This window comes from Castanea sativa, chromosome 9, assembly GCF_040712315.1.
Source record: "Castanea sativa cultivar Marrone di Chiusa Pesio chromosome 9, ASM4071231v1".
Taxonomy (NCBI): Eukaryota; Viridiplantae; Streptophyta; class Magnoliopsida; order Fagales; family Fagaceae; genus Castanea; species Castanea sativa.
The window spans coordinates 42,076,970-42,135,692 of record NC_134021.1 but is presented as its reverse complement, the minus strand read 5'-3'; the positions used below and the strand labels follow the sequence as shown (position 1 = coordinate 42,135,692).

Sequence of the window (58,723 nt, the reverse complement as noted above, 5' to 3'; positions counted from 1 at the left end):
TTAAGAAAATCAAGTTTCAAAGTATTCAACAATATTGTGGGCAAACATAAATATTATACAACAAAGTAACTATTATACATAGGTCTTAATATACATAAAAATGATTTCAAATTAAATTGTAAAGTATTTTACACATCGCATGAGACATCATCTAGTTTATTTATAACTAACACCACAAATAGTAAAATACCCTAGGCAAGTGAGTTAACGTCACCAAAAATTTAAGGTATAACAAACAAATTGAACCCATAACGCCCGTTCATCTTGGGCTTTGGGCTAGGACCTTGGACCAATGAACACAACCAAGGTCTGAAGAAGAGCACAAAAAATTCTATGAACACAAACTTTGCAACAACTTGTGCATGTGTTAAGTAATGATTAGATTACTTTTCACCAAGTACTAATGATGGTCCCATGTGTAAGAGATGTAATCGAATCACAAATTGACAAATGTGCAAGTTGTGGCAAAGTGTGTGATCATAAAGAAAACCCAATAGGTGTAGGATCACAATGATGGCAACAACTTAAAATTCCACAAAACAAAAATAATTGCAATTAGGCCTTATTTTGCAATTTATTACAATCTTATAGCAATAAATAACAATTTTGTGTAAAATAGGCTCTTGATTTTTAATCGATCGACAGGTGTGTTGAGAGGTGTTAAGCTGTGTCAAAAATTCAACAACTTCTCTTTACTTAAGCTAAACTTAGGTCTTCATCTTGAACTGAAAAATGCACATTACAACTTATAAAGACTTACAATTTGTCAATTTACAAACACTTAATCTATAAAACCTAACAATCTCGCCCTTTGACAATCCATAAACCATAGTATATTAGATGCAATGACAACATAATCTTGCAATTGATATCACTCGAGAACAAGTGAATACCAAGTACCAACCACTATAATCAGGCAAGAACTATTATCAACATTGATGCTATTTTGATATACTCTTATCAAATAAAAATAATTTTTCGTTCTACCCTTTACTTACAAGTAATAATGACAAAAACTGCATAAAAGGATATCATTAGACTTAGTCTAGCATGTTCCATTGTCTAGATTTCATGTGATACATTAAGTTAGGTCGCAAAAATGTGATTGTCATAAATACCAAAATAGCTAAAATGTTGGGATAGCTAGCCTTTTTTATTTTTTTATTTATTTTTTTTTAGGATAGTTTGATAGATACAACAAAGGGGAATTTGCACTTTAGATGTTTCTGTTGAAATACTATGAGGTGTTAGATTGCCAATTGATGTACATGACTCTTGGTGGAATAGCTAAGTTGTTAGAAATACACATTTACAACCTTTTAAAATTATATTTAGATCCACTTTAAAAAGAAAAAAAGAAAAACTTTTTAGACCAATTGTTCAATATACGATTGCGATTTTCATAATTGAGCATAATATTCCAATTAAATCTTTAATCCTAAATAATAAAACTAACAAAGTAAAAATATAATTTTTAAATAATTGATAGTGTGGATTAGGTTGGTTTACTTGAGTTGATAATTTCGCCAAGTCAAACTTAACCTGACCTAAGCTTAGAATAAAAATATTAATAAAATCCAACCCAACTCAACCCAAGACGTGGTTTGGGCAGATTTGTTAGATTTTTTTTTTTTTTTTTTTTTTCTGAAATGACAGATTTGTTAGATTAGATTAGTGGGTTGAAATATACTTGTGCACTTGTGCTGATTATAAATTTATAAATAAGAAAGAAAAAAAAAAAAAAAGGCGTAACAAATAGATCAAGCCATATGGCCCGTTCATCTTGGGCTTGGGCCAATGAACACTAGCAAGGACCAAAAAGTGCATGAAGAAAACCCATGAACATCACAACAATGACGCTGGCAAACAGAAATACAAAACACAGTGAAATCTTTACACGGCGAAATTATCAGAAAACTGAAATGGGTTTCTCGCTTTCTCTACCTTAAACCCCAAAGCCGAAATCTTTACAGGAATTCCTTACAAAAATGGGTTTCTTTGTCTCAATGCCTTCAGCAGAAGACCTCGCCTTTCCACTCTACTCTGCTCTCTCCAATTTTATTTCATGGTTTGTTGTGGTAAACTTTCTGGGACATTGTGATTTTCTTGGTTTCTGTAGCTGCAGAAGTTTTGGGTGTTATTTTAATTCAAATTTCAATGTCTTGGTGTTATATCTTAATTTTTCTGAACTGGGTTCCCAGATTTTGCAAAGTTTCCTGCCTTTTTGTTATTGGGTATTTTGCACCGACTCCAATGCATGCTTGTATGAATATGAAATTGAAAAGATTTAAATAATTTATAGAGCTTTTGCTTTTTCTTTGCTTAATGTATATGTGAAAGAAGAAACAAAGGCCCATGTATAAGTAGTGTAATTGTAGGGAAAAGAAGAAGAGAAGAGAAACTATAAATTGCAAAGGGAAGCTAGAGTTTTGCTGTTATTGATTGAAACTAAAGAGGGAATAAGGGATTTTATTGCTGGAATGCTGGAGCTTGTGATGGTATAATGGAAAGAAGAAAGATAGGAAGAATTTGTGAAATTGATAAGTGGAAAGAGGCTAGGACTTGGAAGTGCATAAACATGGGGAGTTGAGTGCATTAGGTCAGAGAGAAAATGAACAATGATCTCAACAATGTGTCTCATATTTGTGTATGAAGAAGTCCTTGTTGATGAGGGTGACACAAACTTGCTCAGCAGCAAGCAATTTGAACCCAATAAAAGGAGAGAGCTGCATCATGGAGTTGGAATTCTTGTTTTGTGGCTTTCACTGGTTATAAATTATTGCTTGAGGTAGAGGTGTTTGGTTCTTTAATTTGTTTTCAAAGCCTCTTTGACTTTAGGTCTTGAATCATTTGGTGAAGTTTGGGAAGGAGAAAGACTATTGGGCTAGAGGAGCATGGCATGTATGTTAGTTTGATAGGAGGTACACTGCTCAAGAATCTCTCCTTCTCTTTTATTTATTTATTTTTAAATTTTTATGCACTGAAGGAACATCCTTAAAAGTTGTCAGATAGCATTTCTATGCCTTTTAGGCTGCTCGTAGATCTTTATTATGACGAAGATGATTGTTGAAGTGCTCCTTTTCTGTCTTTAACTTCCTTCAAGATTTTCAGGATCTTATAGTGTTGTTGTTTTTGTAGTTATGGTATATACAACTATAGGCAATACCTGTACTACCGTCAATGTGTGTGTGCCTTCTCATGGTCTTTCTTGTTCTCAAATCAATTGATTAATTCTTTATTTCTTCATTCCCTCAAATCAATTGTTTGATTCCTTCTGTTCTCAATTTTATATATTTTATTTAAATTCTAGATGAGTATTGCAGTATTGCCTTCCTGTTGTCCTATAACCAATTTTCTTTTTCCTTTCAGAGTGGAAGAAGAGACAAGATAACCTCTATTGCCATGTACATTTGCCGTCTTTCCACTGTAGGTAGAGAGCAGCTCATGATGCAAATTTATGTATATTTTTGTCATTTGTCTGACAAAACTTTCCCACTACTGATGCCATTTTTAAAATTATTTTCTTATTAAAATTTGTAAATGTATATGATTGGTTTGCTCTAATTTGTAAATTCTAATTATATTCATTTTTTCAGCTGAAGTTTCAGAATTTGAATGTGACGAACTCCTTGATGATATCAAAGCAACAAAAAAAGGCACTGCATGACGTCTAGCTCTCTCAAGACTTGCTAGTGATTTTGGTAGAGAATCTATGTTGTCATTACAACGCTTTTTTAGCTCACGATGTGCACCTGTGATATCTATTGGCTCATTGAAGCTTGATATAGCTCTTGGGGTTGGAGTATTACCAAAGGTGATTATTCGAAAAGAAATTTTTTTCTCTTGCCACATATTCTGTATGAGCATATGCATAGGTGTACACCCCACATTTATGCTAGAGACACAGGTGGATTCCTGGTGCATTATACCAAAAGTGATGTGTGGGACATGTGTATGACCTTGTATGGTCAGCTATCCTAATATTGTTTTTGATACAGTTATCTAGGTTAGTTGACCATGGCAATTATTGCTTTGTAATTTCTTCTAACTTGATCTTCACTTTGTTCATTTTCAATATGAATTAAACAATATTGGTGCAAAGCATTTATGTTATAATCACCTTTTATTACATATCTGACTGTACATACTTTAATGTTGTTGGGTATTAGGCTCAATGAATTAAGAATAGTGGTTTTGTTTAATTTTTCTTTGAAATGGAATTTTAAACCCTTAAATATTAATTCCATTGTTGTTAAGAACCAAAAAGATGGATTTTAGTTATTTGTGCAAAGTGAACACTAGAGAGAGATTTTATATGGTCTTTGGTGTGAAGCCTTTTTTTTTTTTTTTAGTGGGATCTCACTTCATGGTTAGACCCGGATTGTGCTTGGATATTGGTAAGGCTGAATCCACTAAACAATCACCCCCCCCCCCCCCCCCCACAACACACACACACACACACACCAAAAAAAAGTGTGTTTTCTGTTGTTGATGCCCAAACTTGGGTTTTCATCTTATGCTTAAACATATCATCTCGGGCACAAGTCGGAAACTATGATGGAATACATCATACTCCCTTTAATTTTACTTATCTAAAAAAGAAACAGTATTCTCTGTCAGTCGTTAACATTATGTTCAAGAGATGAACTCTTTTGGCTTCTAGATTTTGGTACTTGTCACTGTTGTGATCGAGGTTTTGGGTACATACTATAGTTCCGTTGTGTATGGTACTCCATATAGGTTCTTAACATTGTGCTAAAATTTTAGGAATTCATTAGTAGCTTTTTCAGGTTGGATGTGGAGGATAAAATAGTGTTGCATGCATGGTCAACCATTTTATTTTGAGTCTTTTTACTATTAATTCATTATAGCCAAGAAACTTGTAGCTCAATTGGTTGGCACCTCCTGGTGTCTCCAAGAAATCCAAGGTTCAAATCCCTCCTCTCCTGTTGTAATAATTAAAGTATCAAAAATAAAAAAACTATTAATTCATTATATAAAGAGGGGTTACTTATAAAAAAAAAAATTATATAAAGAGGGTTCTTTGCATGTCATGATTATGATTCTCAACTAATGAGTGTTGTTTCATGAACATTGGGAACTGCAGTTTGTGAACATATAAAAACTTAAAGAGCTTGAAAATGTACTACTTATGTTATGAATCAGTTACTTCTTGATGAATGTGTGTTAATGATTTTGATCTCACAGTTTATGTTTAGCTACAAAGAAATGGAGTAGTGTCATTGATGGTGTGCTTAGAGATTTACTCTACACTTTGCAAGGAAGAATTGTTGAAATTTATGGGCAAGAGGCATCTGGAAAAACAACACTTGCCCTTCATATCATCAAGGAAGCTCAGAGGCTTGGAGGTGTGTACTTATTTTGTCATCTTGCACTTTGTGATTGATGTTTTAGGTATGACTTGAATTAGTTTGGTTTGCCAAGGAAAGCAAGAGACTTCTTTTTAACCCATCATTGTGAATGAAATCCAATCAGTCAGTGTACATAGATCCCAGAACCCTTGATTGTTCTTATTTACAATAATTACATTAATCAAAGCTAATTATAGATCCTTCTACAAACTTAGTACATGTTATGTACTATGATATGTAAAGACTTGACCAACAATTTCCCATAAAAGGAAGTATCAGAAGATGTTCAAAATATTTACCTGAACAATTAGTTTAGCCTTGCATAGAGATATCCCATTGGTTTTGGAAACTGTTAGTCGTTTGGCCTTTTATAAGTAAGATTATCTCATTAGCTATGTTCAGTATGGCTTTTGTTTAGGCTAATATTTTGTCAAGACCACTCTTTTGGTGAACTTTTTATTGTAAATGTCTAACTTTTCTATCTCTTCATAAGAAATATATCTATAATGGTATTGTTGTGAATCTATTATTTGTTTTGGGTTTAGCTTACTTTCAGTACATTTTCAACTGAAATTTTCTTTTGTTTTAATGAGAAACTACCACATCACCTACTAACTAAATAAAATGTAGAGATTAAAACCCACTTCTATTTGCCATTATATATTTAAAATAAAAGGAGATTCCAGTTAAAAAAAGTGCCGGAGGTAATCCAAACCCGTTTGTTTTCTCAATACCTTAATTTTAACTGATAATCTCTTAGATGATGCCCATCTTGCAATTAATCTTGACACACTAGATATGGCTGTCCAGATCTTCTGCTTAAAAATGCAGGACCAAGCCATATCACCTCGTTTGATGCTTCTATTATCTTTTTGTTCTTGCTCTATGGTTTTTCTAGGTGCTCACTTTTTTTTCTAATGTTTTCAATTCGTTTTACAACTATTAAGCTACAATTATGATTGCTTCGTACATAACATGTAATTGTGAAAATTTGGACATCCAATGAATATAAATAACAGCATGGATCTTTGCTGGTTTTGTCTGTCCATGATGGAAAATTTTGCTACCATTTCACTCCAGGTATTGACAGTGAACTTGAAAAATCAGTACTATTGAACCTTGCGTGTATACTATAGGCACAAATGATTGCCATGTTGGGATTTTTCTTTTCTTTTATTTTGGGAGTACATTAGATTTGATATGGCAGTTGTTACTCTGGATTGCTTTTGGTTCTGAGTCGAGAATAACTGCACTTTAAATGTGTGCTTCTGTTCTTTCTATAAAAATGCATAGTACTTGTTCTAGTTGCTTCATTTTTTCCTATAAGTTTCCTTTGAATGCAAAAGAAAAATTCTCTACTGTTTTCTTTTTGCAAGAAATTTTTTAAGCATGAAAAATTCTTAAACCCCTACAGTGATCTGAGATTGCATATTTCTGCTTATTGACGTTAGTGTGGCATGAGTAAGGTAATTGAGCTCTTGCTCAACTGGCACCTTCTTCCTTTGTAAGTGCTACATGGAGCGTGAAATTGTGGGTTTAAGACTCAATGGGTGTGTGTAACTTATGAATAAATGGCACCGGCATGAGTAAGAAAAAAAATTAGCGCCTTTTTTAATCCTTGTTGGTGGCAGTGTACAAATATGTAAGAAAGGCAGACATCTCAATTGCATTGAATTAATGTGCAGCATGGAATATTTTTTGGTTTGATATTCTCTACAAATAATCACTTCTAAATAATCCAATGGGAGATTTAGGCTATTCTTGCATTTTTGGCCCTTGTTGCAAAGCTTCCCCAACAAAAATTGAAGGAGAATCAAGGAAAATCACAAAACATGGACAAAAACAAAAACCACAGTTGAATTTAATCCTTATTTGAAGTTCATTTGGGCTTCATTTTTCAAGCAAACAAGTAAAGGGTCTACCATTGTGAAACGTCTAACCACCCCCCTCCCCCCCTTTTTTTTTCTGAATAATAAATTCATTTATAGCATTATTATTGGGGCTTCTAAAACTCTTAAAATTATTTTAACACTTCAAACATCGAAATACCACCTACACCCAGGTTTTTGTAGTTTAAAAAATTTAGAACTTTGTTACAGTAAATTCTTACTTTTCGAATTTACTAAAAAAATAATTACGTTCAGAAATTACTGTAACTAAGTGCTAAACTTAAAACTGATTATTTAATTTACCCTCTCTCTTACTTTTTTGTAAATCTTTTTGTTTATATAATTTTAATAAATATTCTGTGAAAATAAGAGATGAGATAAAGCGTTAAATTAGCTATTTATTAAGAAATTGGGATGCTTTATTAATGCGCCTCACTTTTAACTTTTTTAATAGTGGAAACACATATTTAGGTAACCGGGTAGTAATAAGTGGTTGATTGAAAATTTGATAATACACGCTGTTAGAGCATTCGCACATCTGCAGTCTTTGTATTATTTTATTTTACTATTTCAAAAGTTATTTTATCAATTATACTTTATCATTTTACAACACAACTAACCTCTCAATTTTTATTTTTCTATTCAACTTATTAAAATAATATATGCTACCCAATAAAATAATATAATCCAATCTCTCTCAATAAAATAATATATACTACCCAATAAAAAAAATGAAATTTAAGTTTACAATGGGTGAACAGTATTTTGTATAGGTAGAAGTCCATTGTAGCACTATTGTAAAACTTTTTTCAAGTACAACACCGGGTAATGGGGTTGTTTTGTGCTTTGATGCTAAAATTTTCCTACATATACTATTTAGGGTGAGTTTGGTTGAGCTTTTTGAAAAAGTGCATAATGAAAAAATTGAGTTTTTAAAAAGTGCATAATGAAAAAGTGATTTTTCAAAAAGCTGAGTGTTTGGTAAAAGCTGTTAAAAAGTACTTTTTAAAAAAGCTAAGTGTTTGGCTAACATTTATAAAAGTTGCAGTTTAAGAGATAAATTACCAAAAAAGACAATGTATATATAAGATAGTTTATTTCATACTTAAATCAACTACTTCATATACTTAAATCAATTTTTCTCTTTCTAAAAAATTTTTTTTTTCTCATCAATATTAGCTAATAATAACCTAACACTTAAGATTTCTTGCAAAAGTATTGTAAAAATATTGTGATAAAAATTGATACTGATTTTAATTTGAACGTACTATTAAAATTATTATTTTTTCTTTCTATAAAAATTATTTTTTTCTCACCAATATTAGCTAATAATAACTTACCACTTAAGATTTATTGTGAAAATATTGTGATAAAAATTAATACTGATTAAAATTTGAACGTACTATTAAAATTATTTTTTTCTCTTTCTATAAAAATTATTTTTTTCTCACCAATATTATCTAATAATAACTTACCACTTAAAATTTATTGTGAAAATATTGTGATAAAAATTAATACTAATTAAAATTTGAACGTACTATTAAAATTATTTTTTTCTCTTTCTATAAAAATTATTTTTTTCTCACCAATATTTACTAATAATCATTTACCACTTAAAATTTATTGTGAAAATATTATAAAAATATTGTAAAAATATTGTGATAGCATTCCCTTCTTTTTCTTTCTTTTTTTTCTTTCCATCTTTTTTTTTCTCCTCCACACGTTACTGCATTTCCTTCTTTTTCCCTTTTTTTTTTTTTTTTCCCACTCTTTTTTTCTCCTCCACCCACGTATAACTCCTTTCCTTTATTTCCTTCTTTCCTCACTTTTCCCAGACACTTCTCCCATTCTCTAGAGCATTCCACACAGCTCTCCTTCTTCCTCCTCTTGTTTTTTTTTTTTTTTGTGCAAGAACTCAGAGGTACTACGTCTCTTTTTTCATCTTTTTTCTTTATTTCCTTATTTCGTCTTTCCTTCTTTATTCTTTTTTTTTTCACACTCCATAGAAGATGATGATGAAGAAGATGAAGATGATTGAAACATAAGGATTTTGGGATTTTGGGTTTGATTTTGAGTTGATTTTTTTTTTCCTGTGGATTTTGGGTGTGATTTTGAGTTGATTTTTTTTGAGTTGATTTTGGGTTTGATTTTGAGTTGATTTTTTTTTTTTCCTGTGGATTTTGGGTTTGATTTTGAGTTGATTTTGTTTTGGGTTGATTTTGAGTTGGGTTTGGGATGGGTTTTCCAATGGGATTTGAGTTGATTTTAAGTTGTTTTGTGTTGATCAGATTAGAGAAATGAATTTTTTTTTAAAAATACAGAGGAAGAGATAGAGGCGTGTGTGAGCTTGATGAGAGGCGTTGAAGAAGACGAAGAAAGGAGAATGGACAGATTTATTGAAGGGAAATTTGGTAATTGCCCAAGATTGTTCCACGGATAAATTAGAACGCACACTGGCTTTTGGCAAAATGGACCTCCAGAGCTCCATAAGGGATTGCGCGTTTTATGCCTTGCTCAAAACACAACTTTTTTCAAAAAATTGCATTTTGCGCTGAACCAAACACACATAAAGGACTGACTTTTTGAAAAAGTGGGTTTTTGGACTCAAAACGTTAAACCAAACGGGCACTTAAAATGGCCAATGTGAATGCTTTGACACTTTCTCTGTTTAAAAAAAAAAAAGAAAAGGAAAAACGGACAAAGTATAATTACATATTATTTGCTTTTTGACAAGTTAGAAAAAAAGTTGATTTTATATATTGCTTTTTATTACTCTTTGTGAACAGCTTTGGTTCACCTTCTTCTATGTAGATGCGGGCTTTGCTACGCGTAATTTGGCTTATGCTTTTTATGTTAGAAATTTCCAAGTCTCCAGTGTAAAGAAAAGTTAAGTCATAAAGTAAAGCATAAACACGATGCACAATCCCATCAAGATAAACTTTTTCCAAATTATTGATACTTTTCACAATATTAAGCTATGTGTCCTTTGATGTACCAAATCTACAAAACAGTGTTTCATAGCTTGTTTGACAGGTTATTAGTGTTTTTTGTATTATTTTTAGTTCCAGAGTTGAGTAATTTGCGTAAAATAAGATGAATAGAGATAGTTTACTTTTTATTTTCAAAATAATGATACAGATGTAAATTGAAAATGCTAGTGATACTCTTTTTTTTTTTAAGCATGAGGTATCAGAACAAGTCCAAGCCTAAAGAGTAAAAAATTAAAATTAGTATTGCATAAAAACTCAGTCAAAGGAGGTCTAGTATACGCACTACTAAACACTATGGGTCCGTTTGAATACAACTGAAAATACTGTAATAAAATAATTTTTAAATATGTGAATAGTACCATGGCAGGAACGGAGCTACTCTTTGACTAGGGGGGCCATGGCCCCCCCCTGGATTTTGGAGAAAAAAATTTCTATAGGTATAGGTATATTTAATGTTAATGTTCAATTAGCCCAAAAAAATTAATCCCAGAGCCATGTTATGACCAGGGCCCTCACAACACCCCCATATATATGTTGTTTGCTATCTCATATAAGAAGATAAACTCAAAGATGAAGATGAGAGAAAATAATTTCTCATTGAATGAATAAGGAAAGTGCAGCTCTGCTTATATATACAAGAAACATAGCACTTGAATGAAACAAAATAAAAGCAATTAAAACAAGCTTTTTAATTTTAACACAAATCAAGTTCTGGTATTGCACCTTTTGGGTTCTCAATATCAAAATTAGCCTAAATTCTCTCCCTTAATGACTAAAATGTTGCAATTATATATATATATATATATATATATATATATATATATATTTATATATATTTATATATTAAAGTCCAAACTTCGCCCCCCCAAACCTTCGGCTCTGGCTCCGTCCCTGACCATGAGACCCATTTTTAATAAAAAAAATTGCTGAAAAGTGCATGAACAATGCAAAACAGGGCGTGAACAGTAACTCTTGTCCCTTAGTTGAAATGCGTGCAAAGGAAAAAAAAGAAGAAGAAAGAAGGCTAAAACGCGTCCGAGGGAAACGTAAACGCAATAATTTGTATCCAAACAATCACTATGTCAACTTGTCAAGGAGCATGAATAAGACTCCATTTTGAAAGCATGACTTTTATCATAGGAAGTGTAAAAAAACATGAGAGCAAATATATATCATATGGAGCGAGGTTTAAATTCTATTATATTAAAAAAAAAAAAAAAAGCAAACGCGTATTTTCATTTACTTATCTTCTAATTATTGGCCTCTGTTCTTGGTGTTCACCTTAGTTTATCTAAGTGGAAAAAAGAAAAGAGGAGTTCACACTTCTCAAGAAAAATAATATCACTGTTAATTTCATTAGACTGAGGCATAAATTTTGAATTAAATGAATGAAAAAAAAATTACATTAGGGAATAAAACAAATTCATCAAATTATATCATTTTTTTTATAGGAACCAAATTATATCCTACGTTTGACATCAGTGTATACAACTCTTTGCTGAAAGTGTAGTAAACAGCTATAGTATATTTGTATTTTTTTTAAAGTAAAAAATTAAAATTAAAATTTCAAAAAACAGTACATAAAAATAAATAGTTAAAAAATTTGTCAAATAAGTTGTAGGCAAACAAATTAAATCTAAAATTAAAAATAGAAGGAAAATCACAAGTCATTGAAAAAACAAAAACCACAGTTGAATTTAATCCTTATTTTGAAGTTCAATTGGGCTTCATTTTTCCCAGTAAAAAAGCAAAGGTTCTTAATGTTAGTTGAGTGCCGGGTTCCCCAATAGATTGACCCGCGATAATACCTACAGCTTCTCCCAATTCGACCAGGCCCCCATGAGTAGGACTTCGGCCATAACATAATTGGCAGATCCAAGATGTACTACTACAAGTAAAAGGGGTTCGAATAGATATTGGTTGTGTTTGAAAGGTTATAAATCGATTGACAAGTCCAATCCCAATATCTTGATTTCTAACGGCAATGCATCGCGGGCCCATATATATATCATCTGCTAATACACGACCAATTAATGTTTGTATAAAAATCCTTTCCGGTATCGTCCCATTTTTAGGACTCACAGAAATACCTCGGATAGTACCACAATCTGTTCTACGTACAACAATGTGTTGAACAATTTCCACAAGTCTGCGTGTAAGATATCCAGCATCTGATGTTCGTACAGCAGTATCTACAACTCCTTTTCGGGCTCCGTAGCAAGAAATTATATATTCTGTTAAAGACAGTCCTTCACGTAAATTGCTTTGAATGGGTAAATCGATCATTTGTCCTTGTGGATCCGACATTAACCCTCTCATACCTACTAATTGGTGTACTTGAGATGCATTTCCTCTAGCTCCCGAAAAAGACATCATATGTACTGGATTAAAAGGATCAGTCATCCTAAAATTAGGATTCATTTCTTGTCGCAAATATTCACTTGTAGCATACCATATCTCAATGGATTGTCGTAATTTTTCTACTGCGTGTACATTTCCATAATAATGGTGTTTTTCCAAAACCAAACTTTGTTGTTCCGCATCTTGGACTAACCATCCCTTAGAAGGTATTGTTAAAAGATCATCAATTCCTAATGAAATGGATGTAGCAGTGGCTTGCTGGAACCCGAGGGTCTTTACTTGATCCAGAATGTGTGATGTATATGCCATTCCGAAGTGATCTATTAATCTGCTAATAAGTCGTTTAATGGCAGTTCCATCTATCACTTTATTGTGAAAGACCGTATTGGCCCGTTCTGCCATAAGTACCTCCATATTCCGCTGAGTGGGGTTCGACAATGGGTTTGAGTCAATGATTGGAAAACGTCCTTTTCTCGATTTAAATTCGCGTAAAAATTCAGGAACTATGGTCCTAATTGAACCAGAGAGACGCTAATTTACATCAGTGTCATAGAATTACTTAGCATAAATACCATACTATTAGGTTAGGTACCATATGAGCAGGTCCGGCACAACCCTTGGATAGCTTCTTCGATTTCTCGATAAAGAGAAATAGGACCAACAGTGGTTCGAATGTATGTACAAAGAATTTCTTTTTTTATACTTCTTACTATCTACACATTTTGAAACGTCAAACTCAAAATAAGATAAAGCGTTAAAGTAGTAATTTTTTAAGAAATTTGGATACTTTAACTTTTTTTTCCCCCCCAGTGGGAACACCTTTGTTGGTAATAGAGTTTTGGCTTTCTGTGTAAAGAAATTTCCAAGAAACCTCCACTCTAGCGTAAAGAAGAAAAAGTGAGTCATAAAATATTGTGCATCAATGCATGTGCTCACTAGTGCAAGCAAAAGTGAATCATAATATTGTGCATTGGTGAAATTATTGTAATTTCCTTTTTTATACAAGTAATTTTATGTAAGCACTATATAGTAAAAGCCTCATAAAATATCGTAACAAATCTTTTTTTTTTTTTTTGTTAGTAGAAATAACAAAATCTTTTAAGTTTTGAGAATGTATTCCATGTTCATGAGAGAGAAAAAAAAAATCAAATTATACCCTGACCATAAAAAAAAGAGAAAGTAGTAAAACTTTCCAAACGTAAAAATTGGAGTCTTTTAGCTGAATATTGTTAAAATATGAGTGTATTTGTGATATATGTATTGTTTAAAATTATTTAAGGAAATAAGGGGAGAGGTGAATTTCAGTAATAATGTTGTCGAAATTATGAGAAAAAAAGTGAGAGAGAAAATAAAATTGCAATTGTGGCAATACAATTTCCGAAATAGGAGAGAAAAGTGAAAATAGAATTACAGCAACATTTTTTTTTTTTTTTTTGAGAATCGAAATGGGGGCCTTTATGGTTGTATTTTGCCACCCGGGTTTTGAAAGCCACATGAGGGACAGGACCACAGATCCCACCGCGAAACCCATTAGGTCCGGTGGGACCCCATGGTCCCCTCAAGTCCCTCACGCAACAGCCCACCAACAAGAGCCCGCTGGTAGCGGGAATCGAACCTAGGCTGGTTAGGCGAAGCGAACGAACCATGCCAGCTGAGCCAAGCCCTCATTGGCAGAATTACAGCAACATGATTGCCAAAATTTAGAGAATTCTGGCCCACTAAAGTAGGAGAGAGAATTAGTGTAAGGGAGAAGAGAAAATTCATAAAAAATGAAAATTCTGGTAGGGTGAAGCACCCAAGCTAAGCATCAAGCACTTGGCCATGCCAAGCTTTATTGTCAATAATGAAATCTAACATTGTTTATTCGAAATGTTGATAGTAGCTACAATTTCTTTCCTATGATTTGTAGCTTTTAAAAAAATTGAATGTAGCTACACAATACACCACACTTTATTACCTTTATTGGAAGCTAAAATTATTTATTCTTAGATTAATTAAATATTTCAACAAAAAATTTTAAATTTTTTAAGGATAATTATGAAAAAAATAGATATGTTCAAAGTTTAGATTAATTATAGATTACAAAATATTGTGTTTTAACGCTACTAAAATGAATGGTGTATATTAATTTAAAAAATGGTGTATTTTTATTATTATTTGTCAAAAAAATTTTGATAGTATATAACACTAATAATATTTTTAGTAAACGTAATAACTAATAAGTAATAATAATAAATTAGAAATGCATAAAGACTAAATAGTTACAACCAAAAAAAAAAACCAAAAATATTCTTTTGGTATTGCATTACCCTATAATTAAAAACAATTCCAAAAATGAATAATGAGTCATTAAACTAATAATATAAGTACTTTAGTTTCTATGGATCACAATAATAATAATACTCATTTAAAAATTTAAAAAAAAAAACATTCAGAAAAAAATCCTGCATTCATGAGTCTACCATGCACTAGTTTTTTTAAGAAATTCGGATCCTAATGCCCTTTACTTTATAGCTTTTTCTAGTGTAAACACCTTAGTAGATAATTGGGTGGTTTTAACCAAAAAAATATAAAAAGGCAACTGAGTGGTTTGGTTGAAAAATATAATAATACACGCGGACACTTCCCGCATTTCAAAAAGAGAACAAACCGACCAACTATAATTTATTTTTTATTTGCTTTTTGATAATCTTCAAAAGTTGTTTTTATATATTCTAGTCTTTGTGAACAACGTTGGTTCATCTGCTTCATCTTCGAGTTCAATAATTTGAGAGAGAGAGAGAGAGAGAGAGAGAGGGTATGAGTCAAGTCTTTGTTTATTGTCTTCTCACAAAAGTCTTTTTTTATTGCGGGTATTAACAACTTCATGAACTAATTGGATTAATTATAATATAGTTGGTACGTCGAAATTTTCATTTTTAAAACTTCCAAAATGCTATTTTAAAGCGCATTTGAATTTCAATTGGGTTTCATAATTTTTATTTCTCATAAGCAGCCAAAAAAGAACAACCAAACCACCTAAATTATTGGCCTTTCATTTTATAACTTTGATTCTTTGCAATAGAAAGTGTATAGAAACATGAAACATGAAAGGGTCATTATCATGGAGTGAGGTCTTAAATTCTATCCTATTTAAAAAAAGAAAAGAAAAGAGAAGGCAAACGTGCACTTCCATTTCCTTCTTCTGGTTATTGGCCTCTGTTTCTGGTGTTCATCTTGGTTTATCTATGCAAAAAAAGAAAAAGAAAAGAAGAGTTCACACTTCACACCAATAGTGATACCATTGCAGCAAAAACCAAAAAAAAAAAAAAAAATGATGGAGTTGGCCTTTTCCATTGCAGAAATTTAGAAACGGTCATTTAGGAGATATGGTGGCTTGCTTACCACAAGCTTTCCTTGGCATGGGGCATTTCCAGCAATCTGAAAAAGCTAATAACAATTAGATTACTAGCCTCATTGCCATATTTAGTTCAAGGTTTATGTCTTAGTCTAATGAGATTTATGTATTGCCAATCACCAAAATAAACATGAAGGAGATGAGACTCACCAACAAATAATGAATACACGTAAACCCACACCCACACCCACACGATACATGAATAATGATTTTTTTTTTTAGTTGATACATGAATGATGACTTAAATATTGCTATCTCAATATTATTTTTTGGTTTTAGATCACATTGCACTCCTTATAAAAAAAAAATTTGAGAAGACACTCCTTATAATTTTGGTGATCGGCAATATGCTAAGTTTATTATACTAAGGCATGAATTTTGAATTAAATGAATGGAAAAATTTTGCATCAAGTAGGGAATAAAACAAATTAACCAAATTCTATATTGTTACTAGAGCATTTGGCATCAATTTATTTAGATTTTTGTTAAAAGAATAAAAAAATTATACTTGTACTTCGAAAAAAAAAGAGTAAAATTTTAAAAGACTGTACATAAAAGTTAATAGCTAAAATTTGTCAAATAAATAGTAGGCAAACAAATTAAATCCAAAATTAAAAATTGAAGGAAAATCACAAGTCATTAACGGAAAAAAAATAAAAATAAAAACTCAATCCAATTTAAGCTATATTCGAAGTTCATGGGCTTCATTTTTCAAGTAAACAAGCAAAGTGCCAACCCTTTTTCTACCTCTAAAAAAAAATATGTAATCTATCTAATGGTTAGATTTTCAATTAGTAAGAGTTGTAATAAAACTTTATTATATATTATTTCAATGAATTATTTATATTATTTTAATGAATTTTAGGTTAAAATAGTAGGAGATAAGATAAAGCTTTAAAGTAGCTATTTTTTAAGATAATGCGCCCTCACATTATAACTTTTTTCTAGTGGAAACACTTTTGTAGATAACTGGCTGGTTTTAACCAAAAAATAAAAAAAAATAAAAAAAAGCTAAACTGGGTGGTTTGGTTGAAAATTTGATAATACACGTTGACACTTCCAGTGTTTCAAAAAGAGGACAAATAGACAAACTATAAATTATTTTTTATTTGCTTTTTGACAAAGCTAGAAAATTTATTTTTTATAATTTTTTTATATTGCTTTTTATTAGTCTTTGTGAACATCGGTGGTTCATCTTCGAGTTCAATTATTTGAGAGAGAGAGAGAGAGAGAGAGGTGGGGATTGGGTACAAAGCTTTTAGATTTTTATTTTTATTTTTATTTTTTTTACAAAATCCAAAGTCCACTTGTACATTTAATTTTTTTTAAAGAATTACATAGACACCAAAGTACACTTTATGTAAATTTATTTTATTACAGGAGGGATTAAAATGAAAACGATTTTTCAATTTTGGGAACTAAAATAGAAAAAGAAAAAAAGTAGGGACCAAAATGAAAATCAGCCAAAAATATAAGGACACAAATAGTATTTACACCTTCAACAAAAAAGAGCATTGAAAATCCATGAGTCTTGTTTTGGCATCCCCTATGGTAAGTGCACGTCAATTTAGCAAACAAGTAAGTTGTTTACAATTCATATTTAGTGCACAAAACTCCTACGTAGGAGTTTTGTGCACAAAAAGTATTCTTTTTTAAGGTCTTAAAGTGGTAATTAGTAGATAGTCTTACCTTCAATACTCAAGAATTAAAAACGCCCTTAAATGCACTTATCATGAATGACCCATAGTTACCGTATTTTTCATTGAGAAAATCATTAATCAGATGACCAATATTCCATATAAGCATATTAAGATTGAATTGGATTCAAAGCGAATAAGGGGTTGAGTTTCATTCTCTTTCTTGGCAATATCTGGATCTTTGTATTTTTAGGTCTTAGGTTTAGTTTTCCTATGACATTTCTACATCTTTCGTAAGTCCTTATTTTTGATGTGTTCGTAAGTCTTTTGTTTATAGTAAATATTATTGTCATGAGTCATGACCTTGAATGACTAAAAATATATATAGTTGTTAGGCTTAAATTGTCTTCATTCTTGGAGTTTAATATTTCTTTGACATGTTCACACCTCTCTCTCTACATTTTATTGATGACATAACTTTTGTTTTTTTATCTTTTTGAAATTTTACAAACATAGAGAATATAATAACATACTTTGGGGGCCCAAGGACCCAGGATGGGTTTAAGAGGTAAAGTGTGCGGGGGCCCGAGGATCAAGGATGAAGCTTAAAGGTCGCAGTCTAGGGTGATATGGCCACGGACCACGGGCCTGAGGAGGAGGGTTGCTCGGGAAAATGCAAGGTTGAGTCCAAGGGCATTCTATAGCCTACCAAGTGGGAGCCAAATGACAATGGGGGAAGTTTCTGGTTTAGGGCTGCCTGTGGCTTCACATTGAATGTCCTGCATCCAGCCTCTCGGCTGTATTGAATGGTGGGCAACAGCTTTATCAGCTACATTGATGAGGAAGTGACCTGAATAGTGCAAGTCACAGCTAAGCAGGTTCTTTCCACCACTTTCTTCAAACTGTAGGAAGGGATAAGTGTCAAAGGAGGAGACTTGTTAGGTGAGAAATGGATGGTTGAGATGAGAAGTGGGGAGGAGTATATATATTAGAAAGAGAGATTGTATGAGGAGGAGGGGATCAGAAAAAGAAGAGGAGAGAAAACAAGAAAAACATAGTGAGAATAGGGTAATGAACAGTACTTTTTTATTGAAACTTTAACCTCCTCGGGAGGACTTGTATAAGGGAGATTGGTTCATTTAATATACGGATCTTGCCTTTTTCTTACTTATCTGATCCTCAGACCGATCAATTTCTTTGTTGTATCATTCCCTCTCTATAAATTCTTTGTTTTAGGCCATAGATGAATTGATCTAGCCATTGTTCTGAGTGGGCTATGGACTCTAAGATTTTTCTTGCCCTTACACATACAATTCAACGGATAAATTTCAAAATTCACATCCAATAAAAAGATATAGGAAGAATTTGAAGGGTTTCTCTCCATACTAGCTAGTTTGGGAAGAAACATTTTCCTAATGAACTATTCTCCTAAGTTTTTCACAAACAATTTTAAGCAGTAATATATATATATATATATAAGGAAGTCCTAAAGAGAGTTCTAAGGGAAATCCTAGAAAAAGATTCTGAGATTTACAATAAGGGACAACCCCCCTTATATAAGTGAAATAAAGTAGTAAACAGTGCAAAGTAAATAGTGACATTTTACTATTCACATCAGGACCCGTGAGGGGTAATAGGAGCGCAATATCTGGAAGGAATCAAATCGGCTTTTGAGAACGAAAGTAGGTTGGCTGGTAGTGCCAAAAGTATCAGCAGAATAATTTTGTCTTTTCGAAAAGCTTGTATCTTGGAATAGTCAACAATAGATCATCATTATCAGGAAAGTATCGTCGGCAAATAGTAGCATCATCTAGCTGGACCAATATGCTTCTAAGTAGAAGCTGCATCAGATGGGTAACCAGCATAAGGGTCTCCTGGAAAGGGATCCCATGGGGGATCATCATTGCATTCATGTTCATGATAGGTTGAATATTGGTTACAGAAACCACAATACATTAATGGTTCGTATATAGGATCTCTTGTGAGGAATATTCTTGGGTTATCATGTTCTATCCATTGTAAGTGCCGGACCGCAGAAGTATAACGTTTGTTAACAAAAACAGAAATTCTATTTGTACAACCAAAGAAATGGTAGTCTTTCCATAATTCTTCAGAGACATCAAGAATTCGATTATTAAAGTAACTGCTCCAACATTCAGCAAGAGCATAGGGATGTTTATGGGAAACATAAGAATTTCCTTCATACCATTGGCCTTGGTGAGTATATCCATTAATAAGAACAAGATGCTTGGAAGGTTGAACATTCATCCAATTATTCTTTTCCCATTTGGGCAAAGTACTCCAACATCGGATTGAAACATAAGGGGTTGCTGCAACATCTGCAACAGCCTTTTGGATAATATCAGGGAACTGGTTAATTTGATCATGACTCGTTAATTTGATGAGCCTAACAAAACCAAATTCAAACATTTGAGAAAGCCAAAAAGGATCATCATCAGAACCATCTTCATAATTAATCAAAAGACTAGGGAAAGGATGGGTTTTTTCATGTACTCTGAGACTGCTCCCAAAGTATTTTCCCCATTTCTTTTTCAGGTAGCCTCTGTTGTGGCCATCAGGTTCAACAATGGTAGGAGCAATTGAGACAAGAGTTTTGAAATGTTTTAACCAAAGATCAAGATCTTTAGTCATAGCCTTGCTCTCAAAAATACAAGTTTGTACTTCTGGAGGCAAGTTGGCAACAACACTTTTGAGCAAAGATTGGTTTTTTAGACTCAATCTAGCAAAATCAGTACCCATTATAGTCTTTCTATCCATTGAATGGATTTCCTCTTTGCCAAAGAGTTGACTAATCAAGTTTGATTCATCATGATGGTTTTGAGTATAAACAAGGCAATTAAAAAGTTGGTCGGCAAAGGCTGCATTTTCAATAGTAGGGTCAATAATTTGGGTAGCAAGGTTAACAAGGTGAATTTCAAGTGCCCTCATGGTTTTGTTGAATAGTTTGTGGTGGTCTGAAGAATAGGCAGCTTGAAGATTGTCTAGAATGAATTTAATGGAATCTGGTAATTCACTATAGATTCCATTATGGAATTGCAAGTCTGTGTTCAATACTTCCTGTAAAGTTAATATGATATCACCACTGGAATATGTCACCTCCGTCGGGACAAATTCCTGAAGGGATGTTGCATTACTGGATTTTACTCCAGAAGATGCGCCTTCATGCATTACAAAAGGGTATCCCGCTGGGAACCTTTCGTCTTGAGGAAAGTCCTGTGCAGGTGCTTTCCCCTTGTCCCTCTTCTCTGCCGAAGAAGTCATAATATTCCACTTAGTAGTGGTAGTATTAAATCTTACTTTGTCCTGCCAAGTAAGGGAGAGGATGTTAAGCCAGTTGGCTATAGTTAATAGTATGATAGAATATTTTTTAGAAAAGTGTAAGTAAACAGTTTTAATGAAATTCTTTTGAAAAGCATGCTTCAAAAGCCAAAGTTTAATAAGAATATGTAATAGTTGTGACAATGAATGTTAGGATGACCATGATTGTGTTTGGGAATATTGTGGAAAGGGTGTTGGAGAATATTATTGTAGGAGGATATCATGCTACGGAGGATTTTGGACCAAAGCAAAGACTTGGTCAAAAGTCTAATGCAAAGAAGACCTTTTTGAGTTTTAGCATCCGTAGGAATTATAGGAAGTCCTTTGGTGAAGATATACCTTTCACTAGGGATTTTGTCATCATGCAAGTAGTCAATAAGAGAGATATCCACATTATCATAGTATCTATCATTCATCAGGACACTGTGACAATTGGCAATAATTATTGGCAACAAATGAGTAGAGCTATCCTTTTGTTTTATAAAGTTAAGATGTTTATTAATATTATGAGTTTCACACTTTGCACAAAATTTGAATTTTACTTCTTGTCCAAAAGGATCAGTAATAATTCCATCATCCTCAGTAAGGAAAGGATACAAAGAGTTAATAAAAGGCAAACCAAGAATTACTTTATCAGTCATGTTCTTAACAAGTACAGAGGGGATCTTAAAGCAAACATTATCATGGCAAACATGAGCATTATTTAATTCATATTTTATTTTCATTTTAGTTCCATTAGCAAAAACTAATCTTTCAGTAGATTTTTCAAAATATTTAGAAGGAATCAGTCCTTCTTGAATATAATTAACATCAGCACCAGAATCAATCATAGCAACAACAGCAAAAGCATAATCATGAGCAACAACAATTTTGACTTTAGTGTACCATTTGGGCAGCATATGTTTAACAAGAGACAATTGATTATCAATCGAATTAATCAAAGTACGATCAGAAACATTACCAGAAGGAGAAACTTGTTGATCGGATTCATCTCCGTCCTTTTGCTCATCATCATCAGATTGGTGCTTATCCATAGTTTTTTCAATTTTTAGAATTAATAATTCTTGTTTAAGATGGTCATTATCATGTTTAATAGTTTTAACATCATTTTTTAATTGGATTATTTCTTGTTTAATAGTTTTTATTTCATGTTGAAGATCATTAACAATTATCTCTTTTGATTTATTTTTATTAAATCTTTTCAGAGTTTCTTCAAAACTTATTGTAGAATTAGGTCTTTTAACCTTATCTTCTTTTGTTAAGTTTTTCAAAAACTTATCAAGATAATCTTTCTGCAAATTAGGATCTTCAATCTTACTTATCATAGTTAATAGTAAATCATCATTCTCTTTACTTTTGGTTAACATTTTAACAAATTTAATCACATTACAACAAGAATCTCTACAGCCAAGTTTAATATTAGGAGATTTAGAAACATCACTACGGGAGTGATAATCAGAATTAGATGAGGAGGAAAAATCATCTTCAAAGGAATCAGTTGAAGCAGCAGATTCAAGAATCTGAAATAATTCATTTTGATCATTATTATTAATGTTTAACATGTTCAACTTATTTTTCAACTTACCAGGCTTTTGGGTACAGTTTTTACTGAAATGGCCAAATTTGCCACAGTTAAAGCACTTACCTTTACCTGATCTCTGTTTATCACGTTTTTGAAAAGTAGATTTGTTTTTAGCATAAAAATCATCGGGTTTAACAAAGTGGGTTCTGTGTCTTTTATACTTTTTATGGGAATAACTTTTGTAAACCTTATCATGTTTACTTTTTCCTTTTTGCCTGGAAGGGGCAATAGGAGGTAAACCATATTGTTCACAGAAATTACCCATTTCATATTTAGCTTTCTTTTTATCTTTTAACTGTTGTTTTAACCATTTTTCATCATTGCACATATTAATTCCAATTTTCTTAATAGTGCTGAAAATATCACCATAAGTTAAATTATCAAAGTCAATAGAATCATTTTTACCAATTAATTCATTTTTTACCTTATGAGCAAAAATAGGAGGCAGCCCGTCAATAAACTTCTCTTTCCAATTAGGCTTCGTAGAGTCCTTTCTGAGCATGACTCTGGAAGTAAGTACATCTTGGTACCATCTGTAATCAGACATAGTAGGACATCTCAAATTATTCAAATAATCAGAAATTCGAGACGAAATATTGGAAGGAGTACCAATAAAGTGTTTAAGAATGGTGTAAACCAAAGTATTGACACCATCAGGAACACCACGGTTAATATTTTGATAAAAAATGGGCATACCATCAGTATCTCTTTTAACAGCATGTTTAATAGATTCTCTGGATTCTTCTGTGAGATGTGAATCCCACCATCCACGAAGACAACCAGTAAAACCAGATGCAAGCAAATCAACAATATCAGGATGATCAAGACTGTCATGGTTATTTATGTATGCAATACCAACCATAGACATGTGAGCCATTTTGTTAATAATTTCTTGTTCAGACAAACCATCAATATTCCATTCATAAAGTTTATCAGCAGAAACAGAAAATTGAGTTTGAGAAGATCTTTCTTCAAACTGTACATCAGGAGGAGTGGGTTTAGTATACCAATTTTTTGTAAAAGACGTGGGATTGAGTTTTCCAACAAATCTTTTAATTTCTGGTAAACTGAAAAAGAAAAGAGGAGTTCACACTTCACACCAATAGTGATACCATTGCAGCAAAAACCAAAAAAAAAAAATGATGGAGTTGGCCTTTTCCATTGCAGAAATTTAGAAATGGTCATTCAGGAGATATGGTGGCTTGCTTACCACAAGATTTCCTTGGCATGGGGCATTTTCAGCAATCTGAAAAAGCTAATAATAATTAGATTACTAGCCTCACTGCCATATTTTGTTCAAGGTTTATGTCTTAGTCTAATGAGATTTATGTATTGCCAATCACCAAAATAAACATGAAGGAGATGAGAGTACTCACCAGCAAATAATGAATACACGTACACCCACACCATACATGAATGATGACTTAAATATTGCTATCTCAATATTATTTTTTGGTTTTAGATCTCATTGCACTCCTTATAAATTTTTTTTTTGAGAAGACACTCCTTATAATTTTGGTGATCGGCAATATGCTAATTTTATTATACTAAGGCATGAATTTTGAATTAAATGAATGGAAAAATTTTACATTAAGTAGGGAATAAAACAAATTAACAAAATTATATATTGTTACTAGAGCATTTCGCATCAATTTATTTAGTTTTTTGTTAAAAGAATGAAAAAGTATACTTTTACTTTGAAAAAAAAACAGTAAAATTTTAAAAGACTGTACATAAAAGCTAATAGCTAAAATTTGTCAAATAAATAGTGGGTAAACAAATTAAATCCAAGATTATAAATTGAAGGAAAATCACAAGTCATTAACGAAAAATAAAAATAAAAACTCAATCCAATTTAAGCTATATTTGAAGTTCATTTGGGCTTCATTTTTCAAGTAAACAAGCAAAGTGCCAACCCTTTTTCTACCTCTAAAAAAATATGTAATCTATCTAATGGTTAGATTTTCAATTAGTAAGAGTTGTAATAAAAATTTATTATATACTATTTCAATGAATTATTTATATTATTTTAATGAATTTTAGGTTAAAATAGTAGGAGATAAGATAAAGCTTTAAAGTAGCTACTTTTTAAGATAATGCGCCTCACATTATAACCTTTTTCTAGTGGAAACACTTTTGTAGATAACTGGGTGGTTTTAACCAAAAAAAAAAAAAAAAGCTAAACTGGGTGGTTTGGTTGAAAATTTGATAATACATGCTAACACTTTCTGTGTTTCAAAAAGAGGACTAATAGACAACTATAAATTATTTTTTATTTGCTTTTTGACAAAGCTAGAAAATTTTTATTTTTTTATATTGCTTTTTATTAGTCTTTGTGAACAACGGTGGTTCATCTTAGAGTTCAATTATTTGAGAGAGAGAGAGAGAGGTGGGGATTGGGTACAAATCTTTTCAGGAGCAGAGTGTGTAATTTGAGGCTCATTTGGTAATATTATTCTAGTAACGTTGTTTTAGTATTGTGAAAATATGTGTGGATGAAAAAGTGTTGTATAAAACGTGTTGTATTGTTTAAAAAACGAAAACTGTTATTCAAACAATGTTACCAAACAAGCCCTTGGCTTTGGCACTTCATTATGTAAGAAATTTGCAAGAAACCTCCACTCTAGTGTAAGGAAAAGTAAGTCATATAAATTATTGTGCGTGATTGCTTAGTGCTAGGAAAAGTAAATCATAATATTGTGCATGGATGAAATTATTTTGATTTTCCTTTTTTATACTAGTACTTTTTAAAAGATATAATATAGTAAAATATATGATATACCAAACATAACTCATTAAAAATAAATGAGGGTATCATGGTTTCTAAGCGGTTGTGATTTTAATATGACAATTGTTGTCCTGAAGTGCTTTGGGTTCACTAGGTTGTCCTATAATTGATTTGGCCTCAATTAATTATATTGGTTACACCTACATCTTCTTTGTGTTAGAATCCAATTCCCCTTCTTTGTATTTGTTTTTAAAAAAATAAAAAGTAATTATCTCACATTGCTATAAAAAGTGTGTTCTTTATAGTATAACTCACTTTAGAAAAATTCATTACTCATTAAATTCCAATCTTAAACTCTTTTTTTTTTATTTTCTTAATATTTAGTCATTTTTAACCTCTATGTGTATATGTTATTATTTATCAGTCATTTAATTTCCCAAATTAACATTTATTTCTAGTTTTGATCAAGTCCAAAATCAGGGCAAGTGTGTGGACATGTGAATGAGGTCACCTGGAAATATCTTTGAAACTCTATGCAAGTTTTTCGTTCAAGTTATTGTACTTATCATGACTTCAAGTTCAGCTTTGATGAAAAAAAAATGAAAAAAAAAAAAAAAAAAAAAACCAAATCATCTTCGGAATGGGTTGGGATAAAAAATAAAAATTGAAAGTGAACAACAAGGACATACTCCAATGATAAACTCGGTATAATATATAGGTGACAAAGTTGACGACGTGACGTATTGGTCAAAATCTCATAAAATCGTAAAAATTCTTTTGAAAACGTATTCTATACTAATGAGAAATTATGGCTGAGTTTGGATACGGATGAAAAATTATGCGACTGCGTTAAACTTTTTTTTTTTTTTTTTTTTTTTTTTTGGCCTTCTGCTTCACGCGTTTCACAGGAGAAGCGGCTACTGTTCATGCTACTGTGCATGAACAGTAGCCGATTTTGTTGACTTTCAGCAAATTTGTGGGTCCCGTGTACTGTTCACGGGACCCACAAACTTCACTTTTCAGATTTTTTAAAATTAAAAATCACGGTACTATTCACACATTTAAAAATTATTTTGGTACAGTGTTTTCAGTTTTCAATTTTCAGTTTTCAGCAATAAGCTGTATCCAAATAAATAAATAAAAATATCATCAAATGATTCAAATTATACTGACCATAAAGAAAAGACAAAGTAGTAAAACTTCCCAAATGGAGAGATCAAAATCCACAAGTGGCCCACCTAAAGAAAATCACATTTGAATTTAGTCCGCATTTGATTTCATTTGGGTTTCATTTGTCAAAAACCAAATGACTAAAAGGGCCGCCCTTTTTGAAATTTGAAGGACTGATGATTTTGACCGGAAAGAAAGAAAACAATTAGAGCATGCAAAGAAACAGTGAAGAAGAAACGTTGCACTTTTCTCTTATTATTGTCCTCTCTGTTCATCTTTAGTTTTCCTGTGCAACAAAATATTTGTTCACGCTCACACCAGTAGTAGTACCACACCACTGCAAAACCAACCAACGTTCTCATTTACCAAAGTCACAGCAACCGCAACTCCTCTCTTCGTCCTCCTCCCAAAACAAAGAGAAATGCCGGAGTTTGCCTTTTCCGTTGCAGGAAAAGTTATCGAGAAGCTGGGCTCCCTTGCTTACCAAGAGATTTCCTTGACACGGAGCATTGAAAGCGATCTGAAAAAGCTTCAGGATACCATGTCCACCGTCCAAGCCTTGCTGCTGGATGCTGAGGAGAAGCAAGCAAAAAACCACCAGCTGAGCGTTTGGCTGGAGCGACTCAAAGTTGTCTTTCATGATGCTATGGATGTGCTGGATGAATTCGAGTGTGAAGATCTACGCAGGCAGGTAGAGAAAGCATATGGAAGCACTGGCAGTGTCAGTGGCAGTGGCAGAAAGGTATGTTGTTTCTTTTCATCTTCTAACTCGCTTGCCTTCCGTAATAAAATGGGTCATAGAGTCAAGGGGATCAGAGAGAGGCTAGATTTGATAGCAAAGGATAGAGATCAATTTCATCTTGAGATGCGACTCGATGATAATCGTACTGTGCACAGGGAGACCCACTCCTTTGTTCGTGATCGTGATGTTATTGGGAGGGCTGATGACAAGCAAAAGATCATAGATCTTTTGATGCTCCCAAATGATAATGATAACATTTCTGTGATTTCTATTGTGGGAATCGGAGGTCTGGGCAAGACTACACTTGCTCAGTGGGTGTATAATGATGTAAGGGTAGCTACTAGCTTTCACCCCAGAATATGGGTGTGTGTATCAGAAAATTTTGACGTTTTAAAATTGTCAAAAGAAATCCTAAAGTCTGCAGGTGGTGGGATTAGCGAGAATATGAGTATGGATTCTGTGCAAACCAGTTTACGAAGTATTTTGAAGGAAAGAAGATTTTTGATTGTTTTGGATGATGTCTGGAATGAGGATCGTGACAAATGGATTGAACTAGAGAATTTGCTAAGAGAAGGTGGACAAGGAAGTAAAATTATTGTCACTACACGTAGTGACAAAGTTGCGTCAGTGATGACTCCTGGATCCATTCATGAATTGAGAGGTCTTCCTGACAAGGATTGTTTGTCCTTGTTCTTAAGGTGTGCATTCATTGAAGGACAACATGAACGGTATCCAAAACTAGTAGAGATTGGAGAGCAAATAGTGAAAAAATGTAGAGGTGTTCCTTTGGCTGTGAAGACTTTAGGGAGTCTACTTTATCCTAAAATTGAGGAGGGGGATTGGATCTATATAAGGGATAATGAGATATGGAAATTGGAGCAAAAGGAAAAAGACATTTTACCGGCATTAAGATTGAGTTACAATAATTTGCCATCGTACTTAAAAGAATGTTTTGCTTATTGCTCGTTGTATCCAAAGGATTTCAGATATCCTAAAGAGGAGTTAATTCAGTGTTGGATGGCAAATGGGCTCCTCAAAAAGTCCAACAACAATACTGAAAAGTTGGAAGATATTGGAGAACAATATTTAAAAGAGTTGTTATCAAGATCTTTCTTTCAAGAAGTTCAAGGTGAAGGCAATTTTACTTGGTCATTTAAAATGCATGATCTATTACATGATCTTTCATCATATGTTGCACAAAATGATTATTGCTTAATTGAAGACACTAATAACACTAACAAATTTGAAAAGGCTAGACACGTTTCAATTTTGGACAATAAGTTGGGTGTTGATGCAACAATAACTTTTTTACACAAGTTGAGTAACAACATGCGGACTATTAATTCCTCAGTTGATGATTGGGGCCATTTCGGTTCTATTAATATTAATGAATCTTTGGTGGAAACATGCATCTCAAGGTTTAAGCACCTACGATTGCTAAATTTAAGAAATTCAACGTTGGAAACGTTGTCAAGCTCAATTAGCACTTTGAAGCATTTGAGATATCTCAACTTAAATAGAAATAAGAAAATAAAGAAATTGCCTGACTCCATTTGCGATCTACAAAATTTGGAAACTTTGATACTAATGGGGTGTCATGAGATTGAAGAGTTGCCAAGGGATATAAGAAAGATGGTTAGCCTCAGATATTTTGGGATAACCACAAAACAAACGCGTTTACCCGCCAACGGAATCGAGTGCATGCCTTCTCTTCGACATTTGTCCTTTGACAGCTGTCATAGACTAGAGTGTTTTAATGAAGGAATCCAGTGCCTAACTGCCCTTCGCCACTTGAGCTTCCTATTTTGTAGTAGCCTGATATCTTTGCCGCAAGGTATGAAACACCTAACCGCGTTGGAATATCTGGATATTACAGATTGTCAAAATCTTAATTTAATGGACAGGGATGACTACCCAACGAGGCTTGAAACACTTTATATTTGGAAATTGCCACTATTAGAGAGTTTGCCCCAAGGGCTTAAAGGATCTGCCAACACTCTACAATTGTTAAATATTTATTATTGTGAGAACTTGGGGGTATTGCCAGAGTGGCTTCCCGATCTCAGTTCTCTTCGCGAGCTTGAGATTTATGATTGCCCAAAATTATCGTCTCTGCCAGAAGGGATGCATCGCCTCACTGCCCTAAGAGAATTGGACATTCGGGGTTGTCCAGAATTGAGGAGAGATTGTGAGCGAGAGTTCAGCAAAGATTGGGGCAAGATGGTCGAATTCAGTTTTTATTAGGTAAGGGCTAAAATCTTTCTTCCTCATCTCTTCTACATATGCTCTGTTTTTCTATCTTACCAACTTAAAAGTCTGATTGTTTGTGGAATTAAATCACAATAAACAACAACTAACCAAGAAATCGTTTCTACTTTTCTTTTTCTTTTTTTAAAAAAAAAGTGTAATACATATTATAGCAATAATATGATTTTTTTTTCCTACTTTTCTTTTGTTCATAATTTAAGATAGAAATAAATTGGAAAAAAATAAGTAAGTTATGAAATGTAAAAGATAATTTGTAATTTTTTTGTTATAAAGATTTGAGTCTGTGGAGAATAAAAGAGTAGACAAATTATGAACTCTATTCTTGTTTTTTTTTTTTTTTTGTATTTATTGAATTAAATCACAATAAAAAACAACCAACCAAGACAGATTTTTTGTTTTTTGTTTTTAACAAAAGGGCAATAATCATTTAAGATAGAAACAAATTGAAAAAAAAGTATGTTATTGGATGAAAAAGATAATTGTTTTTTTGGTTTTAAAGAATGAGTCTATGGAGAATAAAAGAGTAGACAAATTGTGAACTCTGTTATTGTCTTTGATGGGAGAAAATTTTAAAATCTTGTAATCTTTTTATTTCCCCTTTCTAAAAGTGAACTGAACATGGTGTTAATGAGCTTATTTGGCCTGTATTTTCTTACTAGGAGTAGATGCAATGCAAAAATATAAAACTTGACCCATGTGTAACTTAAAATTATAAATTCATATTATGAAGGAAGTATGAAATTTATATTTTTGTAAAATTGGCATTATTTTAAATATGTTTGATTCTTCTTGTTTCTAAATTGACAGATGTTCTTGGGAGATTGTTCTCTCAAAAAAGGATGTTCCTTGTGCTTAAAATTGCCACTGGTAAGATATTTTTTTAATTTTTAATTTTCAATGTTCAATCTAGTGAGTGATTGCATTGGATTTACATTTCTTAGTACGAGTGGATTTTCTTCAATTTATACTCATCTAATGATTCCATGCTTTAAAACATTGCAGCTTATCAATTCAGCCATAACATGCAGCACAGAAAGTCTCAGCCTTCTCTTGTATTCAGCCTTCTCTTGTATTGTAAATAATTTTAATAATATTGTGGTGTGCATTTAGTGTTTGTAATGATTAATGGAGTGATGTGTGTTTATATTTATGATTTCAATTGTATTTCATGTATTATCTAATTTGCACAATGTTTTAGTAACTTGAGTCATGTGTGTGTTATTGATTGTTTGTCTCTGCTTCTTGGTTATTGGAGTTATTCAAATGAAATTCTTTGTTGTGCTTTATCATTTAATTGAAAAAAAAAATTGAAGTTTGAAATTATTTTCATGTGATGTAATACAACTAATAGCATTAGTATATTTGGTAAGCCAACAATGTGAAACGTTTAATTTTATGGAAGTGGAATACTACCCAGAAATTTGCTTTAGCCATCAATTGTTGCTTCCAAATGTCAATTTGTTTTGAAAATTTGTATTTTAAACACCCAAAGCTGTCATATCTACTGAGTGGCCTTAATGCCCAAAGAGGACTGAAGACTGAAGATTGTTTTAAATCAAGATGACAATGCCAAGGAGATATTGGTGAGTATTGTGTATAAGTTGATTGTAAATTTGGCCTCCATTGTTTGCTGAGCTTCACACAATGTTGACTATAATTGATGCCTCTTGTTTCTGAAGTTTTGTCAGGTTTTCGTGGAAGATTCTTCTAAGGAAAAGGGATTCATTTGGCTTAAAATTTCTTTTCCAGGTGAAATTTCAGAGTTTGAATGTAAAAATATCCATGATGATGTGAAAGCAACAAAGAAAGACATTGAATTAGCCATTAAAGTAGCTTAGTGTCTCACCTATGCGCACTTGATTGAATCGGTCTTTCTTGTAGGTCATACATGGCTCTCTCAAAACTTGCTATTGATTTTGGTAGAGAATCTATGTTGATTGAAAATTGGAATAAGGGATATTATTGCCGACATGCACTTGTGATATCTACTAGCTCATGAAAACTTGCTATAGCTCTAAGGTTTGGAGTATTACCAAAGGTGAATATTTGACGAAGCAAAAATTTCCTACTTGCCACATGTTTGGTGGTGAGCATATGCATAGCTTCTTCAAAAATTTCCGAACACTTAACTATTAAATCCATAGTTATTGTAATCCTAAAAGAAAAAAAAAAATTTCAATTTTTTTTACTTAGTGAACACCAAAGAAGATATATGTAGTTTTGTGTGTAAAGGCTGTACTTTTTAATCTCATTTTACACTTAAAAACCTTGATTCTTCCTGGATATGAATTAGGCTAAATCCACTAAATTAACACTATTGACTTCTAGATTTAGGTACTTTTTACTTTCATTTTCAAGGCTTTGGATACTTCCTATAGGTTTTTAATTTTTGGTACTTTCTATAGATTATTAATATGATGTTCAAGTTTAATTTCTGGCGTACAATATATGGTCCTCTTTCTAGGTTATTACTATCATGCTCAAGGTTTAGAAATTCCTTTGGAGCAGTGTAATGTGGGATGTGGGGAAAAAATTAACATTATTTATGTCTTTCTTATTGCTTGCATGATGTATTGTGTTATTTTCTTTGCTTTACTTGCATGGATAATGTTGATGATGTATAGCTTGGGTTTTCATTGTTGACACTTGATACGCTTATGAGTACTCAACTGATATGTGTTTCTTGATTAAAATTTGGAATTACAGCCTATCAGTATATATAAAGAGTTTCATATTTTACTAATGATCCTTTGTTTATTGGTTTGATCTCAATTTTAGGTTAGTTTGGAGTCATTACAGCTTTGGTAAAAGGTTTCCTCTACACTTTACAGGGTAGAATCTATGAACTTTATGGGTGAGAGGCATCTGGAAAAACAGCACTTAGCCCTTCACGTCATCAAGGAAGTTCAAATAAAAAGTTCTGAGGTATGTCCTAATTTTATCCTCTTAAACTTTTTTATCAGAAGTGTTTTAAGGTATAATTGGAATTAGTTTAGTTTACTTAGGTAAGCAAGGAACTTCTTTCTAACTTGTTATTGTGAAATCTGATAAGTCAATTTACATAGATCCCAAAACCCTTTGTTGTTCTAATATATAGATTTCACAATAATTAAAGCTTCTTTTATTTTTATTTTTATTTTATTTTTTTGTTGATAAGATCCTTCTAAAAAATTTCATGCCTATTCTGCTCCTGGGCATGAGCTTAAACTACTTATCCCATCAAGGGTGAATTCACCCAAATTACCTGGCAACTACTATTGGAGGGTTGGATCAGTTGCCTGTAAGTTTCACTGGTTATAGGCGATTCTAAAGAGCTCTTATTTAGAAAGGTTTCCTACATTATCTAAAAAGGAAAAAAGGTCATGCCTATTTTAGCTATTATCATTCAATCAAGGGATGTTGAACCATACTTATTAAAAAAAAAACCAAGGCATAAATTTTGTTGGGGCTAATGTTTCAGCTAGACCACCCTTTTGGTGTACTTTCATTGGAAATATCACACTTGTCTGGCAACTGATTAGAAATACATATATAATTCAATTGTTGTTAATCTTTTGCTTGGATGTCTGATATGTAAATCATAACTGATAATCTCTTAAAACCCATCTTGCAATAAATCCTCAGATGCAAGATACAACTGCATTCAGAAAATTTTCTCTAGAATGCAGGACGGTATCACATTGCTTCATGCTTCTTGGTCATGGGTAGGAGCCCCTACTACTTTGTTCTTTCTGTATGGTTTCTCTGGATAGTCACTATTTCAGTCCTATATTTTTTACTGATTTGATGCTGTCTTAGCTCAGAGGTAGAGCACCTGGCTTTTAAACACATGGTTGTGGGTTCAATCCCCACAGATGGTGTTACCTTTTGTCTTTCACTTACCCAAAAAAAAAATTACAACTAATAAGCTACAGTTATGAATGCTTTGTACATAGCAACATGTAATTGTGAATATTAAAACTGCTAGCATCACCAGAACAGTGTGACCAATTTGAAGATTGGCATCTTATGAACATGAACAACAGTATGGACCATCCATCACTGACAGACATCATAACTAGATCTCCAGGCTATTAAATTATCAAAAAAGCAACAGCATGGAGATCTACAGTACTTATGCTCTCTGTCAGTGATGGATGGTCTAGACCATGAATTTGACAGAATGATTACCAGTGAACCATTTGATTATGGATTTTGCTAATGTGTGCCCTTAGGGCACGCATTAAGCCATCCATTTATGGAAACATTTTCTCGAAAATTGAAAAAGCTGTCAATACTTTTTCAATTTCCTAGAAAATGTTTCTAAAAATAGATGGCTAATGTGTGCCCTTAGGGCACACATTAACCGAACCCTTTGATTATATGCACAAATTTGTAAGATTACACCAAGTTCTCGGCATGTTAGGATTGCCTTTTTTGTTTCTTTTGGGTATATCGACTACATTTAATATGGCAGTTGTTGGCCTGGACTGGAGTGCTTTTGGTTCTAACTTCTAAGTCAAGAATATTTGCACTTCAAATCCTTGTCCATAAATTATTTCTAGAGGTATAGGTTTTTGGTTCCTTCATTTGTATTCAAAGCCTCTGTCACTTTAGGTCTTGAATCGTTTGTTAAAATTTGGGAAGGTGAAAGACTATAGAGCTAGAGGAGCATGGCACATGTATGATAGTTTTAGAAATAAACATGAAGCTTAGCACAATCCCATCAAGATAGACTTTTTCAAAATCATTGATATCTTTCACAATGTTAAGCTATGTTTCCTTTGATGTTCTAAATCTGCAAAATAGTGTTTCAATGCTTGTTGAATATTGGCTATCAGTGTTTGTGTATTAGTTTTAGTGCCAGAGTTATGATTAATTTGTGTAACGTGAGATGAATAGAGATAATTTAGTTTTTATTTTTAAAATAATGATACAGATGTAAATTGAAAATACACAAAATGAAAATGAAAGCGATACTGATTTTTAAGCATGAGCTGTACGACCAAGCCCAAGTCTAGAAGCCAATGTCCAAGTCTAAAGCGTCAGACAAAAATTAAAATCAGTATTGCATAAATAAATCTGTCCAAGGGGGTCTAGTATACGCACTAGTTAACATTATGTCAAGGAGCAAGACTATGGCTCCATTTTGAAAGCATCGACTTGGAATTATTTCTCATGTCAATGAGGGGACCAATAAAAAAAAAAATCTAAATTAAGACATTTTTATTAAGGCTAATATTTTGGCTAGACCACTCTTTTGGTGAACTTTTTATTCTAAATTTCTTGTTCATAAGACATTTTTATAATGGAATTGTTGTTAGTCCATTGTTTGATATCTTGATAGTCTCTTAGATGAAGCCCATTTTGCAATTAATCCTAACACACTAGATATGACTGTCTCCGATCTTATGCTCAAGAATGCTGGATCAAGCCATATCACACTGTTTGATGCTGCTTTGTCATGGAAAGGAGCTTCTACTGTCTTTTAGTTCGTGCTGTAAGGTTTTTCCAGATACTCAATTTTTCTATATAAATGTTTTCTATTCTTTTTACAACTATTAAGCTAAAATTATAAATACTTTGTACATAGCAACATGTAATAGTGAATATTAAAACCGTTTGCATCACCATAGCAATGATAGCAATTTAGAATTAGGCATCTAATGAATATAGATAGCAGCATAGATATTTGCTAGTGTTTTCTGTCAATGATGGAGAATCTTGCAACCAATTTAGTCCATAGATGGTATTGACAAGTAAATTTGAAAAAATGATTATTAATGAACCTTGTGTGTATACTATAAGCACAAATTTGTAAGATCACACTTAGTGATTGGCATGTTAGGATTTCCATTTTCTTTATTCTTTTTCCCCTTTCTTGGGTGTACATTAGATTTAATACGACAGTTGTTGCCTTGGAGTAATGCTTTTGGTTCTGAGTCCAGAATATTTGCACTTTAAATGGTTCTGGTATTAGTTGTTCAAGTTTCATTAACACATTCACTAGAATTGCATCTGCAGAGTTGTCATTGTCATCATCATTTTCTGTCATTTAAAGAAAATTTACCCAACAACTATAGGTGGCCAAATCTTTGTATGCTAACCTATATTGATTGGGTTTGCAGTTTGTTTCATCATTGGAGCCTATATTATTACAACTTACTCAATGTAGACTAGAAAAGAGTGTTAAGTTATTTGCACTCTGTTAATTTCTTTCTCAATATTCTTATGCTTTAATACCATCCTGCATGTTTGGATTTTTCAGGTAGTTGCCCTTCTCTTCCAATGTGAACTTGGATCATATGATAGGTGGCACCTTCCAAGATGTAAATCATGAATAATAACACAAGAACTTACAAAAACTCATTCCTCATTCTACCAATCTCATTCATAAATTTTCTTCACCAGGTTGAAGACAATATATCTAGTCATTTTTAACCTCCTTGTTTATATGTTATAAGCTGTATCTTATCAGTTGTAGCACGGAAGAAATCCATTTACCTGCCCATATTACCTTTTATTTCCAGGTCCAATCAAGTCCAAAATCATGGCAACGTTTTAGACATATGGATGAGGTCACTTGTGGTGGGAATGCCTCGAAATTCTATGTAGTTGTATGACTGAGGATGATAAGAACATGACTACTCCAGATTGAGGGTAAGGTCAACCTTCTGTCACTTTTGATAATAAGGAGCATTAATAAGCTTGCAAGATTCTTAGAGAAATATTATTTTTTAAAAGTCATGCTGCTAGTCACTTTAGGAGTAAACATTTAGCTTTTTGAATAATTGTTTGCCTCACTTCTACCTCACCTTTTCATGGAGATAGTTCTATGTGCATTTGCTCTCTATTAGTTGTACTCACATTGTGTGTATAAGAAAATTAGAGAAAACTTCACAGCTGAGTATCTACAACTTAAAATAATGAACCAAATTTTTGGTTGCTACCCTCTTGCCTATTGATCTTTCTTGAGAAGGTCACAATTTCAATCATAAAGGGTCATATTTCTATTAGATTAGTGGTAACCTTGAAATATATTGTCTCATTTATGTCTATACAGACTTTATATTTTGTCATATAATGAGAAGGGCATCCGCTTTTCTTGGTGGATTTGTGCATATGGGGTTTTAGGTGCATGGTGTCACTTTGAGATTGATGGTATCAATGTCTCAATTTTCTTTGGTCTTCTTAACAACATGAAAATAGATCATAAACTGAGTGGCAAGATTAAGACAAAAGGTAGCTAAGAAAAAAAAAAGATTCATGTAGCAATTGAAGCATAAATATAAATGAGACATTCCTCAGCTAGCAGCTTACACAAACTGACAGTGCCAATATAGCCAAGTATTTGGGTAAGATGATTGAGCACTTTAAATCTCCCTAGATGCATTTCCTTGAAAATTATGTTAAAATACTGAGAAGACTATTGCTTTTGTTGAAAATAATTTGATATTTGCATAAATTTTGGTTGTGGAAGCTCTTGAAGAAATTATAGATGGATAAATAAACTTTTTCATGGACAAGAAAAGTGATTGAAATATTTTGTGTCCAATATTAATTATGGATTTTCATACTTTCATAAATTTTGTTCCATTTTATTCAGGTAACTACTCTTGGGGAATGCATGCAAGTCGGTTGAAAAATAATCTTACACATTCAGTGAAAAGGTTGAATGGAGGGATACAATTAGGCGGAGGCTTTGGCTGCAACTCTGCAGTCTTGGATTTGGCTTTGTTAATATGGAGTCATCATCAAATAAGAAAGAAACTACCTCTTAGATCCAATGACAAACATGTAGCCAAATGGTATATGTTCGAAAATGATAGAATCCTTGATAAGATAGTCATGATCTTAAGAAGAAAGTTGTTTGATAGAGAGAGGATCGTATTAGATTCTTGAATGGTTGAGTTATAATCAAATGTGTTAGATGTAAAATTACCTAGCTACTTTACAACACCTAAAGTGAGCTGAAGGATCTTTGAACTTGAGATTACAAAAGTGTCATTCTCTTCATGCATTGTTCCTGATGTGAATTAACCAATTGACGACTGTAACATTTAAAGTTGTTTCAATTGAAAAGGCCTTTTCATTATTTTAGAAGACAAACGTCACAGCTCTTATGTGGTTGGGTTTCATTGGTTTGTCTTGGGTTAGGTCAATGGGTTGGAAAAATTGTGCCTAGTCAAATTAAAAAAAATTATATTTTCATTTAACTATTTAGGCTTATAATTCAATGCAAAATTGCATTTTATATAATTGTACAAAATATTCGGAGTCTCAAAATACCAAAATAAATTAAACTAACAAATTTAAACTAAATATCAAAATCCAAAATAAATTAAATGAGCAAACTTAAAATTATGAATTGGGTATAATAATAATAATAATAATAATAATAATAATAATAATTGTAAGTGCACAATTGTACCTGGACCCAAAGACAACTGTAGGCTCAGGCCCAATGAGCCTTAAACAATGAAATTTGTAGAGTATGGATTTAAAATCTAGTCTAGGGATGCTGGAAACTTAATAAACAGGCTAAGGTGTAAAAATACTTGCGAATAGCAAATGATTATGGCAAAGGAACTTCCTCGGACGTAAGTCGATGACAATTTCTGTATTATTTCTCTTTCTTCTTTAAAGGTTACAATTCTTAGTCCCTATTTTTGATCACCCATCCCCCTTTCTTTGCCCTCTACTCTTCTTAAATACTTCTTCTCTTGGTATTTTATCCACGTGTTGCACAAATCTTCCCCTCTCCTCTTGACACCACCTTCTTCAAGTGTTTAAATAGTAACCAGAAGGTTCAGTTTAACTGTTCAGTGGTCACTTCCCCATTAATGCGGCCAGGGAGATAGGTGCAGATCTTTAATGTGGAGGTGGCAGCCTTTTTCTAAGATATTTCTCTAACACTGGTGCATCTAGGGGGTACAGGGATCCCCCTCTTAACCAACAGTCTTTCCGGAACTCTGCCTTGATCTTTCTAGCGAATCTCCAAGTCATCCCGGGTCTGTCCGAGGAGAGATTCTTCTTCGGATGCATCTTCGGACCCTCGGCTTGTAGGCCGACTTTCAGTCCTAAAGGCCTTTAGTCAAGAATGAACTGACCCTTCTTATCAGAGCCCAAAGGCCCAAATACCTGCTCGGGTCTTTTTACTCCCCACAATAATAATAATAATAATAATAATAATAAATTCTCATTTTAGTTTGTGAATCCATGAAAATCCAAAATAAGGTTTGGGTTAGGTTGAATTGGGTGAGCTTCATCATATTTGATGAGTTGAATGCAAACCTCTAATTACCATAATCACAAAAAATGTATACTTGTGCCTGTTATTATAAATTTATTTATAATTAACACCACAAATAGTAAAATACTATAGGAAAGTGAGTTAACGTCACCAAGAATTTAAGGTATAACAAACAAATCAAACCCATAACGCCCGATCATCTTGGGGTTGGGCTAGGAACTTGGACCGATGAAAACAACCAAGGACTAAAGAGGAGCACAAAAAGTATGAACACAAACTTTGCATCAGCTTGTGCATGTGTTAAGTAGTGATTGAATTACTTTTCACCAAGTACTAGTGATGGGCCCATGTGTAAGAGGTGTAATCGAATCACAAATTGACAAATGTGCAAGCTATGACAAAGTGTGTGGTCATAAAGAAAACCCAATAGATGTAGGATCACAATGATGGCAACGACTTAAAATTCTACAAAACAAAAATAATTACAATGGATTGCAATTCGGCCTTATTTTGCAATTTATTACAATTTTGGCAATAAATAACAATTTTGTATAAATAGGTTCTTGATTGTCGATTGATCAACAAGTGTGATGAGAGGTGTTAAGCTGTGTCAAAAATGCAACAACTTCTCTTTCCTTAAGCTAAACTTAGGTATTCATCTTGAATTGAAAAATGCACATTACAACTTATCAAGACTTACAATTTGTCAATTTACAAACACTTAACCTATAGAACCTAACAATCTCACCTTTTTTTTGACAATCCATAAACCATAGTATATTAGATGCAATGACAACATAATCCTGCAATTGATATCACTTGAGAACAAGTGAACACCAAGTACCAACCACTATAATTAGGCAAGAACTATTATCAACACTGATGCTATTTTGATATACTGCCTGTTTGAATAGAACTTATTGCTGAAAACTGAAAACACTGTAGCAAAATAATTTTAAAATATGTGAATAGTACCGCGGGACCCATTTTTAATGAAAAAGTGGCTGAAAAGTGAAATTTGTGGGTCCGTGAACAGTGCACGAATGCACTGTTCATGGAAGACTTGGTCAACAACTGCAGCTGGGAAGAGAAAAAAAAAAGAAAAAGGGAGCCCAGATGCTGGACGTGGACGTGGACGCACTATCCAAACACATTCATACTCTTATCAAATAAAAATAATTTTTCATTCTACCATTTACTTACAAGTAATAATGACAAAAACACTGCACAAAAGGATATCATTAGACTTAATCTAGCATGTTCGATTGTCTAGATTTCATGTGATACATTAAGTTAGACTGCAACAATGTGATTGTCGTAAATACCAAAATAGCTAAAATGTTGGGATAACTAGCTTTTTTTAATTTTTTTAATTATTATTTTAGGATAGTTTGTTAGATACAACAAAGGGGAATTTGAACTTTATAAGTTTTCATTTGAAATACAATGAGGTGTTAGACTGCCAATTGATGTACATGACTCTTGGTATAATAGCTAAGTTGTTAGAGATACACATTTACAACCTTGTAAAATTATATATAGATCCACTTTAAAAAGAAAAAAGAAAAAAAGAAAAACTATTTAGACCAATTGTTCAATATACAATTGAAATGTTCATAATTAAGCATAATATTCCAATTAAGTCTTTGATCCTAAATAATAAAACTAACAAATTAAAAATATATAATTTTTAAATGATTGATAGTGTGGATTAGATTGGTTTACTTGAGTTGATAATTTCACCAAGTCAAACTCAACCCGACCTAAGCTTAGAATAAAAATGTTAATAAAATCCAACCTAACCCAACCCAACTCAACCCAAGACATTAGAGCAGATTTTTTAGGTTAGATTAGTGGGTTGAAATATACTTGTGCATTTGTGCTGATTATAAATTTATAATTAAGACCAAAAAAAAAAAAAATCATAACAAACAGATCAAACCATATGGCCCGTTTATCTTGGGCTTGGGCCAATGAACACTAGCAAGGACCGAAGAAGAGCATGAAGAAACCCCATGAACATCACAACAATGACGCCGGCAAAGAGAAATACAAAACACACAGTGAAATTATCAGAAATCTGAAATGGGTTTCTCACTTTCTCTACCTTAAACCCCAAAGCCGAAATCTTTACAGGAATTCCTTACAAAAATGGGTTTCTTTACACCTTCAGTAATGAACCATCTTTGTCTCAATGGCTTCAGCGGGAGACCTCGCCTTTTTACTCTACTCTGCTCTCTCCACCAGGTCTCTCTCTCTCTCTTTCTCCAATTTTATTTCACAGTTTGTTGTGGTAAACTTTCTGGGACATTGTGATTTTCTTGGTTTTTGTAGCTGCAGAAGTCTTGGGTGTTGTTTTATATCTGAAATTTTCTGAACTGGGTTCCTAGATTTTGCAAAGTTTCCTGCTTTTTTGTTTTTGGTTATTTTGCACCGACTCCAATGCATGCTTGTATGAATATGAAATTGAAAAGATTTAAATAATTTATAGAGCTTTTGCTTTTTCTTTGCTTAATGTATATGTGAAAGAAGAAACAAAGGCCCATGTATAAATTGCGAAGAGGAAGAGAAGAGAAACTATAAATTGCAAAGGGAAGCCAGAATTTTGCTGTTATTGATTGAAACTAAAGAGGGAATAAGGGATTTTATTGCTGGCATGCTGGAGCTTGTGATGGTATAATGGAAAGAAGAAAGATAGGAAGAATTTGTGAAATTGATAAGTGGAAGAGGGCTAGGTCCTGGAAGTGCATAAACATGAGGAGTTGAGTAGGTCAGAGAGAAAATGAATAATGATCTCAACAACGTGTTTCAGATTTTTGTTTGAAAAATACCTTGTTGATGAGGGTGGCACAAACTTATTCGACAGCAAGCAATTTGATCCTAATAAAAGGAGAGAGCTGCATCACGGAGGAGGAATCCTTGTTTAGTGGCTTTCATTGGCCATAAATTATTGCTTGAGGTAGGGGTGTTTGGTTCTTTATTTTGTTTTCAAAGTCTCTTTCACTTTAGGTCTTGAATCATTTGGTGTAGTTTGGGAAGGAGAAAGACTATAGGGCTAGAGGTGCATGGCATGTAAGTTAGTTTGATTGGAGGTACACTGCTCAAGAATCTCTCCCTCTCTTTTATTTATTTATTTATTAACTTTTTATGCACTGAAGGAAACTCCTTAATAGTTGTTAGATAGCATTTCTATGCCTTTTAGGCTGCTCCTAGATCTTTATTATGACTAAGATGATTGCTGAAGTGCTCTTTTTTTGTCTTTAACTTCCTTCAAGATTTTCAGGATCTATAGTGTTGTCGTTGTTATGGTATATACCATTATAGGCAATACCTGCACTACCGTCAATGTATGTGTGCCTTCTCATTTTTCTTTCTTGTTCTCAACTCAATTGATTAATTCTTTATTTCTTCATTTCCACATATCAATTGTTTGATTCCTTCTATTCTCAAATTTATTTATTTTATTTAAATTCTAGATGTGTATTGCAGTATTGCCTTCCATGCTGTCCTATAACCAATTTTCTTTTTCCTTCCAGTGTGGAAGAAGAGACGAGGTAACCTCTATTGCCATGAACATTTGCCATCTTTCCACTGTAGGTAGAGAGCAGCTCATGATGCAATTTTATGTATATTTTTGTCATTTGTCAGACAAAACTTTCCCACTACTGATGCCAGTTTTAAAATTATTTTCTTCTTGAAATTCGTAAATGTCTATGATTGGTCAGCTCTAATTTGTAAATTCTAATGATATTCATTTTTTCGGCTAAACTTTCAGAATTTGAATGTGACGAACTCCTTGATGGTATTAAAGCAACAAAGAAAGACACTGCATTACGTCTAGCTCTCTCAAGACTTGCTAGTGATTTTGGTAGAGAATCTATGTTGTCATTACAACGGTTTTTTAGCTCACGACATGCACCTGTGATATCTACTGGCTCATTGAAAGGGCAATTTACGTAATTTTCAATTGGGTTTCATAATTTTCATTTCTCATACGCAGCCAAACAAGAACAACCAAACCACCTTAATTATTGGCCTTTCATTTTATACCTTTGATTCTTTGCAATAGAAACTGTAAAGAAACATGAAAGGGCAATTTACATTAAGGAATAAAACAAATTCACCAAATTATATCATGTTATTAGTGAATTTGGCATCATCTTATTTAGCTTTTTGCGAAAAGTATGCTATAGTAAACTTGTATTTTTTTTTTTTTTAAGTGAGATTTTTTTTTTTAATTGTACATAAAACTTGTCAAAGTTGGAATTCAATCGGTATTTGAATTTCATTTGGGCTTAATTTTTAAAGAAGCAAGCGAGCAAAGGGCCTACCTTTGTGAAATTCTGAAGCACTGATGTTGACCGAAAAGAATTGGAAACAGCGAAGAAGAAACATTGCACTTTCCTGTCTCATATTATAGGCCTTCGTTCGTCTAATGTTTACTTTTGCAACAAACTATTTGTTCACACTCACTCACTCACCAGAATCACTACTGCAACACCAATATTCTCAATTAACAAAGTCACAAGCAACTGTAACTCCTCCTTTCCTCCACCTCTGGTTGATCATCTTCACCTGTGGAACTTAACCACTCTTGTTAGGTAGAGTATATCCATATAAGAGAAGTCTTTAGCCTATAAAATCAACCATTGATAAAATGTGAGGCTTAATCCTCTTTGCCTCTCCTTGTGATTCAAATCTAGCAACTAGGGATGGAACCAAGATTCAAACTTAGGGGGGCTGAAGTTCTTTGTTCATAGATTTTAAAAAATTGGAATATCAATATTAGAGGTTGACAGCCCTGCATCTTAGTTCTTCAGTTATGGTGGCTCTACATTTTTCTTTTCTAAGATGACAGCCCTGCTTTTTATCTGAAGAAAGTTCGAGAACTGTTATAACAAATTAGTAAAGGCTCAACATAGAATTCCCTCAAAAAAAGAAGGAAGTATTAGAAGATATTCAAAATATTTAGGTGAAAAATTAGTAGATAAATTTATAATTTACTATTCATAGTTTGGTAGTTTAAACAATGGCATTTCATAGTGAAATTTCATTGGTTTGGAAGCTATTGGTAGTTTAGCCTTTTATAAGTACAATTATATACTACTTCGTCCAGAGGACTTAACTAAAGTTCATTTGATAAAAGATCAAAATCATCATTTCATTAGCTATGTTCAGCGTAGCTTTTGTTAAGGCTAATATTTCCACCCTTTTGGTGAACTTTCTTTTGAAAGTATACTTTTCTAGCTGATGATAAGCAATATATTTATAATGGAATTGTTGTTAATCCATCATCTAATGTCCCGATATCTTAATTTTAACTAAAATTCTCTTAGATGAAGCCCATCCGTCTTGATACACTAGACAAATATACTTCTAAATTTATAAAGTATGGTGCTTAAAAAAATTAAGATATACATTTATTAGTCAAATTATACTCATCTAACGATTCCATGGTTTAAAATGTTGCAGCTTATTATTCAAGCAACAACATGCAGCACGGAAAGTCTCAACCTTCTCCTGTATTGTAAATAAGTTCAATAATATTGTGGTGTGAATTAAGTTCGTAATGATTAATTGAATGATATGTGTTTATATTTATGATTTCATTTATATTTCATGTATTATCTAATTTGCACAATGTTTTAGTAATTTCAGTCGTGTTATGGATTATTTGTCTCTGATTCTTGGATATTTTACTTACTCAAATGAAACTCTCTGTTGTTCTTTATTGTTTAATTAAAAATGTTTGAAGTTTGATCTTTTTGCCATATGTGTGGAATACCTAACGGCATTAGAATATTTGGTAAGCCAACAATGTGAAAAGTTGAATTTGATGGAAGTGGAAGACTATGAAGAGGTTTGCTTTAGCCATTAGTTGCTGATTCCGAATGTCAATTTACTTTGAAATTTTGGTATTTCATATTTCCAAATTGTCATATCTATTGAGGGGGATGTATAGCCATAATGATGTATGAGGACTAAAGGCCAAATATTGTTCTATATCAAATTGAAAATGACGGGGGGATATTGGTGAGTATTGTGTATAAATTGCCACTTATATCATATTACCACGTGAATTAGGCCTCCATTGTTTGTTGAGATTCACATAATTTGGAATACACTTAACGCCTTTTGTTTCTGAAATTTCAGGTTTTCATGGAAGATATTTCTGTCCAAGATAAAAGGTATTCCTTTAGCTTAAAACCTCTTTTCCTAGTGAGATGTCAGAGTTTGAATTTGACTAAATCAAAGATTGTCAAAGCAACAAAGAAAGACATTGAATCGGCCATGAAATTGGCTTAGTTGCTTGTTTGCAATCCCTTATTTGAATCAGTTTTTCTCATAGGGCATGCATGGCTATCTGACAACATGCACTTGTGATATCTATTGACTCATTAAAACTCGATAAAGCCCTAAGGTTTGGGGGATTACCAAAGGTGAATATTTGACAAAGAAAAGTTTTCCTCTTGCCACATGTTTGGTTTGGGCATTTGCATGACTACTCCAAAATTTTCCAAACCCTTAAATATTAATTCCATAGTTATTGTAAACAGAAAAGAACCAACTTTAGTTATTAATCTCATTTCATACTTAAAACCTAGATTTCTTTTGGATAGTTAGGCTAATAATGAACTCTTTTGACTTCTAGATTTAGGTATTTGTTACTATCATGTGGGGTTAAAGATTGACTTCTAAATTTATTTTCTTTTCTTTTTCTCCCTTTTGACAAATAAAACACAAAATTTTAATAATTTGTAATCTTTTCACTTCCATCCCTGAAGATGAATCAAACATGGTGTAAGCAAATTTACTTGGCCTGTATTTTCTTACTAAGATTGGATGTGAAGCTAAAATAAGAAATAAAAAAGGAAAAATAGATTAACCTGAACCGTGCATAATTTACAATTTGTACTTTGTAGTCATATTATCAAGAAATATGAAATCTAAATATTTGTGAAATAGACATATTTTGAATATAATTGATTTTACTTGTTTCTAAACGACAAATGCTCTTGGGAGATTGTTCTTTCAAAATGGGGTGTTCCTTGTGATTAAAATTTCCAATGGTGGGATATATCTTTAATTTCAATTTTCAAATGTTCAATCTATTTAATTGTTGATATTATAAACAATGTCTTGAATGAGCAATATTCGAACATTCTAAGTATGACATTTTTGGAATATTATATAAAATGAGTCATGCCTTCAGACTTCAGGTTTCAAATTGTCTATATGCTTTGTTCTTCATGATCAAAAGCTTGATAAACAAGCTAACCTCTTCTCCATACCAAATTTTATTATGTGTTGAAGTAATTGTACATCATCCAATCTTTTGTGCAAATGAAACATATTGTTTCCAAATTTACAAAGCATGGTGCCTAAAAAAATAAAGAGAAAGCTATCTTAATTTTTAGTTAACACCAAAACAAATGAAGCATACTTGTGCTGATTATCATTTTATAGTACACCAAAAATTCCTCGAGCGAGTTTGCTGTTTACATCACCAAGAAAAGGAATTAGATAGAACCCATAACGGCCTGTTGATCTGGGGCTTGGGCTTTAGACGAAAGGGCAATAACAGAAATACAGGACTCAGGAAGTGAAATCATAGGAAATGTGTATTAAGCTATGTTTCCTTTGATGTACTAAATCCACAAAATTGTGATTCGTTGCTTGTTTGATTGGCTATATTATTTTTAGTGCCAAAGTAATGACAAATTTGCGTAAATTAGATAAATAGAGATAATTTATTTTTTATTTTTAAAATAATAATGCATATATAAATTGAAAATGCACAAATTAAAAAATGCTAGTGATACTGATTTTTAAGAACGAAATGTCCAACCAAGTCAAGAAGCCCATGTCTAAAAATCCCTTAAGTCAGACAAAAATTAAAAATCAGTATTGCATATATCACACTGACCAAGTAGATCTAGTACACGCGCCACTTGTATCTCAATTTCTACTTAACATCATGTCAAGGCTCCATTTTCAAAGCACCAATTTTTCTCATAACCGATAAACACCTTTTGTATATGGTATTTGAGTTTACTGTTTGGTTGTTGTGGGTATTAATTTTGTGTCCTTGAAGGAGTAATGAGATGGTTGGCAGGTCAAATTTGTCTTCATTCTTGGACTTGAAATTGTCTATAACATGTCCACAGCCTATTTTGGCTGTTGGGGTTCTAAATGTAGGTCCACAGTCAAACTAATTTTCCTTCCAGGATCCACCTATTATTTTTTTCATTTATGAGTTTCACTCGGCATTTTAGGGAATGAAACAATACTTTCCACCAAGTTTAATGTATATAGGATATAGTATATTGGTTGATCATTTTCTCCTGTGGAACTTAACCACTCTTGTTGGGTAGACTAGATCCATATAAGATAAGTCTCATTAGCATATAAAACCAACCAATGATAAAATGTGAGGCTTAATTCTCTAAGGCACTTCCTCGTGATTCAAATCTAGCAACCACCGTAGTTGTGTGGCCATAGGAAGCTCTCAAAGAGACCCATTACTTCAAACCAAGTGCCAATAGGTCGTGGGTTTGAGTGCTAATAGTAATACTAACCCATACTTCCTAATATGCGAAATCGCGGTAATAGGACCGAGAAGCAGCACGCCCTATTGTGTGTCAATGATATCAAAAAGTTCAAGTGATAATGTAGCACAAGTGTGGAGCAATAATTACAAATGCCAGCCTTCTTTTTTTTTTTTTTTTTTGGAAGAAAAATTTTAAAAAAAAAATCTAGCAACTTGAAGATAGGTTGGGCTGTCATATCAGCATAGCTGGCAAGTAAAAAATCATTAAAATTCAAGAACATTAAAGTGTTGAAGGGTTGATGCAACCTTTTTGCGTACAATCATGCTCGAGTTGATGAATTGGGATTCGGTGGAATTGCTAAGTGCAATTCACCCCAATTCTTCACAATTTTTTTTTAATTTTTTTACTTTTATTCATATTTTATATTTAATAATTGAGATTTAAAGTTATTTTTTTCAATTGTAAATCTCAACCATCTATACCAATTATATCAAGTAGGGTATCTCAATTCGGAGTTGATAATGCTTGTGGTACAAAGAGGTTGGGCTGTCATATCAACACAACTACAAGGTAGGACGATATTAATATGGCATAAATGCACTTTTACTCTTTATATTTTGACCCGATTTCTATTTTGATCCATACGTTTTATTTTTACTATTTTTAATTCCTAAACCAATTGACGTGTGACATTTTGGTCATTTTTGTTAGCCCACTAACGGAAATTTCTTAGGTGGCAAACTGAGTGTATTGCTGGCATATTAAATGCTGACGTAGCCAATTAAAAAATAATAAAAAATTATATTTCATAAATAACTTAAAAAGCTTTAAATTATTTCTACCAAACTATTAAATAATTTAATTCTATCTTTTACCTCAAAAAATACAATAATTTAATTAATTATTTTTTTACCTCATAGGATGAACAAACCCAGACAATAAAAAACGACGAACACTAGAGAACAACACAGAAAAATAAAAAATGAAGAACATGATGAACAAACCAGAAAAATCAAACACAAAAAATTTAAACTAGCAAAAAAACAAATTACCACCATAGATTCAAACCCAGAAAAACACAATCTTCGCTAATCAAATTACCCTGAAAAATCCAGTAATTTAGTCCCTAAATTACCCAGATCTGCTTATTCATCTTTGCTAATCAAATCGGGAATTTCAGTCTGGATTTTCGGCAAGGCGAAGTCGGCGAGCTTGACTATGGAGGAGAGATTGAGAGAAGGGACTGAGAAAGTAAAAAAAGAAATCTTCCTTGGGAGGGAGGTGAGTGTAGGTGGTGGCTTTGCTGCCAGGGGAGAGAGAGAACAATCAGCTCTGGCGGGAACTTGAAGCGATTGGATTGGGTCTTGAACTTGTTAGGGTTTCGTAGCGGTTGCTTTCTCTTGGAATTGGAATTGGAGGGCTTGTGAGGCTGAGGGTCGTGAGTTTTTGGGCGAGTGAGAGCATAGGGAGAGAATAAGCTCGTTGAAGAAATGGAAGCAGCAACAGCAACCATTTTTAGTTTTGGCTCAAATGAAATGAAAGAAGCTGCAAAGAAAAGTATTGGGAGTTTTTTAACCCAAACCTAGATCGGCTCCAAGCACAGAAATGGTGTCATTGGATCTGCTCCAAACCCAGATTTGCTCCTGATAAGAACATAAAAAAGGAAAGAAAAAAAAAACCATTTAGATCTGGGTTGGTGTTAGTGTACAATTGATTTTTATGGATGAATTTGAGTACAAATTTTGGAATATTGTGGGTTTCTATTCTTTTGTTCTTGGGATTGAATATTCTGGACTTGTTGTTCTTGTGTGTTCATGATCAAGATGAATTTGAATAGGAATTTGATAATTTGAATGTGAAATTTATGAGTTTATGGGTTTCTAATCTTATTGTTCTTCTTCAAAGATCTGAGATCTCCATTCATATGATTATTTTTTTTAATTTGGTTTGTAATTTTTTTTGATTTAGTTAAAATTAATAAATTAATTTTTTTAATTTAAATGCTGATGTGTCAATTTTTTAATGCCAAAATAGATTTTTTAATTATTATTTTATTGTGCCGTTAGCCACTTCAGCATTTTCTGTTAGTTGGGTGACGGTAAAGGCTTAAATGTCACGCGTTAATTGGTTTAGAGACTAAAAGTGGTAAAAATAAAAATGTAGGGACTAAAATAGAAATCGAGTCAAAATATAGGGATTAAAAGTGCATTTACACCTATTAATATTCAAGAACATTATTGAACATTTCTATTAACTTGTGCATTAATGTGTTGAAGAATTGATGCAACCTCCCCTACGTACAATCAAGCTCAAGTTGATAATGCTTGTGGTACAAAGCGGTAGGGCTGTCATATCAAACAGCTATAAGGTAGGACAATATTAAGGCCTTATTTGGTATACCCACTCAAACACATGTTTTCAATTTTTAAATAACATTACATGTATTTTTATACACTTTTTCACTCACATGTATTTCCACACATGTGTTTCAGTTTTTAAGTGCATGTACCAAACACCCCTAATATTTATGAACATTATTGGGCATTTTTATTGGCTTGTGCAAAAATATTGAGGAGGCTATAATTTTCTTAATCTATGATACAATTTACTATTTAATTGTTGTAATTTATTAATTTAGGTATTTTTTTATGTAATTTTTTATTTATTTTTAGGTTTAGAGTATTTATTTCCTTGTTTTAGGTACTTTTAATGTTGTTTAGTCAAATTAGGGCTCTATATGGTTTCCTAACTGCTTTAGGTTTTTTAGCCACCTAAGTTTTCTTTTTATTATTTAAACATATTATAAACTCTAAGTCAATTGTTAACGGTTACCTTTAGGGCAATTGTTAATAAACAATTTTTAGAAAGTGTTAATACAACTTTTATAGGAAATATAATAAATATAAAAAAAAAATTATTCTTTTTGTTTCTTTTCCAATCCAAAGTTTATTTAAATAGTTTCTAAACCAATTTCATCCATTAACTTTTCCAACACCTTTTGTTGTATTCAAGTCAAGTCTTTGTTTATTGTTCGTGGGTATTAACTTCATGACCTAATTGGACGAGTAATAATATAGTTCGTTGGTCTAAATTAAATTTTCTTCATCATTGTTTATTATGTTATTGCTATCAACGTCATGACCTTGAATGAGTAATAATACCGTTGGTTGGCCGAAATTAATTGTTCTCTTTCTTGTACTTAATTATTTACATGTCTATTCTTTTAAAAAAAAAAATTACATATCTTCAAAAAGAAAATTTAGGGGAAAGTAAGTCTTTGTTCATTGTGGGTATTAACCTCATGACCTTGAATGAGTAATAATATATATATATATATATATATATATATATATATATATATATATATATATATATATATATATATATGAATTTGTCTTCATTCTTGGAACTTAATTTTCACTTTTTTTTTTGTTTCTCGAAAAAAAGAATTCACACTTTATTTTTTTGAAGGAGTCCCTAATTAATCACAGATCCACAGTAAAACTTATAATTTTTCTCTCAACTCTACCTTTTTTATTTATTATTTATGATTTTGTGCATATAACAATGTTTTGTAGAAATAATATTAATTTCCCATTGTGTTTCATGAACCGACAAATGGGTCTTACTAAATAAAGATGACTAAAAATTATTAAAAAAATTGTCAAAAAAATATAAAATTATTAAAAAATTATCAAAAAGTTGAAAAAGTAGAATAAAGGCGTAAATGCACTTTTAGTCCCTATATTTTTGGGGTTTTTTCTATTTTGGTCCCTACATTTTATTTTTACCACTTTTAGTCCCTAAACCAATTAACGCGTGATGTTTAAGTCCTGAACGTCACCCAACTAACAGAAAATGCTGACGTGGCTAACGGCACAGTAAAATAATAACTAAAAAATCTATTTTGGCATTAAAAATTGCCACATCAGCATTTAGATTAATTTTAATTAAATAAAAAAAATCAAAAACAAAAAATTGAACATGAACATGAACAACGAACAACAAACCCAGAATGAACATCAACAACGAACAACAAACCCAGAATGAACATCAACAACGAACAACAAACCCAGAATTAAGAACATGAACAACAAACCCAGAATCAAGAACAAGAACATCAACAACAACAAAATATATCAGACCGATCCACACCCAAACCAACAACAACAAACCACACCCAAACCAACAACAACAAACCCACACCGATCAGACCAACAAACCCACACCAATCGAAAAAGCTTCGTTGACGCCGTCGAAGCGCTTGAACAAATCACAGACATCGTATTGGCTTCGCTTTGTGTGAGAGAGGCGAAGAAGCTCTAAACCCACATTGATCAGACCAACAACAAACCCACACTGATCAGACCAACAACAAACCCACACCGATCAGACCAACAAACCTACACCGATTGGAAAAGCTTCGTCGACGCCGTCGAAGTGCTTGAACAAATCACAGAGATCGTATTAGCTTCCCTTTGCCTGAGAGAGGCGGAGAAGCTCTAAACCCAGATCTAATCAAACCCAGTGGCGGTGGCGTGTCAAACTCTCCCTCTTCGTCAACGCCGTCGAAACGCTTGAACAAATCACAGAGATTGTATCGGCTTCGTTTTGCGTGAGAGAGGCGAAGAAGCTCTAAACCCAGATCTGATCAAACCCAGTGGCGGCAGTGCGTCGAACTCTCCCTCTTCATCGACGCCGTCGAAGCACTTGAACAAATCACACAAATCAACAAAGATCTAATCTTTTCTAACCTTCAATCTTCAACCTAAACCACAAAAATCCCTCACTTCATTTTTTTTATTTTCTCCTATTGTTTGGTTTCTCTCATCTGTGCAAATCTGACGGAGCGAGCACCGCACCACCACAATTAGATCCAAACCCAAGAGTGCTGTGATAGCATGAAAACCGGATCTAGGTTGCAACTGTACTGGGTTTGCCATATGGGTAGCTGGGTTAGTTTTAGTTGCGACAAATCTTAATTTGTATGAAAAAATTTAGGGTTTGTTAGTGAGTTTTGATTTTGATGCATACGGAATAATTTTGTTTTTAATTTTTTTATTTAATTAAAATTAATTTAAACGCTGACGTGGCAATTTTTTAATGCCAAAATATATTTTTTAATTATTATTTTACTGTGCCGTTAGCCACATCAGCATTTTCTGTTAGTTGGGTGACGGTAAGGACTTAAACGTCACGTGTAAATTGGTTTAGAGACTAAAAATGGTAAAAATAAAATATAAGGACCAAAATAGAAAAAATCCCAAAATGTAAAGACTAAAAGTGCATTTACGCCTAGAATAAATGCAACAAAAAACTGCAAAAGATTGTTGTTAATGAACACTTTACTGTACATATTAACACAATTTTGTCAAGCTAGAAAAGTTGTTTTTTTATATTGCTTTTTATTAGTCCTTGTGAACAGATTGGGTTCATCTTCTGCTTCTTCTTCAAGTTCAATAATTTGAGAGAGATAGAGTGAGGGGTGGGGACTGGGTGCAAAGATTTTTAGGAGCAAAGTGCGTAATTTGGTTTTGGCATATGTAAGAATTTCCAAGAAACTTCCACTCAGTGTAAGGAAGTAAATCATAGGATATTGTGCATCGGTGCAAGGAAAAGTAAATCATAATATTGTGAATATTGTGATTTTCTTTTAAATACAAGTATTTTTTTAAGCACTATATATTAAAATATATGATAAATTGTAAAGCATAGTTTGTATGTTGTATCAGTTGTACGTTGGGTTATAAGGATGGTTGTATCAGTTGTACGTGGGTATAGAATGGTTGTATCAGTTTGTATGTTGGGTTAAGAGGATGGTTGTATCAGTTTGTATGTTGGGTTATAGAATGGTTGTATGGTAGTAGTTGGTTTGTATGTTGGATTATAGGAGGGTTGTATGGTAGTAGCTGGATGGTGTAGTACAAGTGCCTAGTGCTGCGTCAAGTCTGCATATGAGGTTTGCATATGAGTAAAGTGTGTAGGGTATACGGCTTGGTTAGTGTCAGTGGTTAGTGACTGAGCAAGGGCAGTTAGAGTTAGTTACAGACTAGTGGGTTGATGACAGCTGTGAGGTGTAACTGTGAGGTGTGGTTTAAGAGACCAAGGGTTGTACACAGGTTAGGCAAGCAAAGTGTAATTCTGTAATTCTCTTTTCGTTCTTTCTTTTTTCCTTTCTCTGTTCTTTTCTTTTTTCTTTCTCGGTTCCTTTTCCCAATTCTTGGAGGCCTAGTTGACCTCAAATCCAACTATACAATCAACCCATAGATTTCAATCCTAACATAAATCTAACATAACTCATAAAAGTAAATAAGATCGTTCATGGGTATCATGGTTTCTACTTTCTAAGTGGTATTGGTCATTTTAATATGACAATTGTTGGCCCAGGGTGCTTTGGGTTCACTAGGTTGTCCTTTAATTGATTTAGCCTTAATTAATTATAGTGTAACTATTGGTTACACTAGATGATTGAAGATTGAAATTCACATAAATTGTATTAAAAATTCTTGGGAGATACTAGCAAGGTCATGCCAAATATTACCTCTTATTGAAGTGATTAATATTGACAAAGGCATAGAAGATGTTTAGGTATGTGCAAATTCTTTCCCCTCTTCAAGTTTTGCTCTTTTTTAGGGGAAAAAAATTAGTAAGTCACAAGTTAATCATAATCAACTAACCATGTTAACTCAAAATAAAAAAAAATTAAAAAAAAACTGCAAAATCATCAATATTTTACAAAATGTTGAGCTCTGTTTCCTTTGATGTAAAATCTGCAAAATAGTGTTCCAATTCTTGTTGGATATGGGCTATATAGTGTTATTGTATTATTTTTAGTGCCACTGTTATGAGTAATTTGCGTAACATTAGATAAATAGAGAGAATTTACTTTTTATTTTTAAAATAATCATACAGATGTAAATTGAAAATGCATAAAATGAAAAATTCTAGTGATTCTGATTCATTGCAATAGAAAGTGTAAAGAAACATGAAACATGGAAGGTCAATTATCATGGAGCAAGGTTTTAAATTCTATCATATTTAAAAAAGAAAAAAAAAAAAAAAAAAGCAAAGGAATTTGGTATGTCCTTATCTCTAAATTATTGGCCTCTGTTGCTGGTGGTGTTCATCATGTTGGTTTATCTTATCTATGTGGAAAAAAGAAAAGCGGGGTTCACACTTACACGCCAATAATAATACACGCTGACACTTCCCGGGTTTCTTATTAGTCTTTGTCAACAATTTTGGTTCATCTTCTTTGAGAGAGAGAGAGAGTGGAGTGTGGGGACGGTGGACAAAGCTTTAATTTTCTGTTGCAGAATGCAGACGTGGGGCTTGGTTACTTCTAACCATGATATGACTTTGGCTATTTTATGTAAGAAATTTCCAAGAAACCTCCACTCTAATGGATGTGTGGACACGTGGATGAGGTCACCCGGAAATGTCTTTTGAAATTCTATGCAAGTTTTTGGTTCAAGTTATTGTAATTATCATGATTTTAAGCTTAAGCTTTGATGCAAACAAAAAAAATTATTTCTTGATGTTGTATTAAGAGTTAGTTTGGAAACAACTTATTTAGTTGAAACTGAAATTTTTTTATTAAAAATATTGTAAATAGAGCTAAAAAATAGTTAAAATAGTACACTTATAAATAGTATTAAAAAGTACAATAAAACCTATAAATAATAGTAAAAATAAACTAAATAATAAAAAAAATTAACTTTTTAAACCAATATCAAAAGCAACCTAAATATAGGATCAAATTTTATCAAATCATCTTCCAAATAAGTGGGAAAAAAATTTGAAAGTGAACACTAAGGACGTACTCCAATGATAAACTCAATATAATAGGCGAAAGTTGACGTATTTGTCAAAATTAACCTCATAAAATCGCTACAAAATATTCTGAAAACAGATTCTTTAGGGTCCGTTTGGATACAGCTTATTGCTGAAAACTGAAAACTGAAAACTGAAAATACTGTACCAAAATAATTTTTAAATGTGTGAATAGTGCCGTGGGTCCCATTTTTAATTTAAAAAAATCTGAAAAGTGAAGTTTGTGGGTCCCGTGAACAGTACACGGGACCCATAGAGGTGCTGAAAAGTCAACAAAATCGGCTACTGTTCATGCACAGTGCATAAACAGTAACCGCTGTCCCCTGAATCGTGCATCAGCAGAAGAAAAAAAAAAAAAAAAAAAAAAAGCTGAACGCAGACGCTTTCATTTTTCATCCGTATCCAAACTCAATTCACACATTTAAAAATTATTTTGGTACAGTATTTTCAGTTTTCAGTTTTTAATTTTCAGCAATAAGCTGTATCCAAACGGACCCTTAGTCCATATTCATGAATAAATCCATCAAATTATATCCTAATCATAAAGAAATAAGAAAGTAGTAAACTTTCCAAACGCAAAGATTGAAGGACAATCACAATTCACAAGTGGCCGACAAAAAAGAAAATCACTTTTGAATTTAGTCCTCATTTGTCAGAAAGCAAATAATTAAAGGCCAACCTTACTGTTTTATACCATTTTTTGACGAACTCATTTTACTGTTTTATACTATTTTTTGTGCTAGAGTAATGAGTAATTTGCATAAAGAAAGATTAGAAGAGCACATTTATCCCCCCTACACAAAGTAAGAATAAAGGAAGAGATTAGGACAGTAATTAAGACAGTTTATGGAGCCAAGCATCCAATAATGGCTGGGAAGGGTTTAGCATTTTCAATTTGCTCTTACCGTAGCTAGAATTAAGCCATAAGTTAATCATAATCAACTAAGGGTTTAGAATTTATTCTAGTTCTGCTCTTTTTTAGGAGAAAAAAAAATTAATAAGTCACAAGTTAATCATAATCAACTAACCATGTTAACTCAAAATAATAAAACAAATTAAAAAAAACTAATCATGAAATGGGATCTACAAAGGATTTTATTTGTGTTTTTTCTTGTACCTATCATCATAATTAGATAATTGAAGTTCCTTTCTAAGTTTTCCTTTCGTTCTCTCTTTATTTTTCTAGTTTGTATTCTTTTAAGGATGTCATCTTGCATATATTGGTGCACTATAAAAGTTCAAAGATCGGCTTGTATTTTTTAAACTATTAATAGTGTGGATTGAATTAAGTTAGTTGGGTTAAAAATTTTGCTAACCGGAAATAAATGGTTTGGTGAAAATTTGATCACACATGCCAACACTTCCTGCGTTTCAAAAAGAGGACAAACCGACAAAGGCTGAGTTTGGATACGGATGAAAATTATTGCGTCTGCGACTTCAGCGTTTTTTTTTTTTTTTTTCCTTCGGCTGCACGCGTTTCATAGGGGACAAGGCTACTGTTCATGTTACTGTGCATGAACAATAGCCGATTTTGTTGACTTACAGCACATTTGTGGGTCCCGTGTACTGTTCATGGGACCCACAAACTTCACTTTACAGATTTTTTTTTATTAAAAATGGGTCCTACGGTACTATTCACACATTTAAAAATTATTTTGCTATAGTGTTTTCAGTTTTCAGTTTTCAGCAATAAGCTCTATCCAAACGGACCCAAAATATAACTACTTTTTATTTGCTTTTTGACAAGTTAGAAAAGTTATTTTAATATGGTATTTCTGTTTACTAGTCTTTTTGAATAGATTTGGTTCAACTTCTTAGAGTTCAATAATTTGAGAGGGAGAGAGAGAATGAAATTTCCAAGAAACCTCTACTCTAGTCGTTAGTGTAAGAAAAAGTACATAAGTCATAAAATATTGTGCAACATTGCATGTGCTCTTTGTTGGAAAAGTAAATCATAATATTGTGCATCAATTAATGAAACATAAATAGCATTATATTTTTAAAAAATAATTAAAATCAACACAACAATACATTATGTTTAAATTTAATTGAAGAATTTAATGTACTCTATTTAAGGAATTCTACAAAGAAGAGGAATGCACTAAAAATGCCATGTAAACACTTGCCAAAAAAAAAAAAACCAACAACTTTTCCTTGTAGCTGTAGGTCCATGTGAATTCTATGAATTTTTTTTTTTTTTTTTGTGAAATGAATTCTATGAAAATTAAATCATAATATTGTGCATCAGTGAAATTATTGTGATTTTCTTTTTTTATATATAAGTATTTTTTAAAGTATTATATAGTAAAATACATGATATACCTAACATTAACTCATAAAAAATAAATAAGATCATTGATGGGTATCATGGTTTCTAAGTGGTTGGTGATTTTAATATGAGAATTGTTGGCCTAGAGTGCTTTGGATTTATTGGGTTGTCCTCTAATTGATTTGGCCTTAATTAATTATATTAGTTACACTACATCTTCCTTTTTGTTAAAAGTTAGAATCATTTTTCCTTTCTTTTGTGTGTGTGTGTGTGTTTTTTTTTTTTTTTTTTAAAGATGGGTAATTGTCATGTTACTTTAGAAAGTAGGTTTTCTATAGTATAACTCATTTTAGAAAAATTCATTACTCATAACCAAATAGGCCCTTATTATTTTTCTTAATCAGGTTGAAGACAAATATGTTTAGTTATTTATTATTTTTTTTATATACAAAATAAAATCTCTACTTTAGCATAATCTAAGTGTATATGTGTGTGAAGTTTCTAATTGGAGACTTGAACCCTGGCCCTTTCCTCTACACCCTGCAAGCATTTATATTTGTAGAGTGACCACCACACTAAGGGAGAGCGGTAATATGTTTAGTTATTTTTAACCTCAGTGTGTATGTGTTATTATTTTGTCATTTATATCAAGTACGAAATTCATTTAATTTCCCAAATTACCATTTATTTATAGTTTCGAACAGGTCCAAAATCAGGGCAAGCATGTGGACACGTGAATGAGGTCACCAAGAAATGTCTTGGAAATTCTAAGCAAGATTTTGGTTCAAGTTTTTGTAATTATAATGATTTTAATTAATGCTTTGATGCAAAAAAAAAAAAAAATTTGTTGAAGTTGTATTAAATATAGGATCAAATGTGACAATTTAATGAAACAAACAAATTATATCAAATCATCTTCGGAATGGGTTGGGAAACAAATTAAAAATTAAAAGTGAACAATAAGGACATACTCTGATGATAAACTAGTCTAAATTTTCTGTACTTTTTTTGTGTGTACCCCTCTATGTTTTACTAATCACCACTTACTCTATGTTTTAAAATGAAAAATAATCATATGCATAGTAAATAGTGATCAATAAAGCATAAAATAATACACAAAAAGTAGTATAAAAAATTTACATTCACGATAAGCTCGATCTAACAGGTGACAAGTTGACGACTTGATGTATGCATCAAACCTCATAAAATCGTAAAATTTCTTTTAAAAACGTATTCCATATTCATGAGAAATTATAAATAAATAAAAAATCATCAAATTATAGTACTATACCCTGACCATAAAGAAAAGACAAAATAGTAAAACTTCCGAAACGGAGAGATTGTGAAGGACAATCAAAATTT

General features: G+C 32.4%; 2 protein-coding genes and 2 long non-coding RNA genes across 14 annotated transcripts; all 4 read left to right on the top strand.

The window, feature by feature from the left end:
- Positions 1–1,873: 1,873 nt before the first annotated feature.
- LOC142611291 (uncharacterized) lies at positions 1,874–5,679 on the top strand. Of its 2 annotated transcripts, none has more exons than XR_012840000.1 (4): positions 1,874–2,078; positions 3,370–3,426; positions 3,597–3,814; positions 5,209–5,679. It is a non-coding gene; the product is annotated as an uncharacterized LOC142611291 (long non-coding RNA). The 2 variants fall into 2 exon arrangements; XR_012839999.1 differs by having other exon boundaries at positions 3,370–3,430.
- Positions 5,680–26,638: 20,959 nt separating this feature from the next.
- On the top strand, positions 26,639–30,764 carry LOC142611283 (disease resistance protein RGA2-like). The gene is made up of 3 exons (XM_075783372.1): positions 26,639–29,451; positions 30,283–30,342; positions 30,478–30,764. Exon 1 carries the CDS (start codon positions 26,887–26,889, stop codon positions 29,449–29,451), a length of 2,565 nt encoding a protein of 854 aa, XP_075639487.1. The 5' UTR covers positions 26,639–26,886; the 3' UTR covers positions 30,283–30,342; positions 30,478–30,764.
- A 677-nt stretch (positions 30,765–31,441) lies between these two features.
- On the top strand, positions 31,442–37,552 carry LOC142611290 (uncharacterized). Of its 5 annotated transcripts, none has more exons than XR_012839996.1 (5): positions 31,442–31,513; positions 32,307–32,400; positions 35,723–35,865; positions 35,985–36,114; positions 37,061–37,552. It is a non-coding gene; the product is annotated as an uncharacterized LOC142611290 (long non-coding RNA). The 5 variants fall into 5 exon arrangements; XR_012839995.1 differs by having other exon boundaries at positions 31,448–31,513; positions 32,254–32,400; XR_012839994.1 differs by lacking the exon at positions 31,442–31,513 and having other exon boundaries at positions 31,526–32,400.
- Positions 37,553–40,749: 3,197 nt separating this feature from the next.
- LOC142611288 (DNA repair protein recA homolog 2, mitochondrial-like) lies at positions 40,750–42,941 on the top strand. 6 transcript variants are annotated; one of them, XR_012839992.1, is made up of 4 exons: positions 40,750–40,954; positions 41,983–42,054; positions 42,244–42,300; positions 42,483–42,941. XR_012839992.1 is itself a non-coding variant. In XM_075783392.1 (4 exons), exons 1-4 carry the CDS (start codon positions 40,902–40,904, stop codon positions 42,665–42,667), a joined length of 363 nt encoding a protein of 120 aa, XP_075639507.1. In that variant the 5' UTR covers positions 40,750–40,901; the 3' UTR covers positions 42,668–42,941. The 6 variants fall into 6 exon arrangements, 2 of the variants coding, with proteins under 2 accessions (XP_075639507.1, XP_075639506.1); XM_075783392.1 differs by having other exon boundaries at positions 41,991–42,054; positions 42,244–42,304; XM_075783391.1 differs by having other exon boundaries at positions 42,244–42,304.
- The last annotated feature ends 15,782 nt before the right edge of the window (positions 42,942–58,723 follow it).

Bases quoted from the DNA above. Each gene is read 5' to 3' on its own strand.
- LOC142611283 (XM_075783372.1), top strand. From the start codon at position 26,887: ATGCCGGAGTTTGCCTTTTCCGTTGCAGGAAAAGTTATCGAGAAGCTG.
- LOC142611288 (XM_075783391.1), top strand. From the start codon at position 40,859: ATGGGTTTCTTTACACCTTCAGTAATGAACCATCTTTGTCTCAATGGC. The intron at 40,955-41,982 runs GTCTCTCTCTCT...ACTTCCTTCAAG, and splicing joins TACTCTGCTCTCTCCACCAG to ATTTTCAGGATCTATAGTGT. The intron at 42,305-42,482 runs GTAGAGAGCAGC...CTAAACTTTCAG, and splicing joins TTGCCATCTTTCCACTGTAG to AATTTGAATGTGACGAACTC.